This window comes from Macaca nemestrina, chromosome 1, assembly GCF_043159975.1.
Source record: "Macaca nemestrina isolate mMacNem1 chromosome 1, mMacNem.hap1, whole genome shotgun sequence".
Classification (NCBI taxonomy): Eukaryota; Metazoa; Chordata; class Mammalia; order Primates; family Cercopithecidae; genus Macaca; species Macaca nemestrina.
In genome coordinates, this window is record NC_092125.1 from 77,130,953 (window position 1) to 77,203,041 (window position 72,089).

The window sequence follows — 72,089 nt, forward strand, 5'->3', positions numbered from 1 at the left end:
ATTCAGGGCTCCAGTGCAGAAAATATTTATCAGATTGGAGCTGTTGCTGTAGAATGTGAAATCTTTTCTCTCTTGCCTTACTAAACTACACTATTCATTCTTATTGTTTGTCCTCTTCTTTGACATTTTCTCTAACTCTTTGCTGTTTTCAGACCATAGGCACATGAATTTCCCAAAGACCATCATTAATTTTTCTTTCCATATCAGCCCTTCCCTCAGCATCACACTTAATCTCAGCTCTTATGTATACATAAATAGTTCCCAAACTCACATTCTGACACTGACCTCTCTTCTGAGATCCAGACCCATATTTTCAATTATCAATATTATAACTTATATACCCTGTCTATTTAGATGACCCTTGTTCAAAACACCTTAGGTGAAACATTCATGTAATGTTTCTTTAATAAAAAGCATGAATATGTTGCTACAGATGTCTTAAATTGGCTTTTATATTCATAACACAAGTGTCTGCCACCTGAATGCCTCCAAACATCCAGACACCTGGAATTCTTTAATAATTAAAGAGGAAGTAAAGCTGAAAACTGCATTCCACATAGTGTTCCTCTTGATATCTCCAGGGGTGTTTGAAGGAGAGGGAGCAGGTGGGATGGAATGGGAGGCTGTATTTCTTCCAGTCATCCTGCCTCATCCTCTTGTGCTCCAATTTCCTGCTGTGGTTAAGTTCTGAGTCTTAGAGGCTGCTTTCTTCTTTATGTTGCATGTACACCAATGACTCCCAGATTTGATCTCTTCCTTGAGCTCTGGAATAAATTTCCTAAATGCCTTTTCAACACTCAATTTAGATATCTAACAAGCATTTCACACTTAAAGTACCCCAAATTGGACTTGTCCCCCACTCCACACCTGTTTCTGAAATATTCCTCATCTCAGAAAATGATTCTACCATTCGTCTTGCTCCTGGGGCTAAAACCAAGGAGTCATCTTTGACTTTCCTCTTTTTCACATACCCTGTAACCTGTCTGCCCTATTTTCACAATAAATACTGAATTCAACCATTTTTCATTCCCTCTGATACTATCATAGTGCCTCACCTAGAAACAGCAATAGCCTCTTATTGTCTGTTGTCTTATTGTCTTACTGTCTATTGTGCCATGCTTGCCTCTACATTCTAATCTCTTCACAAAAATCACTGTGATGCTTCAAAACATCAGTCAAACCATGTCACTCTCACATTCTAAACTGTCTCATGGCACCTGCTCACACTTACAATAAAATTCAATCACGTTCGTATACACGGTCCACCATGACCTTTCCCTCACCTACCTACCTTCCTGTCTTCACTTCCTGTCATGCACTCCATGGTTTCTTCAATGTCCAGTAACCATGGCTTTCTTGTTCTCCTTTTAACGCAACAAGCTCTTTCTGTCTCAGGACAGTAACGTTAGTACTTGACGTTAGTCTACATGGAATACTCTTTCATCAGTTTTCTATGGTCTGTAATTTAGTTTACAATTTTTTTAACGTAATAAGATTAATTTTAATCCACACTATGGGAGTTGGTAGCAATTGGATTGTCCTAAACTAGAATGTACATACCTTCTATTTTTTTTAATATTGCTAATTTTTTTTTAATTTATTTATTATTATTATACTTTAAGTTGTAGGGTACATGTGCATAATGTGCAGGTTTGTTACATATGTATACTTGTGCCATGTTGGTGTGCTGCACCCATCAACTCATCATTTACATCAGGTATAACTCCCAATGCAATCCCTCCCCCCTCCCCCCTCCCCATGATAGGCCCCGGTGTGTGATGTTCCCCTTCCTGAGTCCAAGTGATCTTATTGTTCAGTTCCCACCTATGAGTGAGAACATGCGGTGTTTGGTTTTCTGTTCTTGTGATAGTTTGCTAAGAATGATGGTTTCCAGCTGCATCCATGTCCCTACAAAGGACACAAACTCATCCTTTTTGATGGCTGCATAGTATTCCATGGTGTATATGTGCCACATTTTCTTAATCCAATCTGTCACTGATGGACATTTGGGTTGATTCCAAGTCTTTGCTATTGTGAATAGTGCTGCAATAAACATACGTGTGCATGTGTCTTTATAGCTGCATAATTTATAATCCTTTGGGTATATACCCAGTAATGGGATGGCTGGGTCATATGGTACATCTAGTTCTAGATCCTTGAGGAATCGCCATACTGTTTTCCATAATGGTTGAACTAGTTTACAATCCCACCAACAGTGTAAAAGTGTTCCTATTTCTCCACATCCTCTCCAGCACCTGTTGTTTCCTGACTTTTTAATGATCGCCATTCTAACTGGTGTGAGATGGTATCTCATTGTGGTTTTGATTTGCATTTCTCTGATGGCCAGTGATGATGAGCATTTTTTCATGTGTCTGTTGGCTGTATGAATGTCTTCTTTTGAGAAATGTCTGTTCATATCCTTTGCCCACTTTTTGATGGGGTTGTTTGTTTTTTTCTTGTAAATTTGTTTGAGTTCTTCATAGGTTCTGGATATTAGCCCTTTGTCAGATGAGTAGATTGCAAAAATTTTCTCCCATTCTGTAGGTTGCCTGTTCACTCTGATGGTAGTTTCTTTTGCTGTGCAGAAGCTCTTTAGTTTAATTAGATCCCATTTGTCAATTTTGGCTTTTGCTGCCGTTGCTTTTGGTGTTTTAGACATGAAGTCTTTGCCCATGACTATGTCCTGAATGGTACTACCTAGGTTTTCCTCTAGGATTTTTATGGTATTAGGTCTAACATTTAAGTCTCTAATCCATCTTGAATTAATTTTCGTATAAGGAGTAAGGAAAGGATCCAGTTTCAGCTTTCTACTTATGGCTAGCCAATTTTCCCAGCACCATTTATTAAATAGGGAATCCTTTCCCCATTTCTTGTTTCTCTCAGGTTTGTCAAAGATCAGATGGCTGTAGATGTGTGGTATTATTTCTGAGGACTCTGTTCTGTTCCATTGGTCTATATCTCTGTTTTGGTACCAGTACCATGCTGTTTTGGTTACTGTAGCCTTGTAATATAGTTTGAAGTCAGGTAGCGTGATGCCTCCAGCTTTGTTCTTTTGACTTAGGATTGTCTTGGAGATGCAGGCTCTTTTTTGGTTCCATATGAACTTTAAAGCAGTTTTTTCCAATTCTGTGAAGAAACTCATTGGTAGCTTGATGGGTATGGCATTGAATCTATAAATTACCTTGGGCAGTATGGCCATTTTCACGATATTGATTCTTCCTATCCATGAGCATGGTATGTTCTTCCATTTGTTTGTGTCCTCTTTGATTTCACTGAGCAGTGGTTTGTAGTTCTCCTTGAAGAGGTCCTTTACATCCCTTGTAAGTTGGATTCCTAGGTATTTGATTCTCTTTGAAGCAATTGTGAATGGAAGTTCATTCCTGATTTGGCTCTCTGTTTGTCTGTTACTGGTGTATAAGAATGCTTGTGATTTTTGCACATTAATTTTGTATCCTGAGACTTTGCTGAAGTTGCTTATCAGCTGAAGGAGATTTTGGGCTGAGACAATGGGGTTTTCTAAATATACAATCATGTCATCTGCAAACAGGGACAGTTTGACTTCTTCTTTTCCTAACTGAATACCCTTGATTTCTTTCTCTTGCCTAATTGCCTTAGCCAGAACTTCCAACACTATGTTGAATAGGAGTGGTGAGAGAGGGCATCCCTGTCTTGTGCCAGTTTTCAAAGGGAATTTTTCCAGTTTTTGCCCATTCAGTATGATATTGGCTGTGGGTTTGTCATAAATAGCTGTTATTATTTTGAGGTACGTTCCATCAATACCGAATTTATTGAGCGTTTTTAGCATGAAGGGCTGTTGAATTTTGTCAAAAGCCTTTTCTGCATCTATTGAGATAATCATGTGGTTCTTGTCTTTGGTTCTGTTTATATGCTGGATTATGTTTATTGATTTGCGAATGTTGAACCAGCCTTGCATCCCAGGGATGAAGCCCACTTGATCATGGTGGATAAGCTTTTTGATGTGTTGCTGAATCCGGTTTGCCAGTATTTTATTGAGGATTTTTGCATTGATGTTCATCAGGGATATTGGTCTAAAATTCTCTTTTTTTGTTGTGTCTCTGCCAGGCTTTGGTATCAGGATGATGTTGGCCTCATAAAATGAGTTAGGGAGGATTCCCTCTTTTTCTATTGATTGGAATAGTTTCAGAAGGAATGGTACCAACTCCTCCTTGTACCTCTGGTCGAATTCAGCTGTGAATCCATCTGGTCCTGGACTTTTTTTGGTTGGTAGGCTATTAATTATTGCCTCAATTTCAGAGCCTGCTATTGGTCTATTCAGGGATTCAACTTCTTCCTGGTTTAGCCTTGGAAGAGTGTAAGTGTCCAGGAAATTATCCATTTCTTCTAGATTTTCCAGTTTATTTGCATAGAGGTGTTTATAGTATTATCTGATGGTAGTTTGTATTTCTGTGGGGTCAGTGGTGATATCCCCTTTATCATTTTTAATTGCGTCGATTTGATTCTTCTCTCTTTTCTTCTTTATTAGTCTTGCTAGCGGTCTGTCAATTTTGTTGATCTTTTCAAAAAAACAACTCCTGGATTCATTGATTTTTTGGAGAGCTTTTGTGTCTCTATCTCCTTCAGTTCTGCTCTGATCTTAGTTATTTCTAGCCTTCTGCTAGCTTTCGAATGTGTTTGCTCTTGCTTCTCTAGTTCTTTTAATTGTGATGTTAGAGTGTCAATTTTAGATCTTTCCTGCTTTCTCTTGTGGGCATTTAGTGCTATAAATTTCACTCTACACACTGATTTAAATGTGTCCCAGAGAGTCTGGTATGTTGTATCTTTGTTCTCATTGGTTTCAAAGAACATCTTTATTTCTGCCTTCATTTTGTTATGTACCCAGTAGTCATTCAGGAGCAGGTTGTTCAGTTTCCATGTAGTTGAGCGGTTTTGATTGAGTTTCTTAGTACTGAGTTCTAGTTTGATTGCACTGTGGTTTGAGAGACAGTTTGTTATAATTTCTGTTCTTGTACATTTGCTGAGGAGTGCTTTACTTCCAATTACGTGGTCGATTTTGGAGTAAGTATGATGTGGTGCTGAGAAGAATGTATATTCTGTTGATTTGGGGTGGAGAGTTCTATAGATGTCTATTAGGTCTGCTTGCTGCAGAGATGGGTTCAATTCCTGGATATCCTTGTTAACTTTCTGTCTCGTTGATCTGTCTAATGTTGACAGTGGAGTGTTGAAGTCTCCCATTATTATTGTATGGGAGTCTAAGTCTCTTTGTAAGTCTCTAAGGACTTGCTTTATGAATCTGGGTGCTCCTGTTTTGGGTGCATATATATTTAGGATAGTTAGCTCTTCCTGTTGAATTGATCCCTTTACCATTATGTAATGGCCTTCTTTGTCTCTTTTGATCTTTGATGGTTTAAAGTCTGTTTTATCAGAGACTAGTATTGCAACCCCCGCTTTTTTTTGTTCTCCATTTGCTTGGTAAATCTTCCTCCATCCCTTTATTTTGAGCCTATGTATGTCTCTGCGTGTGAGATGGGTCTCCTGAATACAGCAGACTGATGGGTCTTGACTCTTTATCCAGTTTGCCAGTCTGTGTCTTTTAATTGGAGCATTTAGTCCATTTACATTTAAGATTAAGATTATGTGTGAACTTGATCCTGCCATTATGATATTAACTGGTTATTTTGCTCATTAGTTGATGCAGTTTCTTCCTAGCCTCGATGGTCTTTACATTTTGGCATGTTTTTGCAATGGCTGGTACCGGTTTTTCCTTTCCATGTTTAGTGCTTCCTTCAGGGTCTCTTGTAAGGCAGGCCTAGTGGTGACAAAATCTCTAAGCATTTGCTTATCTGTAAAGGATTTTATTTCTCCTTCACTTATGAAACTTAGTTTGGCTGGATATGAAATTCTGGGTTTAAAATTCTTTTCTTTAAGAATGTTGAATATTGGCCCCCACTCTCTTCTGGCTTGGAGAGTTTCTGCCGAGAGATCTGCTGTTAGTCTGATGGGCTTCCCTTTGTGGGTAACCCGACCTTTCTCTCTGGCTGCCCTTAAGATTTTTTCCTTCATTTCAACTTTGGTGAATCTGGCAATTATGTGTCTTGGAGTTGCTCTTCTCGAGGAGTATCTTTGTGGCGTTCTCTGTATTTCCTGGATTTGAATGTTGGCCTGCCCTACTAGGTTGGGGAAGTTCTCCTGGATGATATCCTGAAGAGTGTTTTCCAACTTGGTTCCATTTTCCCCCTCACTTTCAGGCACCCCAATCAGACGTAGATTTGGTCTTTTTACATAATCCCATACTTCTTGCAGGCTTTGTTCATTTCTTTTTCTTCTTTTTTCTTTTGGTTTCTCTTCTCGCTTCATTTCATTTATTTGATCCTCAATCGCAGATACTCTTTCTTCCAGTTGATCGAGTCGGTTACTGAAGCTTGTGCATTTGTCACGTATTTCTCGTGTCATGGTTTTCATCTCTTTCATTTCGTTTAGGACCTTCTCTGCATTAATTACTCTAGCCATCAATTCTTCCACTTTTTTTTCAAGATTTTTAGTTTCTTTGCGCTGGGTACGTAATTCCTCCTTTAGCTCTGAGAAATTTGATGGACTGAAGCCTTCTTCTCTCATCTCGTCAAAGTCATTCTCCGTCCAGCTTTGATCTGTTGCTGGCGATGAGCTGCGCTCCTTTGCCGGGGGAGATGCACCCTTATTTTTTGAATTTCCAGCTTTTCTGTCCTGCTTTTTCCCCATCTTTGTGGTTTTATCTGCCTCTGGTCTTTGATGATGGTGATGTACTGATGGGGTTTTGGTGTAGGTGTCCTTCCTGTTTGATAGTTTTCCTTCTAACAGTCAGGACCCTCAGCTGTAGGTCTGTTGGAGATTGCTTGAGGTCCACTCCAGACCCTGTTTGCCTGGGTATCAGCAGCAGAGGCTGCAGAAGATAGAATATTTCTGAACAGCGAGTGTACCTGTCTGATTCTTGCTTTGGAAGCTTCCTCTCAGGGGTGTACTCCACCCTGTGAGGTGTGGGGTGTCAGACTGCCCCTAGTGGGGGATGTCTCCCAGTTAGGCTACTCAGGGGTCAGGGACCCACTTGAGCAGGGAGTCTGTGCCTTCTCAGATCTCAACATCCGTGTTGGGAGATCCACTGCTCTCTTCAAAGCTGTCAGACAGAGTCGTTTGCGTCTGCAGAGGTTTCGGCTGTGTTTGTTATTGCCCTGTCCCCAGAGGTGGAGTCTACAGAGACAGGCAGGTTTCCTTGAGCTGCTGTGAGCTCCACCCAGTTCGAGCTTCCCAGCAGCTTTGTTTACCTACTTAAGCCTCAGCAATGGCGGGCGCCCATCCCCCAGCCTCGCTGCTGCCTTGCCTGTAGATCACAGACTGCTGTGCTAGCAATGAGGGAGGCTCCGTGGGTGTGGGACCCTCCCGGCCAGGTGTGGGATATGATCTCCTGGTGTGCCTGTTTGCTTAAAGCGCAGTATTGGGGTGGGAGTTACCCGATTTTCCAGGTGTTGTGTGTCTCAGTTCCCCTGGCTAGGAAAAGGGATTCCCTTCCCCCTTGCGCTTCCCAGGTGAGGCAATGCCTCGCCCTGCTTCAGCTCTCGCTGGTCGGGCTGCAGCAGCTGACCAGCACCGATCGTCCGGCACTCCCCAGTGAGATGAACCCAGTACCTCAGTTGAAAATGCAGAAATCACCGGTCTTCTGTGTCGCTCGGCTGGGAGTTGGAGACTGGAGCTGTTCCTATTCGGCCATCTTGCTCCGCCCCCATACCTTCTATTTTCTTAGGTCTTAATTTTTTTCTTTATAGCATTTATGTTCAGTTTAAATTCTATTATCTATTTTATTATTTACTTTTCATGCTCTGTCCCCTCATTCCCCTCCACCCTGTAGAATATACGCTTCATAAGGGAAGGATCTCTAGTGGCTGGCAATATATGTTTGTAGATTAAATAAACATGTGGGACTTGTCATTCAACTTTTTAAAATTTTATTTTTCTCATTGGTAAAATAAAAAGAACAGTAAGATTGAAGTGAGTATATCTTTGAATATTTCTATTACCTTTTCTATTTGTCTAGAGAACAATTCAGTTTCCTTTTCATCTGGGCCATCTTGGCTACATCCTGGTGGAGCATTACCATTCATATCAAGTATGCTACTAGAGTGCCTCAATTAGTCAAGGACAGCTTTATACTTTTTAAAAACATTTAGCTATCTATGTATTATGTTTATATGGGAATGTCTCTGTATGTATGCATTCATATATGTATGTATTTATATAGTCTATGTAATATCCTATGTGGGTATATTTGTGTACTATTCCTGTAGACACATATCATTTATCCTTGCACAACTAAAGTTAAAGGGATATTGTTCATTTGTATATAACTTATTACAAAATGTATCCAGTATGATTGGGAGTGATGATACAGTATTCATCAAACTGTTCTGTTTTGCCTTATAAATAAAGGTAGGTATTGGCTAACATAGTGCTCATTGTTTCATGTGATGACTCGTCACTTTTCATGTGATGCCAAAAACATTGAGCTATGTGATTCAGCATCAGCAAATTTATTAGTGCCTCCTTAGCATAAAAATGCTGTTTTTCTCCCCCTCAGACTCCCTCCTGTTTAATTTTCTAGTGCAAATAGCAAGATGTAGCCTGAAGAAAGCTGAGTAGGCGTAGCAGGACTTGACTATGTTTTTCTGGCTGGAGATGTGGTAGCTCTCACATCACGTTGGTCCCCAGTCCCCACAGCTCAGATGTTGTAACGTAATGGCCATGGACTGGGTTCCTTATGGCCATGCCTGAAATCACTGAGCTGGCTGGAACAGAGAGGTTATAGAAGCTTGGAGTGTAGGCTTATATAATTAGTGACTTCTCTTCCATCTGTGGATTCAGTTTTGAAGGCTGATTCCGTTTCGGAAGACTGGGTAACAGAAAAGAAAGGATAATACTCTTCAAGAACAGCAGAGCCATCAGAAAGGAAGGGGTTGTTCACGGCAAGCCTTAGAAATAACTTATAATTCAGCCTGAAACAGTACCATAAAGATGGCAGCATTGGTGTGCCCATAATCTAAGCATTGATTGCTTAGAGCCATATCCAAAAAAAGTTATCTTGCATTATTTTGGTGTATTTTCTATAAATCTCCAAATATCTACCATATTCAGATACCCCTTCTAAGGGACTCCCTACACACAGGTCACCACAAGAATGCACTATCAGTCCATTATTTATTGGGCACAAAACAAAAGCAACTATAAAGTTTGGTCAGTAACCTATTAAGTAGGATGACATGAGAGCTTGGGGAACTCATTCGTTTTCTCTTGGATTATTAATGGCTGAACTCATTGAATTTCTTCAGATTATGAACTCATATAGTATATCTTGGGAATATGTTTATATACAAAGAGTTAGTTTGAAAGCAAAAATTAAGTGATTAAGTAACAACAATGGTAAATTTTAAAAATTTGAGAAAGCAACTACCAGAGTTCCTACTGATCATTAAGGTTACTATCAATTCAGAACTCTTGCTGTGTCCTGTTTTCTGTGAGTACCAGTCATTTCTCTTTCTTCTCCAATGACCTTATAATGAACTCCCACTTCCTAGGGTAAGCAGAAGGTATTGCTCATTTTTACAAACTAAATTAGGCCATAAATGATAGTGCACTTAGTGACTAACACACAAGGTCTTTATTTTTTGCTCTTTGTCTTCCAGAGTCCTTGACAACCCAGGGCACTGAAGAGTCAAGATCACTTCCATTTCCAAGCATTGTTACCTCCCATGCTTACCTAGGACCAAATTACTACAAGGATCCCAAAATACCACAAGCACATCCCAGGGCAGGTATATTGGAATAACAAAAAAAAAAAGGGGGAAATGTACCACACATTTCAAGAAGGAATAGATTATCCTTTCTCATATGTCATGACTACCTGCTTCAATTATTTTTTATTTATTATTATTATTATTATTTTAGTATTGGTAGAAGCCAATGTTTTTGAGAGTGCTCTTCACCCAGGAGAGAGGCAGATGAGAAATCAATCAAAAGATTGATATTGCCTTCCAGGAATGAAAGGCTATTTATATTTGATTAGTGGGCCTGAACCTTGGTGAAACCAACCTTGTCCTCAGCCAGGGCTCTGAATCCTGTTGAATACTATCTAGAGACAAAATAGAAGATGTTTCTCCTATTTGACAAGTTCATTGTGTTATTCAGTGTTCTCTGGAGAAACAGAACAACTAAGATATATATATATATATATACACACACACATACATGCACATACATATCCATCCATACATATATTTAGAGAGAGACAGGCAAAGCGAGACTGAGATAGAGAGACATGGAGAAAGAGAGCAGAGAGACACAGAGAAATGTTAAGGAATTATCTCACACAGTTGTGAGGGTTAGCAAGTTTGAAATGTACAGTTCGGGTCAACAGGCTGGATACTCAACACAAGATTTCTATTTTAGTCTTTAAGAGAATTCCTTCCTTGGAAAACACCAGTCTTTGCTCTTAAAGACAACTGATCAGATACAGCCCATCCAGATTTTGGATGGTAATCTGCTTTACTACGGATCTACTGATTTAAATGTTAATCACCTTTTAAAAAATATCTTTACCTGAACATCTAGACTGGTGTTTGATCAAATGAATGGGCACCATAGCCTACCCAAGTGACACAAAAATTAATTATCACACACATTATTTTTGACTTAGGTTGATGCTTATCTTCTAACTCTTTATGGGGAACAGGGTAAAAGAACAGTCTAAACATAATTGCAGAACAAGTTTGTATAAAACACACAGTTAAACAGTTTTGGCCTGTTTGTTTCCAGTATATAGACAGTGCTCCTAATAAATATTTTTGACTCACTAAAGCAGAAGCTTTACTTTTTGTGTTATTTGGTGGACTGACAGTGATACATCTCCAGGGCTATCACATGTGGTTGTATGGATTGCGTATTGCATCAAAGTGCCTGATAGAGGGGACATTGGGGACTGCAATTCATCCCACACGCCACTTTCCAGACCATGTGTCTGGGTGTAAAGCTGTACCCTTCCCAAGGCAAAGGCACCTTTCTGTCTTCTTTGAGCACGAGTGCCAAGGATTAGCCAAGTCAACCCTGTGCCCTTGGGGCTGTGGTGCCCCAGAAGAGGTACCTTCTTCAAATTTGCACAAAGATATCCTAGAAGCTGTTCATGGGCCCAAGCATCTCTGTATCTTTAAACACATTCCTTAAGACACACATCCCAACAATTCGAAAAGGTTTTACCTCCTTCTAATTGAAAGATGAAAACAGAGATTATTGTAGGTTAAATGCATAATTAGCTTTTCATTATTCCAGTTGCAAGAACTGCATCAGCAGGAAGAAAACTTGCTGATACAGGCCCCATGGCTCTCTCGGAAATGTTTCCTCCTGGTTAATCCTCCTCTCAAAACAGTGTTGGGTCTAGAGATTGTGCTCTTTCATGCCTCACTCTGCCGACAGATCATATAAATGACTCCCTTTCTCTCCTTACCCTTCTTTTCCCTGCCCTGAGTCATATCATGATTTCTTCTGTACTGGTTACCCCTCCCTAGCAAAAAAAGAAAAATATAATACTGTTAATTTTTTGTCTTTAGCTTTCAAAAAATACTCTGGCAACTTTTCCTAAACTTTTTTTTTTTTCATTTTCATCAACTATGTAGTAGCTGTACTTTGTATCTTACTTCTCCATTTCTATGTTCACTTTTTTTTTTTTTTCATCTGACCAAGACTGGTTAAATGCCCTTGGAAATCTCCTGATCGTTAATTTTGTTTGCCCCAAAATGGAGGTCTCCACCTTGAAGGCATCTGTGGAATGCTTTCCTCTACCTGCCGGAGATAGGTACCACACTTCCTGAAACTTCAAGTTAATCATTAGGCCAGGAACAGTCCTGTTCTTTGAGTAAATCACTTCCTTTCACTGGGCAGTTTTTCTTCATTGCAATTAATGTTTCAGGAAATTATTTCTCATGACTCTGGTTATTTATTATTTCCTATGAGCGAGTCACATATCCTGTGATAAGTTGCAAAATTAGTAATTAGAGAGTAACTTTCACCGAAATAACAAAGGTCACAACCGTCAGTTTCAGACAGAGCTATCGATTACAAAAATCATTGGAGAAATTGTGGGCAACCCCCCGATGCTATCTTGGAAGAACTGCTATTTATTGGTCACCTACACATGATTACAGGGCTGGGGATGACAATAACAACAATTTAATAACTCCATAGAGATACTCATACTTATAGATCTTATCTCAAACCCCCTCCTCTCTCCAAATTGGATGGTAAAGTGGGCAAGAGAGCATTTGATGAGGCCAACATGAAAGCAAATATCTGGTAATGGATGTCACAGAAGGAGGAACAATTGGCTTTCTGTCCCAGTGTATCTCACCTGGCTATTTTGTATACGCTTAATGCCTCTAAAAAGTTTCCATGTAATTTTTCAATTATTAATACTGTACCATCTTCCAATCACCAAGATTTGTGGTTATTAGGTCATTAATCCTTACTAACATCTTTGTGTAGATAAAAGACACCTAATTTTTCTGCTGCGAAAACAGAGGCTGAAATAAATTAAATAACTTGCTTGAAGTTACCCAGGAAGTTAAGAGACTGAACTGTTCTTCAAACCTACATGTGTCTGATTCTAAAGTCCAACCTCTCAAATTCAAAGTTATAGAGTTCACCTCTTATACTACAGTGTGCTTCTCTGTGTGGAGTTATTGGTAAAAGTGCTAAAAGCTAAAAGCTTGGATCTGAAGTCACAAGACCTGGTTCCAAGACCGTTCCCTGTTACTTGCCAGTTGTGGTGAGTCACCTACCTTCTCATGTATTAAGTGGATATTAATAATAATAACTTTACCTTTCTTATCAGAAATCAAATTCAATAACATGGGAAATGTTTGCAAAGCTGCAAAGAACAGTTAAATACTTGGCATTTTGTGACTTTGTAAGCATTCTTAAGTCACTTTTTAAAGCAAATAATATGTCTAAAAATGGATAGAAGCTCCTTAAGGGCTCCTCAGGCCTATAATTTATTGGAGTGCCTTACTCTCAGAAGTCATCTTGAGCCTGATATAAAAGACCTTCCTGATCCTGATCCACTCATTCATGTCGCATACGTATTTTACATGATTAGTGCACTCTCCTGTCCCTTAGAGAGAGAAGGCAGTGGAGAATTTTAGAGAGTTTATGACTGCTGGGTGTTGCTGACAGGAATTCTAGAATGTATAGGGATGTGTGTATGTGTTGTTGAGAGGTATGGATTGAAGAAGGTGGGAAGGTCAACTGATGTACCTTTGACTTATGTCTTTTAAATACATTACCAGGTTTTCCTTTGTCTGTGTTATTTTCATCCATCTCTTTCTATTAGTCACTTTACCCATCCAATGTTGCTAAGATACACAATCATTAGCCCAGCAAATGATTGCTTTCTTCTCTGATTTACTTATCTATTCCCCTTCTTATACATTTTACATTGACAATCATCTGTCGCTGTGACTTGCTTATATTGAACAGTTTAATAAACATCTTTTGATTGAATTCATTTCTTGGATTACACAAGCATTTCTATTGTCCCTTTTCTGGTTTCACTGCAGTTAGAAACTAATGGAAATACTACTTTAAAAAAAAGTCTTGGAGTAATAAATATTTCTAGTGTCCTAGTGTGCCTTAAGACCCCCTTTTTTCTGTGTTGGAGGAAAATATACTCCCATTCTCTCTCTCCCACCCCCCACTCCACATACACAAATAATAGTTGTATTATGATTATCTTTATTGTGCAGCTAATCAAAGAATAATAGTAAAGAAGAGTCTTATCAAACAAAGCACAAGCTACGTCTTCTCTCTCCCGTACAATTCTGAGGGTTTTATATTATTTACCTAGGGCTGCCATAACAAATTACTGCAAACTTGGTGGCTTGAGACAATGGAAATTTATTCTCTCATCAATCAAGAGAATAGAAGTCCAAAACCTGAGTGAGCAGAGCCATGCTTTCCCTGAAGGATCTAAGGGAGAACTTCCTCCATGTCTTTCTCTTAGTTTCTGGTGTTACCAACAATCCTTGGCCTTCCTTGGCTTGCAGCTGTGTAAACCAATCCTGTCGTCATCATCATATGGTGATTTCCACGTGTCTTCACTTTGTCTTCCCTCTGTACGTGTCTATCTCTGTGTCTTTTCTCCTCTTCTTATAAGGGTGATTATTACATTGAATTAAAGACTCATTCTTCTCTCATATGCCTTCATCTACAACTCTATTTCCAAATAAGTTCACATTCTCAAATTTGGGGAAGGGCATAAATTTTGGGGCAACATATTTCAATCTAGTACAGGTTTCAAATGAGGCAGCAGCCATAAATGAACACCTGGAATTTCTTTGTTGCTTTGGTGGTCAGTTTGAAAATAACTAACATAACTCTGCAGAAGTGAAAATGGCTTTGGGAGTAGGTTCTGCTAGAAAGAACTGGGTGATCAGTAGTGACTTTTCTGGCCCTACAGCAGATCTCTTTCTTTATTTACACCTATGACTGCTTCAGCCAAGAATACAGTGTTGATACATAATAATTGGACTCTGTAATGATGAGTTTTATAATTACATTCACAATACCTTATCCTCAGTTCCAGAATCTATAAAGAACTGATTTTATTTAATTTTTTTTTTTTTTGTCTAAACATGACACCAAGTCTCCTTTGGTGTCAAAACCTGACTTGAATTGACATAGCTTTCTTTATAATGTAAATGTTTATATGTTCCACTACAAAAGTATTGTTTGATTAGGGGTGCTATCCTGACCCCACTAGGAGTTTTATATACTACATATGCTACTATATTATATATGCTCTGTAATACTTTTTAAAATTTTACAAAGGGAATCCTAAATATGAACTTGCAAATACATATGACTTTAAGGATTTTGGATAAGCAAATACAAGCCTATTTTTTTCAATTTGGGTTACTTAAATCAAGCAGAAAAACTGCCACCGCTAGCTTTGAGTTTTTCTAGTCCAGTGGTTTTCAGACATGCCTGAACATTGCAATCACCTAGGACATTTTTGAAAATCCTAATACCTAGGCTTTATCTCAGACCAAATTAGAATCACTCAGGGTGGGACCTAGGCATCATAAACTCCCCAGCCAATTCCAATGTCTTCCCAAGTTTAAGAATAACTGTTCTGGTGCTAACTCAATGCAGTCCTTTCTAGTGGAGCCAACCAGAAGCCCACACCAGCCACTTCCCATTACCACATCCTGACAGCAACTCACCTACCGTGAAGCATCAGCAGATGCAAATGGTAACTGGCACTGGTCAAAAAAAAAAAGAGCTCATATATTATGAGTTGAATTTTGTCCCCAAAAGAGATATGTTGACTCCTTAACCCCTAGAGCCTCAGAATGTAACCTTAATAGAAATAGGGTTATTATCAATATAATTGGTTAAGATAGGGTCATACTGGAGTAGGGTTTACCCTTAATCCATTATGAATAATTTTTTTGTTTTGTTTTTTTAAGAAGGAGTTTAACTCTTGTTGCCCAGGCTGGATGGCAATGGCGCAATCTTGGCTGACAGCAAACTCTCCCTCCCTGGTTCAAGGGATTCTCCTGCCTCAGCCTCCTGAATAGAGCTTGAATTACAGGCATGAGCCACCAAGCCCAGCTAATATTTTGTATTTTTAGAAGAGACAAGGTCTCCGTGTTGGTCAGGCTGGTCTCAAACTCCTGACCTCAGGTCGTCTGCCCACCTTGGCCTCCCAAAGTGCTGGGATTACAGGTGTGAGCCACCGTGTCTGGCCGAGTGTTCTTAGAAGAAGAAGAAAGGGAGAGACACAAATAAGAGAATGCCATGTGATGACACAGAGACACACGGGGAGAAGATGACCACATGGCAATAGAAGCCAACATTAGAGTGATGCAGCTAAAAGCCAAAAACACCAAGGATTTCTGGCAAACAACAAAAGCTAAGAAGAGACAACGATGCTCTCCAACAGGTTTCAGATGGAGTGTGGTCCCGCTGACATCTTAATTTTGCGCTTTGTGTCTTCAGAACTGTTCAATTAGATTTCTGTTGTTTTAAGTCACCTAGTTTGTGGTACTTCGTTATGAAAACTCTAGGACACATCAGTGACAGATTGGATTAAGAAAATGTGGCACATATACACCATGGAATACTATGCAGCCATCAAAAAGGATGAGTTTGTGTCCTTTGTAGGGACATGGATGCAGCTGGAAACCATCATTCTTAGCAAACTATCACAAGAACAGAAAACCAAACACCGCATGTTCTCACTCATAGGTGGGAACTGAACAATGAGATCACTTGGACTCAGGAAGGGGAACATCACACACCGGGGCCTATCATGGGGAGGGGGGAGGGGGGAGGGATTGCATTGGGAGTTATACCTGATGTAAATGACGAGTTGATGGGTGCAGCACACCAACATGGCACAAGTATACCTATGTAACAAACCTGCACGTTATGCACATGTACCCTACAACTTAAAGTATAATAATAATAAATAAATTAAAAAAAAAAAAGAACTAGCATAAAAAAAAAAAAAAGAAAACTCTAGGACACACTACACATATGGGAATAAATCTCAGCACTGTGCTAAGAATGATCCCAGAGCCCTCTAGATCCACCATGAAAAGCTATTCATGGGTGCCCAAACACTGCAACTAAGGATGAATTGAAGCGGGGAGCTAGCTCATCGTGGAAAAGGGAAATAGTAGTAGCTAACATTTATTGAGCTTAATACCATCCAGGCACACTTTACCGATGCTAGTTAGTTTAATCCCAAACAACCCTTTGAGGCAAATACTATTTTAATCTCCAATTTAGAAAAGAGGAAGTTGAGGCTCCCATAGATCATATAACTTGCCCAATATTGCTTCAACAATAGGAAACTGAGCCAGAATTTGAATCCAGTTGTACTGGACCCTAAAGCCCCTGCTCCCAATGGCAGCTTGAGAGAAAAGCTCTTGGTAAGACCAGAGATCTCACCAAGGTATCTTTCTTTAGGAATCAGAGGCACAATTCAGCCCGCCGTGCAGCAAGAGTGGGAATCATAGCTCTGATGTGACAAGCACAGGGGTTTGGCATCCAGCTCTCACAGCTGCCAAAAAGAATTAAACAAAGTCAATGAAAGCAAAGGAAAGGCAATAACAAAAATGCCAGCAGCAGCAGCAGGAGGGAGGGAGGGCCCAATTACTACTGGTTGAAGTGTGAAGAAAATTAAAGTTGGTGATGGTTCAAGGTTATGTTGAAATTCCAAGTCAGTGGGCTTGCATAACCATGAAACATGGAAATTAAAGCATTACTGATGTTCACACTGTTTATTTCAGGACTTCACTCTGTCTCATTTTGTCTCAACAAGTTTCAGTTCAATCATGTGCTAACCAGCACAGAGGAAGAAAAAAAGATGGAGATCTCTCTCTCTCTCTCTCTGTGTTTGTGTGTGTGTGTATTAAAAGTGTAAATAAATTAGAAATAGGAAAAACTACAAAAAGTATAATAGAATATTGTTTGCTTCTGGTGATGCCCATTTATATTAAGTGAAGTGAAATAAATTGTGACTATAATTATGCCACCACAACTCTAAAACATTTTTCAGCCAAAAGCTTTCTGAATCCCCCTACCTCCTTGGCAATAACCATCACTAGATGGTTTGAGTATTTCCTATGTCCCAGACGCAGTTACAGTCAAGCCTCATCACAGTCTTATAAAATAAATTTGACTATTTCCATTTTGGAGAGGTAGAAACTGAGCTTCCAAAAGTGGAATAATTGTTCCCAGCTAACAAAGCTACTCAGAGGAAAGGACAAGATTTGAGCTGCTGTTTGTCAGACTTGAAAGCCACAGCTCTGAGTTCCTGCATTACTTTTCCCCTGTGTACTCCACCCCTCTAGCTGATGATGTCTGCCCCGCCCTGCTCAATGCCTTTCCTCCCACTTAGTGCTTGTTACTGCTCTTTAGATGTAGTTTCAATGTATTGAGGACTAGCTGCATACATTTATTTTTCTCAGATTAAATATTTTTAAAGAATCAAATCACAAAATGCAACCCAGGCTTAATCTCACACACATTGGATTTCAATGCTTTCTCCAGTGGGATTGTACTTACAGCAAACAATGGTTTTTCCTGCAGCCTTTTCAGAGCAGAGTGATTGCACAAACTCTCCACTAAGGCTCCTGTTCAATCTGCAGCACACAGTTCTCATTTGCTAACTATGGATTTGCCAACTATAGTTTAAAGACAAAACTTTTTGTATCTGTATATTAAAATTTGATTTTATTCTGTTTACTTAAAAGAACGGGGAAAGAATGATTGCTGCACATCCTTCCCTTCTTCGTCGCGGAACTCGAGTAAGTCCCTGGAAGTATTGCAAACACAGAGTGGATATTTTTGTGCCTCATTCTTTCAGAATATAGATACAAGACTAGAACTTCAAACTCAGCCAAATTGCCTTTAAGTAATATGATTTATTTTTAATGATCAGACATTTTGTAGAGACTTACAAAAGTAATAACAATAAGAAGGCTAACTGGAAAACAATATACAAATTTCAGAGTCCAATCCAAATAAATTTGTTTTTATAAAAAAAGTTGGTTTCACCTATTATGATACTTTCTGACCATCTGACAAAAATGATAATAGAAAAGAGCTCTTTGTAAGCAGCAGTGCTAAATGTTCACCAAATCCTGTTTCATAGTCCTCACTCCTAGAAATATATTTTTTAAAAAGCTACAATTTTTAAAGGTAAGTGAAGTCAAATGATGAGTTCTAGCCAATAAACTGTGCATAAGAGTGATGAATCACTTCCAGAATGAGACTATGAAAAAGAAATTCAATTTTTTTCCCTACCTCAGTGATCCAGGGGGTCTCTTATTGAGATGGTAGAGACATAAAATAGGCTGCATTGTTGAGTCACGGAAAAAGTCATCCTGGAGGGTCACCTAAACCTACAGCAGGTTTTGTGTGAGTGAGGAATATAATTCGATAGGAAAGCCATTTGGTCTTGTTATTTTCTTTGTCAAAAGGACTTGGTCAGATATACGATGAACTTGGTATATAGGAGTATCTTGAAATTAAAGTATTACTGATGTTCACACTGTGTATTTCAGGACTTCATTCTCTGGCTCACTTTGTCTCAACAAGTGTTAATTCAGTCAGTCACTAACAAATAGGTTTATACAGGAACTTTGTTAATTTATCTGTTTTCAGTCCTTCATATTTTTCATTGATTTTTACTCATATTTATCATGTTTTCCTTACTACTTATTTTGGATTTGGAATTTTTTTCCCCCAGATTCCTGAATTGGAAAAGCTTTTAAGGACTATTCTGGTCATTGATTTTAGGCCTTTTTTTGAATATAAACATTTAATGTTCCATGTGCACTGGAAAAGAAAATGCACCTTCTAGTTGTTGGCTGGAGCACCTTATGAATACCAATTAGGTCAAAATGGTTAATGGCGTTGTTCATTGAAATATTCCATATCTTTAATATTTTTTTTTTCTCAAGTTGTTCTATTGATTGCTTAGAGAGGGCTCTAAAATCTCTCACTACAGTTTTGGATTTTTCTATTTCTCCCTTTAATTCTATCAATTTTCATTTCATGTGTTTTGAAGTTCTATGATTAGGTAGATATTAATATATATCTGTGATTTTGTTGTTGTTGTTGTTGTTTTTTTTGTTTTTGGATGAAGTCTTGCTCTGTCGCCCAGGCTGGAGTGCAATGGCCCAGTCTCGGCTCACTGCAACCTTCGACTCCCAGGTTCAAGCGATTCTCCTGTCTCAGTCTCCCAAGCAACTGGGACAACAGGTGTGTGCCACCACGCCCAGCTAATTTTTTGTATTTTTAGTAGAGATGGAGTTTCACCATGTTAGCCAGAATGATCTTGATCTCTTGACCTCGTGATCCATCCGCCTCAGCTTCCCAAGGTGCTGGGATTACAGGCGTGAGCCACTGTGCCCGGCCTATATCTATGATTTTTGTGTTGGTGTATTATGCAGAGGAAGTGACCCTTGCATCATTATGAAATATCCCTCTCTCTGGTTATCTCTTTGTCTTGAAATATTCTTTGTCTGATCTTGATATAGTCATTTTGGCCTTTTTGTGTGCTTTCAATGTATCTGTGTATTTATATTTAAAATATATGTCTTATTGATAGAATGTAGTTGAGTCTTCCTTTTAAAAATTTATTCGAACAATCTCTGCCTTTTGCTTGGAGTGTTAGAGCATTTATACTTAATAGCATTTTCGAGATAGTTGGTTTTAGATCTGACTTTTTTTTATAGTTGTCCTTTCAATTTTTGTTCCTCAGTTTCTTCTGTCCTGGCTTATTTTAGATTAACTGATTGTTTTAAAAATTCTTTTCTAACATACCTATCGGCATTTTGGCTATACTCCTTTTCATTAATTTTAATGGTTAAGAGATTACAATATATATCTTTCAGTTTCAGAGTCTAGTATTAATATTGCATCATTTACTATAAAATATAACAAACTTGCAACCATATAAGGCTATTTACCTCTTTTCTTCTCTTATATACACATATATTACATCTACATACATTATAAAATGCCATAATAAATTATTCTTGTTTTGCTTTAAAAAATTGTATTAAAAAATTAAGAGTAAAATGTAGAGCTTTATATTTATGATTTCTGGGGCTCCTTATTCTTTTTTAAAGGTCTGACTTTTTATCTGGAATCATTTTTCTTTAGCCTGAAGTATCCCCTTTATTACTTTTTATAGTATAGGTTTGCTGGTGACAAATTCTCTTATTTTCTTATACAAAATTTTAATATATATTTTTAATAAAAATTTTCTTATATAAAAATTTCTGGGTTGAGAGGTTGTTGGGATTTTTTTCTATTTTGCCATTAAAGATGTTGTTCCAATATTTTCTGGCCTCCATTGTGACTGATGAGAAGTTACAAATAGCTTTAATCAAATATTTGCTCTCTTGTATGTAATGTGCCTTTTTTCCTCTGCCGGTTTTCAAGATTTTTTCTTTATAGTTGGTTTTGAGCAGTTTGACTATAATGCGCCTAGTCAATTTTATTTACATATATATCTGTCTTAAACATAGAACTTTTTGAATCTGAAATTAATTTATTTTAATTTTTATTAACTTATGTAATTTCAGTAAGTATTTCCTCAAAAACTTATTCTTTGCTATTTTCTGTCTTCTCTTATAGTGCTATAATTACCTCTTGAAATTTGTTCAAAAGGTATCCTAAGACTTTTTTTGTTTTTTAAAACATGTTGTTTTCCACTGATTTCAAGTTTGGATAATTTCTATTAATCTATTTTCATGCTTACTACCTTTTTGCTCTATCATTTCCAAACTGCTGTTAGGCCCAGCCAGTGAACGTTTTTTTCTCCGATATTGTATTTTTTAGTTCTAGAAGTTCTATTTGTTTTTTCTTTTCTTTTCTTTTTTTTTTTTTTTTTTTTGTACTTTCTATTTCTAGGTTAGAATTTTGCACATTTTAATTGATTCTGAACCTATTTTTCTTTATATTCTTAAGCATAGTTGTAATCGCTATTTTAAAATGTTTGCCTGCTAATTTTAAATTTGGATTGTTTTCTGGTTTTTATTTGACTGTAAAATAATTTTGTATCTTTTCTGGATATTGTGAATGTTTTGTTGTGGAGACACTCAATTGTTATTTCCTTCACAGAGTATTCATTTGTTTATGGAAGACAGTTAAGTTGGCTGAACTCAAAATACAAGCTCTGTCTCCCCTGTACTTAACAATAGCAGACTCATTTCTGTTCTTTTAGCCTTTGCTATGCTGCTTGGAGCCTGGTTCTTGAAGCTACTTAGATGAATGCTTTTTCTATCTGTTTTCTTAGCCCTGAGAGATCAGGTTGGGGCCTGCCATCGGGTTACAGTTCTTTTACAATTCAGAAACTTACCAGTGCTGTTCCCTTCTCCTACCATTGACTTTTCTCGGGTACTTGCCTGGTTTGGTCACTTTCAAGTGCCTCCAGGTAGTTATTCTTTATATTTTGTGTTTGCAAATATTACCTGCTGGAGGATTAGTCCAATAAGAGCGATTACTAGAACCAAACCCTACCATAATTGAGGAATAAGCTTTGTGTGGTTAGCCACTGGTATTTGGAAGTGATTTGTTACTACAGCATGATTTAGCCTATCATGATTAACATTAGCTACCAACTGAAGCATTTGTTTTGATTTTAAAATACTCTATTTGTTTCAGAAGCAGAGCCTCTTGAGCTTTTATGACAGTGTGTAAAAATACAATGCCATTTTTGTTGACTTTCATAAATTTTCTGTAGGGCATTGATCTTGAAAAAATAAATTTTTTCAGTTATGGTACTTTTTAGAAAAGTAAGCCCTGCAAAGTGTGAAAAATTATATAATTCATCACTGGTTTTCCTAGTATTAGTACCATACCCTCCTGCCTATGAAGATCCCCTTGAGACATCCTAAAGAAAATTTTTTCCTCACAATTTAAATTACTCTAGACATTTTATATTTCCCCATACTGTGCTTTTAAGACTTAAATATTGTATCTAAACTAATTAATTCTTTGTATACAGGTTTTATTTTATTATAGAATATTGTGTGCCTTTTCTCCCCGGTGTTTTTATAATTGATGTGCATTTACTCCTTCCCGTTGCAGGAGTCTGGATTGAGAAAGCTAATTTTATTTCAAATCATGCAATAGAATTAGAATAATAATGAAATTGCTTTTGCTTTGAATTTTATTTAATTAACATTCACTGAGAAATCATTGAACTCCTACTATTTACAAACCCATCATTTTGCTTCTCTCTTTGGTAAGCAAGAGTAGGGCTACCTGAGGCTCACATATTCCAAACTATGAATAGAGAAAACACACATTGAGTTTAGAAAATTATATAAAATTGTTCAACTATGCAGATTGGCATTATATACTTCCCAATAGGAGAACTTACACAAAATTCTTACAACAAAAGAATAATGCTTATAACAAAAACGTTTTGATACAAGAATTTTGTGTAAGTTCTCCAATTGGGAAGTATACAACAAAATTCTTATAGCAAAATTATAACAAATATGTAACAAAATAGAACAAAATTCTCAAGACAATTTGGGGATTTGGGTAACTGATCAGATTCTTTTATGTATTCAGAGCCTCAGTCCTCCATCCTCAAAGGCCTTCTTGTCATTTAAGGTACAGAGAAGCTTTGTTCCCATTCATCTCCTATCTCTTTCTCTATTCTTTCACCTACTCTAGGTCCTTTTTGTTTCTCACCCCTGAGTTCCCATGTTCTTCTCTGCGTGGTTATCAGTTCTGCCCCCAAGACTCCCCTACTGCGATGGCCCAGATTATGATAGGTTCTTTTTTGGAGAAGAAGAATATAAGGGAAAAGTAAGCTATTCTACTCTCAGCATGTGGGATAAATGAGAAAACGTTCACACTACGCGGATTATTTGATAGGCATTATGCAACAGAGTCTGCACCCTTCTCATATCCTCCCCTTGGTATGTGTTCGAACCTGATAGACGAAAGGAGAGGGAAGAAAACCCCAAAACACTTTGTGACACATATTGCCATAGGTACAGTAAATCAACGGTGAATGAAAACTCAGCCTAGTGATAAATCAGGCTTCTACACAAATAATTCCACATAATGTGGAATGACCCAAAGCAGCATGATTTATGATGTAATCAAGTACCAGGAAAGGAACACTCATTCTGCTGCTTTGCCTGGAGGGTTTCAGGGGAGCTTTTTTTTTTTTTTTTTTTTTAAACTTATATTTTAAGTTCAGGGGTACAAGTGCAGGTTTGTGACATAGGTAAACTTGTGTCATGGGGGTTTGTTGTACAGATTATCTTATCACCCAGGTATTAAGCATAGTGTCAATTAGTTTTTTTTTCCCTGATCCTCTCCCTCCTCCCCCTTCCACCTTCCGATAGGCTGCAGTGTGGGTTGTTCCCCTCTATGTGTTCATGTGCTCTCATCATTTAGTTCCCACTTAGAAGTGAGAACGTGTGGTATTTGGTTTCCTGTTTCTGTGTTAGTTTGCTAGAATAATGGCCTCCAGCTCCATCTATGTCCCTAGGATGTGACATTTGAATAGAATTACACCTATAACCCTTAGCACTAGCAATTATTTCTTCCAGTGGCATCTCTCCCTAAATCTTTTGCATGACTGATATCTCTTCTTCAGGTATTAGTTTGAGTGTTACTCAGTTAGAGGGGTCTTCATCATCACATCTCTGTAATGGTAAAGTTTCTGTGATGGTAAACTCTCTGTGATGGTAGACTCTCTGTGATGGTAAACTCTCTGTGATGGTAAACTCTCTGTGATGGTAGACTCTCTGTGATGGTAGACTCTCTGTGATGGTAGACTCTCTGTGATGGCAGACTCTCTGTGATGGTAGACTCTCTGTGATGGTAGACTCTCTGTGATGGTAAACTCGGCCATTTTCTATCACAGCACCCTTTTCTTTCCTTTTTAGAGCAAATAATCTTCTTTATTGTTGTAGATATTTTATTATTTAATGTATTCATTCATTTATTGTCTGTTTCCCCTCTTGAATGCCAGCTCCATGAGGGTAGTAAGCTGAGTCTTGTTCACTATCACATTCCTGGTGCCTAGCCTCATGTCTAGCAGAGTAGATGCTGAATAAATAATTATTGACTAAATGAATTGCAGCATAGCTACTTAGAATAACCGTAATCATTTGTTATTACAAATAATATTGCAATATAACATTTGCCTGTATATCATCTTGATTATATTGTGAGCCTCTTAAAAAAGATTCCTGTTTTATTCATTTTAGATTCTTTTTTACTATGGCAATTCTTCCTGCTCTCTCATAACTAGTATGTATTCAATCAGTTCTTTCTTCATAAATAAATATATAAATTATTATGTATTCTTCCTTTGTCCATTGACTTTACTTGAAGGAAGGTAAGGCCATTACAAAGGAGACTTTTTAAAAAACCTATCAAAAAGTTTAAGGAAAAAAATAAGTTGTGCTGCTCCAAGTTGAGCAAAAATAATTCTGCCACTTTGCAGAAAGAAAAAAAAAAAAAACAAAGACAACTTTTGAGATCATTTTCTAGATATAATGTGGATAAAAATTGTGACAAGATGAAATATTCAAGAATGTGACCACTAAATGGAGCCCTGTTGGAAACGGTTTTGATTTTTATCCTTGGACATATCTTGAGAGGTCAGTAGTCTACATGGTGACCAGAAACTGCATTTCCTCCTTGCCAATGCTTGGTACATTCACTTTGCCTCAAATGTAGCAAACATCTCAGATTTATTCCTTGATGTCTCAATTTTAGCATGAACTCCTGAGGCCCTTTGAGTTACAAGTTGACAAGCATGAAGATTAAGCAATATCTGTTTTAAAAAAGAAAAACATAGACTTCATGGTACTAAAATTCCTTTTAATGTTATGCCCTAGCAGGACTTTTTAATGTAGTACCACCCCTTGTCAAAATAACCTTGGAGTCCAATTTATCCCTTTCTTTATCATGATTAAGTAAATTGCCATATAGGTTGATGGAATGATAATTAAACACTTGGCTGGAACTTGTGCCTGTGAATCAATTCAAAATGAAAAAATATTGAGTGTCTACTATGCACGCAGCCAGAACCAGGTATCGCTGGACCCTCATTGTTTGTACTCTAGCTGGAGACACAGACATCGAAGCAGGGAATTTCAGTGTCATGTGGTATTAGTCTAAGGTATACATGTGGTGCCCCAATAGTTCTTAGAAGGAGTATCTCATCCAGACATGATCAGGGAGATCTTTGTACAGCTACATATCAAATGCCATAAAAGCAATCTTAATCTTGTTTTATTTTTCCATAAGAGTGTGTATCTTCAGAATAGCTTTTATTTAAGCATTGTCATCACACTTGCTGATTTTTGTTTGTTTAAAATATTCATTCTTGCTTGCATCAATATATCTTATGTCTAATTTATACTGGTGCTCACATAACAAAACCATCTCTGGGCTCCAGATTATGAGAGTTACATGCTGCTAAAAACATATCTGTAAAGATCAGTTTTGTCCTTTAATAACTAAACTTTAGTGTATGAGAACCAAGATTGAACTACTTTAATCTCCAGAGTAATTATGATAGCAAGTATCTGGTGCATCACAATTTTTGAACTGGCAAACTCTGAATTTATGCAGTGAATTAAATTTGACATAGACAAACAACTAATTTTCATAGTGCAGATTTTGTAAAGCATAGGTAAACATATAAGAAAAGGGAGGTCACATCTAGTTGATGCCAACTTCTGATATGGTAGGTCTAGGGAAAATATTGGCTATTGGAGATTAAAAAAAACCCACTGACTACCAAAATTACATGGCCCACTAGTATTGAACATTCGCTCTATTGTGGTTCACCAGGACAATTATAGTAATTTACCATATGTATTGCCTTAGACGTCTTTCTCCACTGCTAGATTGAGAGCTCCTTGAGAATTAGGATCAAGTCTTTGTGTCCTAATGCCTAATAGAGTAACATAACTTTGGTACATAATTCAGGTTTAATCAATATCATATAATTAATTGGTTGGCTCAACAATTAAAACCACTAAACCTTATGCAAATGTGAATAGCTGAGTGAAGGCAGCTGTCTTTGATTTGTACACTCTTTGTATCCAGAGCACCTAAAACATTTAATATGCTTCTATTAAATGAATGAGTATGGTCACTCATGTCTATATGGAAAAGACATAGTCTTTACAGATAAAACTCTGTTGGCAGAGTGAGCATCCTGTAGCTATCTTCAAGATGCTCAGGACCTACGGAGACTGCTTGATTCATATGTTCATATCTTAGTTAGAAGAGAACAGAGGCCTGGTGTAGTGGATTGCACTTGTAATCCCAACAGTTTGGGAGGTCAAGGTAGGAGGATCACTTGAGGCCAGGAGTTCAAGAACAGCCTGAGTGACATAGTGAGAACTTCTCTTTCGAAAAACGGAAAGAAACTCCCCCACTTCCCCAATTTCAGAAATTAGGTGAGCATGGTGGTGCAAACCTATAGTCCCACCTACTCAGGGGGCTACGGTGGGAGGATCACTTGAACGTAGAAGGTCGAGGTTACAGAGAGCCATGATCACGCCACTACACTCTAGCCTGAGTGACACAGCAAGGCTCTGTCCCAAAACAAAAAGAGAATGGAAGCTTGTTTTCTTTCCTGGGTATTCTCTTTGCTTGCTCGCTCTGGTGGTGAGGAATGATCTTCAGTAATAAGCAGTGAAAAGTATATCTTGCATGAGCAGAAGAATAAGGAAAAGATTTTTTTCCAGACTCCAAACCAATTTTACTTATTTATTCCAACTGTAGTTTACTTATTTATAATGGAATTTTATTTGTACATCAAGATCTATCCTGCCAGGAATAGAGCTATGTAAGAAAGAAAAAAAAAAAAAAATCCCAACCACCACACTGGCAAAAAAAAAAAAAAAAAAAAAAAAAAAAAAAAAAAAAAAAAAAATTTTTACAGGTTAGCAACAAAGCAAAATATTTTTCATTCTCGCCTCAAATTTTTGGCACAACCAAGGGACAATTTTCTTGAGTAAAAGGGAAGAGCAAAAAAGAGAATGGCGATTTGAAAGTAGACTGGTCTTAAACACTGGAAAGGGATGAATAGTGAAAACACTAGATGCTGCTCAGAGGCCTGATTTTTCTTTTTCACTGAAATGTGTGCTTTTTCTTTTTCACTGAAAGGCGTATTTTTCTATCCATCAAGTTTTATAGTTTTCTGCCAACTATTTCACTGGAACAAGTTTTCCCTTTAATTTAACAGTGCACATATTACTGTCCTGTACCCACAAAAACTTATTCTGAGATAGTGCTTATAAATGCATGTCTCCAAGACTCAAGATGAACAGAAATACAATATATGCAATTTGGAACCAAAACATAGCTCTCATTTATTTATTAGCAAGTACATTGGTGGCATAGTTGTTTCACCAGAAGGTCATATTCAGTGAATTAAACATCACCAGGTTCTGACAACCATATAAACTAAGGGTTACTGAGAAAAATAAAATGTCACTGATTTTTCTGGCTCATTGGATCTTCTGTATGGCTTTACCCATTAGCTAGGGCTCGAAGAAGTATTCATCTTCATTTTCCCATCATTGCCACACCCATGGATGTTGTGGCATTTGCCATAGCACACACACAAAAATGAAGGTTTAAAGGGGATTTAAAAAGAGAGAAAAATTCTTAATCATGCTTTCATAACTTTTGGTGAACAGTTGGTTTAAATTTCCAAATAACTCATTTCAAAAGGATAATATCAAAACACATGCAAAAAATAAAAGTCTAAATAAAGCACAATAAATTATTTCACTGCTAAGGTATTAGATTTCAAAGAGAGAAGAGAGTACACATAAGGATATTAGAGTAGACTATATTGGATCTTTGGGAATTGCTGTCAGATATTGATGAAAACAGAGAGACTGTAGGAGATCAGATAAAAGAGAGAAATGATTACATTTGGAAGAACAATGTGAAATACGTGGCCAACAGAGATTTCAAATGTAAGCTAATAGCAATCCACGAAAGAACAAAGTTGGAGCAAGTCCCACATCTCTAACCACATTTACAATCATTCAGCATCTGTAAAAATTTTTATGTAGCATTTTTCCTCATTTCAAAATTTGCAAAATACATATTTAATAGGTTTAGCATGTCAGTCAGTAATTTTGTCCACAGGCAGTGAAACGGATTTGTGTTTTTCTAAAATGAGCTGGTTTTCTGGTGATGCTACCCTTCAGTCTGCCCCAGCCAGCTGCAATCACGGCGGCTTCACAGCCCAGAGATACTGTAAACAATGGTGTTCTGTGCATTTCACTATGCATGCTGGTGAGAAAACACAGCATCTTAGGCTTTCATCTCCTTTCTTCTGAGTTTCACACTCCCTCAATCTGGAACAGAGAGAGTCCATGTTCAAATTGCTTGCTTTCTTCCTTTCCTTACCAATCACCAAAGAGAGCGTGATGTGAGAAAGGTGTTCCCAAAACATATTTTCCTGTCCGATAGGAACACTTTAAACGGTATATTGTAAATGATCAAAGATTACTCAAACTGAAACAAAATTTGGCAAGAAAAATTTAAAAGCCAGCTGAGACAGTAATTGAGAAGTTGAGCTGGGTCAGCCAGTTCTCTACAATCAAGGTCGTTGGGTATACCTGGTACTGAAAGACCCCTTTGCAATCTCATTTTATTAAGATAACCTGAAGTGGTCACAGCACAAGTAGCCGTCTGGTTTATTTCAATCATACAGATGTCACTTCATGACATGATGAAAGACTTTTAAATGACCTCAGTTGTATTCTCTACTTTGTTCCTGTTTATAGTTGTCTGTACTTGCCTAGGGGAGTGATTAAAAAAACTGAAAGAGAGAGAAAAAAAGATAGTAGATGTCAAAGGCATGCTAGTGGGGAATCCTGAATCAATTAATTAATACCATAGATCCTATCCCTTTTATATCTTGGGATCTATTACAGCAGTGATTTGCTTTCAGGTTGGGGCATGAGCACCTCAATTAGTAGCTGCTTTCACATTGGAAACCTTTCCTATCTTTGTGGGCAATGTCAATTTAAAAGAGAATTTGTAGGCGAAAACTTCTCAGAGCTACCCAAACTCCATTCTCATTCATGAGCTCTAAAGTGGTTTGGTTTCACAACTTTATTTGGTGGTGTGTACACAGGGGTTCAGAAAGGTTTTCTACCCAGCTCATTCATCTGACATCTGTAGCAGCTCTGTATTTCTATGTATGTGATTCTCTATTCCAGAGGTTTATAACAGAACACTAGGCCTTGCAGCTGAATTACAAAAAGAATTCAATATAGTTGGTATTCCATGGAGAGTTCTCTTAGTGGAGATAGCTCAGGAAGGGGTTTATTTTCTTAATTTGCTTTCTCAGTTATAAAATCTTCCCAATTTCACTGGAAGTAGAAAACATATCTAACAGTAGTCCTGCATTATCAGAGAATTCACATCTGTTGGCACTTTTGAACAATATCCCTGGGACAGATTTTTGAATTTGTTTCAATCTTGATTATAGTCTACACAATGAACAAAACATATTTCTATACAATGGCAAATCCTAAGTGATAATATTGTTTTAGTTTGGGAAAAATTATTTTTCAAGTAAAGCTATCCACTTGGTATTGTGAAGGAAAAAAATGGTACTAGAGAGAATTAATTTCTTCCTCATAACAAGTTACATTTTCATCTGAAATGATTTAGGTGGCATAATGGTAAAGATAAGAGCAAAATAACTTTAAATTACAATTTCTTGCAGTTCTATAATGGCTTGATGTCACAGCTCATGGGGCGTTTTCTTCCCTATGTCTTTCATTGTATTTTAGTTTCTAAGGAATGTAATACATTTAGTATTGTAGTTAAACGAATATGCTCTGAAGTTAGATAGCCTGGGTTTCAGTCCTTGAGTAATCCCTTGGTAACTTGTATGAACTTAGCAAGTCACTCAACTTTCTTGAGCCTCAGTTTACTTATCTATAAAATTGTGACAATATTTTTGGCATAAAATCAATGTAAAATGGAGATAATACGTCCAAAGTGTTTTACTCACTTCCAATGATAAGGTAATTGCATTATATTTATGATTATATTGGCAGCATTTTTAATGTTTTTATAATAAGAGAGTGATTTTTTCTGCTGCCTTTAGTAATCAGGCTAAGAAAACCTATAAAACTTTGTAAAATGTGGGCACCCCTTTTTTCTTCCCCTCAGGACAAGACCCTTAACTTTCCAGCACATGGTTGCTGCTCATAAACTCTTCAAATCTAAGTTTGTTATTAGGAAACTATTATTGTAATAAGTCAAATTCCAAAGAAAAACAATGTCAGTAGATTTCACTCAATATATTATCAAACAATATAAAACATAGGCCTAACCAAACAAGTGTCCTCAGTCTCTGAAGAAATGCCTGTAGGTTGACCTGTAAAGTTAATTTCATATCACTGACTCCTCTAAGGAAAATAAAAATAGAGAAACAGTGTCCCTGCTGATTACTTTTGATGGACCTCAAGGGATGAAGATGTTTCAGCTGTAAGAGGATTTTCAAGTGGGTGTTTCTAGTTGGTTTCTTAAGAGTAAATTATATGTTTTTATTCACTTTGAAGATGTAACAGATGAAAATATTCGGCTTTCATAAACTCATAGGTATCAGTTATCTATTGTTATAAAAAAACTACCCCAAAATTTAATGACTTAAAGTAGTAACCATTTTATTTGCTCATATTTGGGCTGGGCTCAGCTGGGAAGTTCTTCTGCTTATATCATGTAGGGTCACTTCTAAAGCTGCAGTTAGCAGTTATCCAATGGCTAAATTGGGACTTTACAGGCTAACTTGACTTCAAAGATGTCTCTAGAGTTGTGGTCACTATCAGCTGGGCCACATGTCTCCAACAGAATAGTCAGGACAGGTAGCCAGTTTCCAAGAGTGCAGGAGAAAAGCTGCAAGGCCTCTTGAGACTTAGATCATATCCCATCACTTCTGCTGCATTCTATTGGTCAATGAAAGTCAGCTGGATAAGCCCAGAGTTATGCATACTTAGAGGAGAATCATAGTAGCAATGCTGCAAATAATCTACCATACCACATAAAAACTTTATAAAAATAAATCATGTCATGTATAATTTCTACTTACCATCCTGATTCTTTTAGATTTTTTCTTTTAAACTATATACTGTATGACAGGTGCTAGAGATAGAAAAGAAAAAAGATACAGTTCTTACTCTAGGGAATTTTATATCTGATAGAAAAGACAGAAACTAAATAGACTTCCTAGATGGTTAGTGACTCAATGACCATGTGATGTGGTTAGTTGTGTTCAGCTGAACTGCTGAATCTGGTGAGGCATTCCAGAAATGTGTGTCATTCATCACAAAATGGACTGAGGAAGAAAGTTTATGTGTGTTGTCTGTAAACCCAACCCCATTGCAATAAAATAATAGAATCAAGTAAGTCAAGATACATTTCTCACTGAAATTGAATCAGTGACAATGTCATCATACTTGAATCACAGTACAGTTTTTAGATCCCTTTTTAGAGGCAGATTAGGGTAGTAGTTAAGAGTTTGGCTGTCTAAAAATAGCACAGTATCTCAGTATCCTTACTGTAAAATAAAGGCTATATAATCTAACTCATTTACTTATACTTTAGAACAGAGAACAACATGCAAAATATGAAAAAATCATCATCTTCAGATATAAAAGCATTATTTTATAACTAATGAAAAACATAAACCCTCTTCAGAAATCTTTGAGTGAAGATTCAGAATTTGAACGTACTCAGGTACCCAGAGTTTCTCTCTTTTGCCTCCTAATGTTCAAGAATCTTGAACAAACAAACAAGAAGGTTGTAGAGATAGTATACTGATTCAAATTAGGAATCCATTTTCTCTTCCTGTAACTTGATCACTGAACACAATATGAGGAAAAAGTGTGTATTTGTTATGTATGTATTTACTACTGATGACAGCAAATGACTCTTGATTTTGTTTCTTTCTGATAGAAACTCTGTTTTCTTATAATGGACATTTTTTAAATTCCTAACTCTCCAAGAGGTATTGAGCATGGAAGAAAGATATCAATTCGATGTGCCCTATGGTGCAGCTCTGTCAATCCAGAGGTAGGCACCAAAATTTGTGACATTAGAAAAAAGGTAATATTTCAGTGTCTTCAGCAAAGATATGCCAACAGCCTGTATTTAGGGACATATTTCCAATTTAAGAAGTTAGTTTTTATCTATTCAAAAGTTATGATGTAGCACCAATTAAATAATGAAACACCTCTCTTCATTTATAGACACTACCAGCCAATGCCACAAAATTCTTGCAGCTCACAATGCCTGACTCTAGGTTGTGATTTTTGGACTTTAGTTGTTTATGTCATCACTTGAGCATTATTTAAATATGTTTCTCCTTTTAATTCAATTTCCTGTTTTGTTTTCTCAAAACCATAAATCGTCTCTTTAGAAATTTTACAAAATGCATATTGTTCTCCCGTGAGACCTGTGCTGCTCCTCAGCTGGGCATCGCCTGCCAAGCGACATTTTTTTTTTTTGAAAAGTTTTCCTTTTATTGGGTTCGCATAATGGTTGCAACAATTCTCAAGTAATGAAAAAAGAATGAAGAATGCATGTCCTTTCCAGTACATAGCCACAATGTTAATGTTAAGGCGAAGCAAAACAAAACAAAACAAAAACCCACCCTAAAAGTGGTCTTGGACACCCAACCCTCCTCTCAGCTCCCTTATTTGGATTCAAGATGTTTCCTATCTTCCTCCTCTTTTTCAAAATAAACTATTTATGCTCAAAGAAAATCTGTCATCTAGGGTATCTGTGATAATGTTCTTGTGGTCTGGGTTGGATCTTTGCTTCACTACTAACTAGTATAAAATTAATGGGGGACATGACTTAACCTTTCTGGGCCTATATTTGTCTCATTGGTAAACTAGGAATAATGGAGTTTACTTCACTATATTGTTTTGAAGATTAACTTAGAGAAGGCATGTAACAGTGCCTCACACACTGTGAATTGAAGCTACATATATTAATACATCTATTGTCTAATATAAGAATAAAAACACCATCCTCTGCCCCCATTGCATAGCTGATAGACAATGTATATGAATAAAATTGAGTCTTAACTCATTTTGGTATCTACTGCAGCACATAAGAGACACTAATTATTGTCTGCAGAATTTTTTACTGTCAACACACATGTAACATTGTACATAGCAGCAGATTATGTAAGTCAGTAAACTACAGCCTGTGGGCCAAATTTGGACCACTGTCTGTAAGTAAAGTTTTATTATGAAAGAGTCACTCCCTTTTATTTAAGCATTGTTTGTGCTATTTTTGTGCTACAATGAAGAGCTAAGTATTTTCAACAGAGACCCTTTTATTGCCCTCAAGGCCAAAAATAGCTACTATCTGGTCTTGCCATCCTTTGACCTACAGAATTGAGTTACCTGTTTACTCCTGCCTCAGGACACAGTTTCCTGAAGAACTCCTTAGTTCCGGTGTTACAGACTTCTTTGAGGATTATGTTTTAATATAATTGCTTCATTTTCCCCCAGATGACATTAGTGTACTGCTTCTTTAAAAAAAAAGAAGAAAAAGAAACTGATTTCATTAAAAACGAAAAAGAATGGGGGCTTATGAGGTACAGAGACACGTTGCTAGCCACAGTGGGAACTTTGAAAAGATCAGCAAAGGATACTATAACAGAGGCGATGAACCAGGGGCTCTGGTCTCAGCCCCTCCATGCTGACTTGCAGTATACTGGCAGCATGTTATCACCACAAGCTGATGAATGCATACTACAGCTTTTGTTTTCATCTCTAGCCTTTCCCTGGGTCTGTGTGTCTACTTTAGCCTCACGAATAATGCTACCACTTACAGATACTAGACAACAATGTGACAAGAACAGACAGATTCATGGAAACATGAATTAGAGACTAGTTCCATTATTCATTTCACACCATGGCTAACACCCTTGCTTTTGCAGAATAGTATATACATGTGCCCCTAATTCTCCACGGTCACACTCTAGGTGCTGTAGCACATTGCGCAGCTGCGATTTGCTGACCCTAAGGGGAACTAAAGTAATGAATAATTGACTTGGGGTTCTCTCTTCTCTATCTGGCAGCTACTCACACTGTACTTACTGCACAAAAGAGGCCAAATTGGCATGGCTTTCGACTATCTCTGCAAAATCCATTTGGATCCATTTCTACAACTGTGATCTACTATCAACCTGGGGGGCAAAAGAGAAGTCAGCCCCAGGAGCGTGGAAACCACTATACTTAAAACTATATCCTTTTCTTATTTATTTCAAGTAAAAGGCCACACAGACACAGAAAATTAGAAGGCTTGTGAAATAAGATTTAAGTTCCATTCTGGTTACAGGGTCCTCCCTGATGTTCAATCCTAGAGGCTATACCTCCCACTCTTGAAGAATTTCCAAACCTTCCAGGCCCAGGAGAGTTTTCCATGTTGAAAGATTGCAGGATGGGACCCCATAACAATCCCCCAAAAGTTCAGGCTGAAATTACATGCAGGCCAAGTTTGTATGGTGCAGCCCTCTGTAATTGTTGGGTCTCTTCCAGAAGGCTCTCAACACATGGGACTCCGATGAAGTTCAGCATGTGGAAAGGGCTGAAGCTTGAAGCCTGTGTATTTGTAATGGAAACACAGCAGTGACCCCATGATCCAGGTCTGTATCTGTGCTGCCATAAAATGTGTTTCTCTAAACAGAGCAGCAGGAGTGCCAGTGAGGAGTGGAAGCAGGGAGGTTCTGGAAAGACTCCCTCAGGTAGGGAGGTAGCAGGGCCTCCTAATAAAAAACCATGCACTTAGGGAGTGCTATGTAGTTTGCAAAGTACTTTCACATTTAAGATTCTCAGGATAAGCCTCTGAAGTGGGTAAAACATTCTTTTCCTTCTTCAACACATGAAGCCACTGAAACAGAAAAGCCAGATGACTTTCTGAAAGTTTATTAGAGAGTTTGCCAGAATCAGATCTAACATCCTTTGACATCCAGCTCAATATTGATCTATGTACCTATGTGACTATCTAAACTGGGGTAAATATTCTGACACACTATAAAAGATGAGCAGCTATCATTAGAACAGAGAATTTATCATGAATCAGGTTCGCCTCTGATATGGTTAGGCTTTGTGTCTTCACCCAAATCTCATCTTGAGCGGCAATTGCCATAATACATAGGTGTTGAGGGAGAAACCTAGTGTGAGGTGATTGGATCATGGGGGCGATTTCCCACATGCTGTTCTTGTGATAGTGAGTTCTCATGAGTTCTAATGGTTTTATAAGTGTTTGACACTTTTCCTTTGCTCATTCTTCTCTCCCCTGCTGCCATGTGAAGATGGTGCCTGCTTTCCCTTCCTGCTTTCCCTTCTTCCATGATTTTAAGTTTCCTGAGACATTCCCAGCCATGAGAAACCATTAGTCAATTAAACTTCTTTCCTTTATAAATTACCTGGTCTTTTGAAGTATCTTTATAGCAATGTGAAATTGTACTTATACAGAAAATTGGTACTGAGGTAGTGGGGCACTGCTATAAAGATACTTGAAAATGTGGAAGCAACTTTGGAACTGGGTAATGGGCAGATGTTGCAAGTTTGGAGGGCTCAGAAGAAGACAGGAAGATGTGGAAAAGTTTGGAACTTCCTAGAGACTCGTTTGAATGGTTTTGACCAAAATGCTGATAGTGATGTGGACAATGAAGTCCAGGCTAAGGAGGTATCACATGAAAATAAAGAACTTATTGGCAACTGGAGCAAAGGTCCCTCTTGCTATGTTTTAGCAAGGAGACTAGTGGCATTTTGCCCCTGTCCTAGAGATCTGTGGAAGTTTAAACTTGAGAAGATGATCTGAAAATGGAACTTAGGTTTACAAGAGAAGCAGATCATAAAAGTTTGGAAAACTTGTATTCTGACAATGTGATAGAAAAGAAAAACCAATTTTTCTGGGGGGAAATTCAAGCCAACTGCAGAAATTTGCATAAGTAATGAAGAGACGAACGTTAATCATCAAGACAATGGGGAAAATGTCTCCAGGGAATGTCAGAGAGTTTGGTGGTAGCCCCTCCCATCACAGGCCCAGAGGCCTGGGAGGAAAAATGGTTTTGTGGGCCAGGCCCAGGGACTCTGCTGCTATGTACAGCCTCTGGACTTGGTGTCCTGTGTCCCAGCCATGGCTAAAGGTGTCAAGGTACAGCTTGGACCCTTGCTTCAGAGGGTGTAAGCCCCAAGCTTTGATGACGTCCACATGGTATTGGGTCTGTGGGTACACAGAAGTCAAGAATTGAGGTTTGGGAACCTCTGCCTAGATTTCAGAAGATGTATGGAAATGCCGGGATGTCCAGGCAGAGGTGTGCTACAGGGGCAGAGCCCTCATGGAGAACCTCTGCTAGGGCAGCACAGAAGGGAAATGTGGGGTTGGAACCCCCACACAGAGTCCCCACTGGGGCACTGCCTAATGGACCTGTGAGAAGAAAGCCACTATCCTCCAGACTCCAGAATGGTAGATCTACTGACAGGTTGCACCATGCACCTGGAAAAGTCACATGCACTCAATGCTAGCCTGTGAAGAAGCTGTCCAAGGTTGTGGGAGCCCAGCCATTGCATCAGTATGCCCCAGATGTGAGACATAGACTCATTGAAGATCATTTTGGAATTTGAAGATTTAATGACTACCATGCTGCGTTTTGGACTTATATAGCCCCTTTGCTTTGGCCAATGTCTCCTATTTGGAATAAGAGCATTACCCAGTGCTGGTACCCCCATTTTATCTTGAAAGTAACTAGCTTGCTTTTGATTTTACAGGCTCAAAGGAAGAAGGGACTTGCCTTGTCTCAGATAAGACTTTGGACTTGGACTTTGGATTAATGCTGGGGTGAATTAAGACTTCGGGGGACTCTAGGGAAGGCATGATTGGTTTTGAAATGTAAAAGGGACATGAGATTTGGGAGGGGCCTCGGACAGAATGATATGATTAGGCTTTGTGTCCCCACCCAAATCACATCTTGAATTGTAATCCCCATAATCCCTAGGTGTTGAAGAATGAACCTGATTGGAGGTGACTAGATCATGGGGTCAGTTTCTCCCATGTTGTTCTTAGGATAGCGATTGAGTTCTCAGGAGATCTGATGGTTTTATAAGTGTTTGGCAAGTTCCTCCTTCACTCATTCTTCTTTCTCCTAGTGCCTTATGAAGAAGGTGACTGCTTCCCTTTCTGCCATGATTGAAAGTTTCCTGAGGCCTCCCCAGCCTTGCAGAACTGTGAGTCAATTAAACCTCCTGCCTCTATAAATTACCCAGTCTCCATAAATTACCCAGTCTCAGATAGCATCTTTATAGCAGTGTGATATTTGACTAATACACTCTTCCCACCCAAACCCAAACCTCAAACAAATAAAATAAGTTTGGAGATGCAGATGCATTACATTGTTTTTAAAACTGAAGATCAGGACCCACTAATAGACCATGACATACTCATGATGACAGAGTGAGAGGAGTACAGATAATACTTGTCAATCTTAAGGATTATATTAATAAATACCTTGAGAACATAAAGCTTCTTTCAGGAAATACAATCTAGTATAACTAAATGTTTTAAATGGTCCCTTCAAACCTTGTATGGGAATGATTTTATCTTTACTGATGAGTCTGGAGCAGAGCTAATTAGGCACTGCTAACCAGAAGTTCTGCCATAGCCATCAGTCAGGGTTCAAAAAGCTGTGAGTTGCCTAAGAGGACTCACACACTTCCATTAAGACATCAGTGAATAGGATAAAGTTCACACTAAAAGTGAAGCCCAAGAGAAAAGTTATTTGGTTAGAGGCACAGATGTGGCTCGTCCTGGCACACACACCTGCAGAGTCCTTCCATCACTCATGAAAGAAAGTTCCTTGTGACTGAGTTCATCAAATGTGCAGCACGTCCCACTGCCAGCTCCTCCCACTGCTCCCAGGCAGCCTATACCTCACAGTTGTGCTTGGTGCCTCACCCACCTGTCTCCAATTTCTCTCTGCCACATCAACCTGCTCCAAAATATTAAAGACAAAATTGTAGTATTGCAGAATATCTTCATTCCATGAAGACTTACCTAGCGTTTTTGGACTATATGGCCCTAAAACACAAAGTCTATCCAAATCGCAAGCAAAAGACATGTGACAAGAGTCAGGCATCAAAGAAATTCATCCCAAAATAATGGACTTCAGTAACCAGACCCTGGTTCCTGCTTAGCTAGATGTTTCTACTAGTCTTAGGAGCATTGCTTCCACAGATACTTGCATTAATTATGATGCGCCATGCATCTCCCTTAGAAAGTAAAAATATAAACATCTTTAACGGACTTTCTTTTTGTACATTTTAGTATGAGTAGAGCTCCAATTCATGTAATATTCACCAAAAATAAATGTCAACTCTTTCAGTCTCTCAATATAAAGGCACATCACGGGCAAAATAAAACCAAAGTTGTACTACATTCACCAGAAACTTCTGTTTTGTTTTGTTTTGCTTTTAATTACATGTTGAGGAAAAGAGGCACCTAAATGGCACCACTAGTTTTTAAAGATAATTGAATTTCTTCAAACTATCTGCCTTCTATGGAAGTGTCCCAAATTGTTCCTCAGAGCCATGGTTCATCCAGCTCAAGATCTTGGCATAGGAACTTCATGAAGGAATATGGAGGCTGTCCTCCATGTTGCCACTTTTCAATTGTATGCCATATATATTAATAAAAGGGATCAAAGACCCTGCCACTCTATGCAATTGTATAGGTTGTGCCCTGCATAAGAGGGACAGGCTGAAGACCACCTTGAGGCTGAAATCTGTCCTACACACAGGAGTTCACCTGGCACTCACCTGGAAGAAGAGCACTTTTTTGTTTCGTTAGATCAAAGGAGCTGCATGAGCTTGCTGGGGCCTGGCCTACCTCTGACTAAACTCACCCTGAGCACAATGAAATCAGGGAAGCTTATAAATCAATCAATAAACTTATTGTGTAGCATTTCCTTTGGGGAAAGGGTCATAGTGACACTGTAAGAGAATCAGAGTTAAAGAGACTTTAGCTAATGATTTAACAAGCAAAACTGATGAGCTTTGCCATTTTTATCATAGATGGCATTAAATGGCCATTACCTTCTGTGTAAGAATAGTAGCTTTTACTTTGTGGTGGCACTGAAAATTATTACTGGATCAATATCTGCAGATTTCCTTCTTCCAAACTTCTCCAAAAAGAAGAGTTTTGGGTTACTATGTCATAATTGATGCTTTTCTGTCACACTGAGTTCTGGCTAACAGAAAGATTCTCCAGATTGTCAGTGAGCGGCAGAGTGGAAAGTTGGCTCTCTGGCACCCAGTCTCAAAGGAACAGGGATAGAGCAGATATAGGGGGCTATTTGAGTAAGAACAACTGCGATAGCTGCTTTTAGCTATCACTATGAGTATGGAATTTCGGGGAAAGAGAAAACTATTTGGAGTATTTATAGGAAGTTTTTCCCATATTGCACAGAGTAAAACCCCTGGCTTACAAACTATAGGAAAAAAATCAACATTATTTTTTAAGACTTTTTTGAAGTAACTCCATGCAAGGAGGAAGTCATGCAGGATCCCAGTAATAATAAGCGGCATTATTCTTCTTCAGCATTTGGGACCAATAAGAAGATCTTCCAGTACTGAATGCTCATCATCACGATATTTGCAGACTGGCAAGCTTGAAATTTTAAAAAATAAAGCCACAAAAATTTTGACAAGCATTAGAGAAAGGCTTTCTAAGTATAAAGCAAAAAGCATTGAGGAAAACATTCATATATTTTAGAACAAAATTAAAATTCTCTGTATATTAAAAACATTATAAATAAGAAACTAGGGATGCAATATTTGCAACGTATATGGTAGACAAAGAGTTACTATCTGATACATTAAAAAAAAGTTCTTTTACATCAACAGGAAAAACAGGAATTCTTTCATTGAAAAATAGGCAAGGAATACAAAGAGGCAAATTACAAAAGGAAAATAAACATAGAAGTTTAAATTCAGCTGTACCAGTGTCACACAATAAGTTCCATTTTTGGCTATTCAAATTGGCAAAGGTTAAAAACGGAAATGAATTCCCTGTGATGGAAGATTATGGGAAAGCAGACACTCTTCTGTTCTGCTGGTTCATCAGTATTTCTGTGTAGAGGATACAATAGTAAATGAGAAAGACAGACCCAGCCCCCATGGAACTCAAGGTCTGTGGCGAAAGCATCACAAACACAGATAGAAATAAAATAGGGTGGATTTTGGGTGTAGCTATCAGGTAGAACCCATATTCATTACCCAACTCTTCATCTGAACCCTGTGGTGTAGACATGGGCTAGAAATGCCAGAATCCAGTCTTTTGGAATGCATGCGGCATACAAGGTATGTTTCCATAGTAGGGCTTCTCATTAAAACCATCCTACAGGTGGGGCCAGAACCAGGATTAGAGAATGGAGGAACACGTTTACTCTTTCTCAGCATTGAAAATAAAGAAACAAACAAGTGTAAAACTATTTCCACTTCTTGTTAAGAAGAGGAAACTGTAAATATTTATAATGTGATATGAAGATTAACCTGATGTGTTAGATGTTTTTAATTCCATGATCTCAAGCCAATTCTTCTCTTTAAAAATGACCTTCCTGCCATTTAAAGTAGTTTTAAACTGTCTACATCTTAACCCATTTACTCTAATTTTGGACTATATTCTAAAAAGTAATAATTAAAGAGAGGCTCAAAGTTGTATGTTTCTCTCAGTATTGTTTGTAATAGAAAAATAAAAATTAGAATACTCTACAACAACCTGAAAACTATTTAATAAAAGATTACTAGAAATAGTTAATACTTTTGTTTGCTAAGACTTTTTAATGAAGAAAAATGCTCTGAGCATATTTTACATAAATAAATAATTTATAAAATGGTATGTTTACTACATCCAAATAGTTTTAAAATATATATATAATGATGAGAAAGACCAAATGTATGCATTAAAATGTTAATAGTCATTTCCCTGGGTGGCTGAAATGCAAATATTCAAATATTTTGGCTTATATTTTCAAATTTCCTATACTTTCTAAAGTTTCTACAGAAATAATTGGGGAGGAAATGTATAATCCTTTCAAATTTTCCTTTTTGGAGTTATGCATGTCATTTAATTTCTCGAAATGATGAGGTACATAAATGATTACAATTTTTCTTTTTATAACCATGAATCATCAGGAAATCATGGTTAGAATTTTACTCTTTAATTTTAGTTTCTTGGTAGAAAAGTACAACCTGACTCCAGTAGTATCTGTTATGTTCATTTAGGAAACATCAAAGAGTACAATTACATCTCAGAACTGTGAGAAACTATCCACATTTCAGTGTTTAAGTGAGTTATTCCCAGGGGTGGTTTTGTGATGCCCCATGCTGTCATTTCCAATGACTATTTCTGATGTTATTTCATATTCCTCAAAGGATTATCACAATCTATGAACCATCTTTTGCCTCACCCACTCTTTAATCTTTCATATGTAATCTGTTGAAAGTTCTCTTTGATGCTTCTTTTCAAACCTATATGGTTATTTTGAATATTTTTTTGGAACATTTAAACTGCATTTTTAAATTTAATTCTTTTTAATGGCAAAATCAATTTCTGATCAATGTGGAAAAGTTAGAAAACACAGGTGAATCAAAAAAGAAAATATGTCTCATAATCCCACAGCCCAGAGAGGATGACTTTAAATCCCATGGTATATTTATGCCTTTTCTCATGCATAAATTTTCACTATACATCACACAAACACACATATTTTCACCAAATAGGATATTACATATACATTTTGTCTTTCCACTTAGCAATATACAGTGAACATTTTTCCAAGTCAACAAAAATGTATCTACAGTATCATTTTGAAATGTTAAATGTATTCAACTATGTAATGTTTATCATTTAATTCTCTAATAATAAAATTTTTAATTTTCGATTTTTAGATGTTTTTAATCATTATTGTCATAAAGTGCACTGCAATGAACAACCTTGTAGTTAAATTTGCATGTCATCTAGCTTGAGCTACATTTTTTATATATATATGTTGGATGCCAACAAATTTATCAAAGCATAGTCACAATTCTCTCCTCTACATGTGATATACAATAAAAATCAGTATTTCTTTCTTTTTTTTTTTTTTTTTGAGATGGAGTTTCACTCTTGTTGCCCAGGCTGGAGTGCAATGGTGCGATCTTGGCTCACCGCAACATCTGCCTCCCGGGTTCAAGCGATTCTCCTGCCTCAGCCTCCCGAGTAGCTGTGATTACAGGCATGTGCCAACACACCTAGCTAATTTTGTATTTTTAGTAGAGACAGGGTTTCTCCATGTTGGTCAGGCTGGTCTTGAACTCCTGACCTCAGGTGATCCACCTGCCTCGGCCTCCCAAAGTGCTGAGACAACAGGCATGAACCACTGCGCCTAGCACAGTATTTCTTAAATTAAAAAAATATATATATGAGAATCTCTTTTAAAGAAAACATTTCTGCAGACCCCAATTTGTATTTAAATTTTTTATCAAGTGCCTTCTTAATATTTAGTAACATAAAGTAGGTATAAATTATTAATGTTTTACAGCTCTCTACAACTATAAAACCAAAATCAATTTACAAAATGGGTAAAACTTCAGGACCAATGCAATTCAAACAAACAGTTATTTAATATGCCAACTCGTGTTGTTTCGCTAAAAGTGAATTGCTGCTTGTAGAATGACGGCCAAGTTCACCTTCTACTAGGCAGACATGGAAGACTGTGTGTATCCTGTGACGGCTTTGTTCTCCACAAGCTTTTTTCAGCTTGAAGTATTGAAAAACATTCATTCCTAAGGCCACCTAAACACTGCTTAGCCTTCATTTTGCTGGTGTTCATCACTTGAGTGCTGACTGCCACTCACTCCCCAACCTCCATTAACCCAACAAAATAGTAGCACAACTTGACTTGGATTCCATCACCATCCTAAATATAAACGCAAATGTAGGCACTGAATTCACCAGGTTGTTCTTGGGTCTAAGGAGGTCATATAACCCAGGATATAGTTAGTTTTTAAAAAGTAGCACAAAAGCAAAATGTAAACTTTTAAAGTTTTGTAACAAACTCCCTGATGTTGTTTGGATCTGTGTCCTCACCCAAATCTCATGTTGAATTGTAATCTTCAATGTTGGCGGTGGGGCCTGGTGGGAGGTAATTGGATCGTGAGGGGTGGATCCTTTATGAATGGTTTAACCCCATTCATTTGGTGCTGTCTTGTGATAGAGTTCTCATAAGATCTGGCTGTTTAAAAGTGTGTGGCGCCTCCCCGTTCTCTCTTCCTTCTGCTCCCGCCATGTAAGACGCCTGCTCCCACTTTGCCTTCCACCATGAGTAAAAGCTCCCTGAGGCCTTCCCAGAAGCAGATGCCACCATGCTTCCTGTACAGCCTGCAGAACCATGAGCCAATTAAACCTCTTGTCTTTGTAAATTACCCAGTCTCGGGCATTTCTGTATAGTAATGTGAGAACAGACTAATACACCCCTAAACCCCCGTATGCCCCAGTGAAAAAGGCAAAGAAATTGGGTGTCATTGATTCACAGCAGATTCCTTCCACCTTGTGTGGAGGAGAAACTTTTTTTTTTTTTTTTTTTTTTAGGCGGAATCTCGCTCTGTATTCCAGGCTGGAGTGCAGTGGCGCGATCTAGGCTCACTACAAGCTCCACCTCCTGGGTTCACGCCATTCTCCTGCCTCAGCCTCCCGAGTGGCTGGGACTACAGGCACCCGCCACCACGCCCAGCTAATTTTTTGTATTTTTTAGTAGGAACTTTTGACTTTCCTCAAGGAAGAATAAATGTTTAGAGTACCAGAGAGATTTAGAAGGGGATTGCTCACAATCTTGACTATGTGAGGTACTGTATAACATACATTTATATACATCAAAAGGCTTAGCCAAATTCTGGAGGCAGTATTTCTTAGCAGTTATTTGAACAACAGGCTTTGGAGCCAATCAGGTTTGGTATATAATCCAGATTCTGTTTCTCATTTATTTTGTTCTTTGGAGTGTGTTACTTAAATTCTCCTACCTTCTTTTTATTTGAAACTGTAACCTGAAACTTTCAGGTGTGTTATAACAATCAAATGAGGTTTTATGTGTAAAGAAACTCTAACACTGCTTAGTATTTGTATAAAGTCTAAACTTCCTGATATGGCCCACGAGTCACTGTCTCTCTGATATCATCTCCTCCCATTCTTTTCGTAACTTACGGTCAAACTTATTCTACTATGAGCATTTTTAGCTTCTTCCTGCCTGGAGAACTTTACACCAGCTGCTCCATCTGCCTGAGACATTCTTCTCCCAAAATTCACAAGACATACTCCTTTATCACTCTTCAGTCTCTGCTCAGACATCACTTCTGCCTAAAATAAAATGGTCCTCATCACTCACCCAGAATTCTTCTGCGCCCTGACTTTGCTTTATTTTTCTTTCCTATAGATGTTATTGCTCCCTGAAATTATGCTATCTGTTTGTTTGTCTGTCCTTTTTCTGTCTCCTCATTGAATGTTAAGTTTTCTGACATTAGGAACATTGTTTTGTTCCCTATCATATCTCCAGTGCCACAACTGTACTTTTCCAAAGTGAGCACTCAACATTTGTTAGTTGAAACTTTATCATCCCCGAAACAAAGTTTTGATATATTTTGGTATCAAGTTGTAAAAATTGTAAGTCTTTCATACAGACAATTATAAGATAAATTAACATCAATTACTAAACTCCTACCACATATTTAGCACCGTGGTAAGAGCTCTAAAGAATGGGAAACACATATAACAAGAAGTTCAAGCATAGAACAATTGAGATGATATAAAATAAATATAGTTTATTACCATATGCAAGACTCTAGACTTTTTCACTTAAATTACTAATAAAAGGAACTATGGAATATAGAGAACAAATGGAAAGAAGAAAAGCATTAAAAACCCCCCACAACCATGACACCTTGGTATCTTACTTTTATTGATTTTTTTTCAGGTGTTTGTATTTATAAGAATAAAAAAAAACTTTAACAAGTAATTCCATAATTTCAGTGGCTTAACTTTCAACAATTTACAGTCGAATGAGGGACTCTGTTCTACACAGTCATTCAGTGACAAAGTTTCTTTACATCTTGAGGCTCTGTCATCTTCTATATGCTTAGATTCCTCTCAATTCAGCCACTAGGTGAGTAAAGAAAGTGAGGACTGCATGTTCTATATAGGTCAGACATGGAACTGCTGTATACCAGTACAGGCTCCAGAATATTCTATTTATTCTGGAACCCAGTCATGTGGCAATACCTAAAGCAAGGAACCTGGAAACTACAGTCTTGCTGTGTGACTAAGAAAAGGTTATCATGGATTTCCTGAGCAAAACAGTCTCTATTACAGCACTAAAAAAATAGATAGTTGTAATATTATTTAATAATATTATTTAGTAGAAATCATAAATCTGGAGATACAGTTTAACAGAGACATTTCTGTTACATTGGGAATAACCACACCAAATCACCAGTTTATTTCAATAATAAATTTAAAAACTTACAATTGTGTTTTAATTTTTATCCTGGTACCACTATGAAAGCCATTACCATGCTATATACTTTCCTAAAATTCATTTTGGTAGTCATTTAAAACATTTGTGACTCTGAGGTACAAATCGTTACAACTTTTGTGATAACAGTGCATCATAGCTGGCGATAGTCTTGTAGGTTCATCTATCACCTTTTATAATATTACTGTCATGGGATCCTTGGGGTGTTGCTTTGCCAACTGGAAACCTCTGTGGCTGGCAGTGCTTTCTGCCTGAGTATTGTTCACACCTGCTGGGCTCCTTCTGCCCACTCAGCCCGGCAGGCTGCAGTTGGCTCATGCTTCTGGTCCAGATCCCACACCTGCCAAGGGCAAGCAGGCACAAAGTGGTGAGGGGTGTGTGGGTGAGGCAGTGGAGGTCCTGCCACTACACACAACCAGGCATACTAGTGACTGCAATGGGGTGGGCAGTTCCAGGTGCCAGCACAGGTGCCAGCTCCATTCAAGGCTGTGGCTGGACTAGAGGTACTGCATGCAGCTTCTGCTGTGGGCACCCACATCTGGATGAGGGGAATGCAGTAGTGCCTGGAAACTTGGAGATGCCAGGAACCACAAAGCCCCAAAGGGGGTGTCAAAATCCTTACCTGAAGAGCCCCTAAGGTATGGGATCCCTAAAGGGCTACAGCTCTTCTCTTCTCTCCTTATCATCTGCAGCCTGTCCCACATCCAGGAAGAATAAGTTCTGCAGACAACTGGAGGGTGAGCAAGGCAGAGAGGAGCTTCATTGAGGAACAGAACAGCTCTCAGGAGACCTGAAGTGGGTAGCTTCTTTCCACAGGCAGGTTGTCCCAAAGAGTGTCCAGCTCTGAGCAGACAGGAGACCTCTAGTCAGTAGCTTCTAGCACCTTTCCACAGGCAGTTGGTCCTGATGAGTCAAGGAAACCCAAAGTAGGTAACTCCTTCCCCCAGCTGGTAGTCCTGATCTCTGTCCAAGTCTGGCTAAGTCTGGGGTTTTTATAGGCTCAGAAGGGAGAAAATGCATGCTGATTGGTTCCTGGGCAGCTATGGGCAGCCCGGAAAAAGCACCATAAGCTCTCACTCCAGTCCATGAAACTGGCAGTCTGGCCACTTGGCTTCAGGTCATTCCTGGCTTGAAGGTGGGGTTTGACTAGGGACTTGCCCCTTTCTGCCCAGGAGCCTGCCTGCCTCCTGTTGCCATCAACCTGCCATCCATGATGCACATGGCACCCAGGCTGTTTGTGGTGAGGGGCACCTGTAGGCCCACGCTGAGCTGCCCTCAGCACCCCCTCAGCCTTCCTCCCATGCTTATCAGTGCCCAAAGTCCAGAGGGGTCCCAGGTGGAAGGGGGCTGGCATGTCAGCACTGCCCTAAGCACAGGTACACCTGGTCAGATCATGATAGCACCTGGACTGACCTCAATTTTGCTCCAAAATTGGAGTGGGTGCCAAGAGCAGGGAGAGGCCAGAGAGTGGAAGCAGGCACTATTGAGCCTGAGGGGATGGGGGCCTTTCTGGGTCCCTGGGAGTACACAGATGCCCAGTCTGCAGCTGTGGCTGGGTGGCTGCAGCTGCAGCTGGGAGGGCAGGGTTCTCGCCCCAACAACTCAGTTGTCTCTGGCCTGCCAGCTCCACTGAGTATGCAGCCCTGGCCCACACCTCCCCTGCTGCAGCTGGTGTTCCTGTAGCGGCTTCTTCAGATGGACCACCTGCTGTCATTACTCATCCTATTTTGAGCATTTATTTTCATTCATAGCACAGTTAAGGTGAACTACATCTTAGGACATTTTTTTCAAAATGTTTATAACATATTTTCTGAACCCTTGCCTATCTGATGATAGTTTTCTATTGCTTTCACATAGGAAAAACTAGTTTGTGAAAAAACCCTTGCCCATCTGATGATAGTTTTCTATTGCTTTCACATAGGAAAAGCTAGTTTGTGAAAAAAATGCTTATATCTCAACATTTCTCCTTGAAAAAGTATAATTATGGCAGAAAAATGAAAATCCAGCCTGTTTTTTGTTTCTTCTTGCTGTCTTATATTTTTACCCAAATAACATGCAAATTCTTTTTTATTAGTATTGCCAAGAATTTGCTGAGGTTTTCCAGTTTCATAAGTAAACATTTTTCAGCTCCACAAAATTTTCTGTAATTATGTTATTTCTTCTCTTCCTGTTATTTTGATTTCTTGTCCAGAAGAAAAGCCCAGAATCCTTATATTAGATGTGTATTTTCTGTCCTTTACATCTTTTATATTTTCTTTCATCACTTTCATCTATTTGTTTTATTTTATATTCTTGGAAAACTTCTCAAGTTGATTTAATTCCTGTTTTCATGAAACTATGGGAAATAAAATCATGAAAGGAGCAATGAAAATACAATGGAAGGGAAATTAATATAACTACATAAAATATTTTGTGAAACCACAATTGCAAGAATATTTAATTCTTCCTGAAGTATAGATCTGGGAAGATATCAGGCAGGAGGTACATGTGGCATACCGCTGGAGAGACAAGTATGTTTCCGTCAGTTGAACAAGTCAGCAAATGTTATTTTAGGCAGAAAAAAATAATGTATTTAAGGACATCATGTGTCATTACAAAATGTGCTGTTTTCAGGGGCCAGAGAGATGTTCTGGGGGACTGAATCTTAAACTCTCATGAGAGGAGTAGTGGTAGAAAGCTGATGTGGTTTAAGGCCAGATGGTGATCCTTGTGATATACAGGTGGGTTAGAGTAAGGCAGTGGATAAAAGGAACAGAGGAGAGAAGGAAGCCTCTACCATTCTAGCTTGGAAGAATGGCTAGATTATTTTTACATTTATTAAGAGAAATAAAGATAAAGGTGCATATTTGCTAGAAGATAACCAGCACAATTTAAAAATACGATATTTGAATGTCTATAAGGTTTTTGGATCACATTGTCAGTATGTGTTTATTACTATGAGCCTTGAACTAAGAAGAGATATTAGGATTCTGTGGAGATTTGAAAAGATATAAGGGAGTTACATTTCAGTGCTTGAGATTTCCCAGAGTAAGTATCTACAATGGAAAAAGAACTGGTATTGGACCACTTGGGAATACTTCTCTGTAATTTTCAAAAAAGTAAATATAATGAATGAGAAAGTGGTCAGTGGTACCAAATTATTCAGAGTGATCCAATAAGATTAATAATTTAAAATTGCCATTTTCCCGACTTGAAAATTAGAGGTGATTGAGACCAGGATGAGATCAGCTGCAGCTGAGTGATGTTTGGGGAAGCCAGAAGCCAGAGTGCATTGGGCAGAGCAGTGAAGACAAGGTGACAAAGGTGAGGCAATGAAGGTCTTGCTTAGCAATAATGAAGCGCATTGCATCTTTCCTGATTCACAACTACAAACATTTAGCATTTTTACTGTCACGAAAGTGTTTGCATAAGGGCAACTTTGCTGCCCATGAGGGAATTAGGCTGCCAATTTCCTCCTGCCTGAATATCATGTTATAAATAAAGCTATAATAGAGAAGAGAAGCACAAAGGTATGCATTACTCTGGAGTGCCTGAAATTTTGGAAAAGCATATATAATATATCTCTCTGTAATATTATATATATATGTGTGTGTGTATATATATATATATATATTAGGTCTTCTTGTTGAATTGACCCCTTATTATTATATAACGGCCTTCTTTGTCTTTTTATGTTTATTGTTTTAAAGTTTGTTTTGTCTGAAATTAGAATAGCAGTTCCAGCTTTTTCTGTTTTCCATTTCCTTGGTATATTTTTGTCCATCTCTTTCTTTGAGCTTATGAATGCCACTGCATGTGAGATGGGTCTCTTGAAGACAACAAACCATTGGATTTTGCTTCTTTATCCAACTTGCCACACTGTGCCTTTTAACTGGGGCTAGCCCATTCAAGGTTTGTATTGATATATGAAGACTAGATTCTGTCATTGTATTATTATTAATAATAATATTAATAGCTGGTTATTATGTAGACCTGTTTGTGTGGTTACTATACAGTTTCACTGGTTTATGTTTTTAAGTGTGCTATTGTAATGGTTGGTAATGGTCTTTCCTTTCTATATTTAGTACTTCATTTAGTTCTTCCTTCAGGACATCTTTTAAAGCAGATCTAGTGGTAATAACTTTCCTTAGCATTTGCTTGTCTGAAAGGGATCATATTGTTGCTTCACTTATGAAGCTTAGTTTCAATGCATATGAAATTATTTGTTGGAAATTATTTTATTTAAGATATAATTTAAGAATGCACAATATAGACCCCCAATCTCTTCTGGTTTATAGGGTTTCTGCCAATAGACCTGCCATTTGCCTGCTGGGGTTACCTTTGTAGGTGACCTGCCCCGTTTAGCTGCCTTTAATATTTTTTATTTCATTTTGACCTTGGAGGATCTGATGACTATGTGTCTTGGAGGTGATCTTCTTGTGTAGTGTTTTTCAGGGGTTCTCTGCATTTCCTGAATTTTAATGTTAGCCTTTCTAGTGAGATTGGGGAAATTTTCATGGATGATATCTTAATAATATCTTAAATATGTTTTCCAAGTTGCTTGTTTTCTCTCCCTCTTTCAGAGACACTAATGAGTCATAGATTTGGTCTCTTTAGATAATCCCATGTTCCTCAGATTTTTTTTTCCTTTTTCTTTACTTTTTTTTCTTCATTTTTGCCTCAGTGAGTTATTTTTGAGACCCAGTGTTTGATCTCTCAGATTCTTGCCTCAGCTTGGTCAATTCTGCTATTAATTCTTGTGATTATACTCTGAAATCTTTGGAGTAAGTTTTTCAGCTCTATCAGATCAGGTTGGTTCTTTCTTAAAATGATAATTTTGTCTTTCGTCTCCTGTATCATTTTATTTTTATTCCTTAGAATCCTTGGATTGGGTTTCAACTTTCTCCTGAATCTCGATGATCTTCATTCCTATTCATATTTCCAATTCTATTTCTGTCCTTCCAGTCCCTTTAGCCTGGTTAAGAACCATTGCTGGGAAACCAGTACAGTTATTTAAAGGTAAGAAGACATTCTGGCATTTTGAGTTGCCAGAGTTCTTGTGCTGGTTCTTTCTCATCTTTGTGGGCTGATGTTATTTTTTGAAGTTGTTGTCCTTTGGATGGGTTCTTTTTTTTTTTTTTTTTTTCCCTTTTAACCTCTTTTATGTTGTTGGGGGTTTGACTGTGTTATAAGGTGAGTTGGTTGACTGGGTTTGTTTATGGAATGGTTTAGGGGGCCAAGCCCCAGCTCAGGATTCCTGGGCTGCAGGCTTTAACTCTGGGGAGCTGGTATTGGGCCCCTGGCTTTGTTCTCTGTCCCCTTGAGGTTAGGGAGCTACCGTACTGTAGAGGCTGAGGTGTTCCCAGACCACTGGTCACAACACTGATGGGTGGTGCCAGCCAAAGTGCATCACTGGGTGATGGTAGTGGGATCTGTGATCATTTGCAAGTACCACCAACAGCAGCAGCATGGCAGGGTATACCCTTGTTGACTGAGGTGTGGCACTGGCAGGCACATTGGTGCTGGCCTCCATCAGGGTGTTTGCAGTGGTGGTGGTGACAAACTGGCATGGGAGTGGGATGTGGGGTTTCTGGCATCCATGGGTGTGTTTGTACCAGCAGTGGTGGTGGCACGGGGGCAGAGCACTGGCAGGTGTGGGACTGGCACCCTCCATGCATGTGTTCATACCAGGCAGCCACTGGTTTTGACACTTGGGATACTGCTGTGAACAAGACAGAAGAAAGTTTCTGCCTCTGTAACAGGAATCCCTAGTTGATCATTTTGGGCTGTTTCCAATTTTACACATTGTAACTATGAATCTTTCATGTGCCTATAATTATTTCTTAGTTATATATTCCTAGAAATGCTTGTATTTTATCAAACAGTACAAACATTTGTCAGGCTTTCGGACAAATATGCCAAATTACCTTCCAAAAGGTTTACATTTATATCACACACCACAAATGAACAGCATGACTATTTCAACAGTCCCTGACAAACAGTATCCTCCTTTCTCCTTCCACTAAGACAATGAAATCAATCCTTGACTAAGCTACCAAAATAAGAGTACACAGGTTTAATTCAGATGTGTAACCAAAAATAAGCTCTTGTTTTCAGCCTCAGTACATTTATATTTAATGTAGGAAATTTAAATATACTCTTAATCATTATTTCTAAAACAGTATATCTAAAAACTTTAGATAGTCGTTATATACAAAGATTTCATTTAAAAACAGTGCAACTGCAATAATAATAATAAGAAGAAAACAAAATCTCTTGGGCAAAATTAAGTCATTCTCATATGTTGGGGAAACTAGAAACCTGGCTGCCTTATGCAAGCAGTGATTCATTAATACTAATTGGTGCTTTTTTTTTCCATGCAAGAGAGAAAATTGTTCTAGATCCTAATCATTCCTTATTACAGTAACAGCAGGCTGTATTTAATCTGCTACTCAACTTTTCAGTTACAGAATCAGCTAACCAATAATTAAAAGACATTTAGGTCTTAGAGGGAAAGAAAAACAAATCCTAATGACAAACAGATAGCAGAAATTGCCAACCATGCTTCCCTCACCTTGGGTGCTCCCACTTCTGCAATCCTGCTGTCAACTTCACTCAATTCTTTCCAGGGAAATGGAAAAACTGCTCCTTCTCCACTCTAAGATTAAAGAATAAGAATGAGCATGTGACATTCACAATTACACAAATGTCTAAATATGTTAGGATGGAATTATAATTTTCTCTTTATATTTAATGTTGTGTCTTTGAATATAAAGTTAATACCTATTTTTGTGAGAATTTTGAAAAATATAAAATATGTATGAAGAAGTAAAAAGCTTTGCTGCAGAGAGGTATACACTATTAATAGTAAGTATACTGTGTTTTCTTTCACTCTTTTTTCTATATTTACATATTTTTTTTTTTTTTTTTTTTTGATGGAGTTTTGCTCTTGTTTGCCCAGGCTGCAGTGCAATGGCACGATCTTGGCTCACCACAACCTCCGCCTCCCGGTTCAAGCGATTCTCCCGCTTCAGCCTCCTAAGTAGCTGGGATTACAGGCATGCGCCACTGTTCCCAGCTAATTTTGAGTTTTTAGTAGAGACGGAGTTTCTCCATGTCGGTCAGGCTGGTCTCGAACTCCTGACCTCAGGTGATCCGCCTGCCTCTGCCTCCCAAAGTGCTGGGATTACAGGTGTGAGCCACCATGCCCGGCCCATACTTTTGTATTAAACGTATACATACAATTTTGTTAATGATTAGAAAATTGAGGCAAGACTGTGAGTTGAAAAGCACTCAGGTTCTACAGTTGGACTGCATGGGGAAAAATTCTGATTATGTCTCTTTTTACATGTGTGTCTTTGGGCCAGTCACTTAACCTCTCTGAGCTTCTGTTTCCTCACCTGTAAACTGGTAGTAAAAATAGCAAATATCACATGAGGATATTTTACAGAATGAATAAGATAAATATCTGTCATGTAATAAACAATCAGCAGATGTCAGCTACAGTAAAGCTTTTTAATCTGATTTTTTCCAGTTGAACACATATCACCGTCATTGTCTCTGTAACTAAAAAATGTTGAGAACATCACTTTAAATAGGTCTATAATATCCTATTACATGGGTGTTCTGTCTTGAAAATTTCCCTTATTGGACATTTTAGATTTCATTTTTTCACTTCTATAAATAGTATTGTTGTGAACCTCCACTGATTATTATCTCTGATTATAAGGAGACTTATTATATTTTGAAATACTGAATTAAAAGGATTAAACTTTTAAAGCTCCTTGACACATATTACTCAAGTGACTTTCAAAAGTAAGTTCTCCTTCCCTCCAGTAAGCTGTACAGTCTCTGGTTTACCACATTTAACAATGCTGGTGATAATCATATGTCAACGTGTTTGATTGATTGGATATGTGAAAAATGTATTGTACTGATCATTCAATTAGAAATTACTTTATTATTAAAGAATCTAGACATGTTAAATCACTTCAGAGTGTATTTCTATCACGTATTTTTTTGTGAATTGTGCAGTCATTCATGTTCCTTGCTCATTTTTCTGTTGTAGTGTTGTTTTATTGATTGTTCAGTGAGATTTATTAAGCAAGCATATTTCTATTTTCCAATTAAATACTACAAAATATTTTTAGTGCTTTTTGTCTTTAAACCCTTGATTTTGATCTTTTTTTTAGGTAGTGAGTTTTGGATTTTCAGGTAGTTAAAACTATTCTTTTTTTTCTTTCCTTTGTGGTTTTTTCCTGTTTTCCATGTTGCAATGGCCTTTTTCATCAAACTTATTTTAGCCACCTCTCAGAAACAACCAACACAATTCATCAGTGTCATGAAGAGTTGTTTCTCATGCAACAAATATAAAACAAGAAATTCTCATTTTCATACAAATAAGAAAGTATATATTTCCATTAGTAAGTTCATATTTGTCAAGACAGTTCCAGGATTTCTTTCATCTTGCTAGTACCTTCATGCTATTTACTAGTTATGGTGGCCAATTAGAGTAAACTATGTCAACTTCCAAATATGAATTTCTTTGTAGAATTTCTCCTTTGAAAATTTTTATAATAAAGAAAGACCCCAATTTGTTTTTCTAATAATGTTAGGGATGAAGTTGATAATGGTGTGTCTAAGAATAGTTCTTGAATAAAAGAATGGCCTAGATTAAAAACAAAAGTGCACTTGTTAGTGCCATAATAACTTTATGGAATGAGACATTGTAAATAACGTTGAGGCTCAGCAAGAGTTCAATGGTGAAAACAGCTGTGACTGACTTGTCAAGGTTATCCTGGGAATGTGAAGCAAGGGAGAGGCATGTGTGCCCAGTGGATAGCCTCTTATTGGTTCCTTTTAGAATCTATTCTATTTCTATAGTTTTATAAAGAAAAGTTGTTTTTGTTTGTTTTGTTTTATAATGAACTAATGCTTTTAAAAATCCTAGACAAAAACAGACAATCCAAAAGTTCCCATGAGCTATACTCTTCTCCAACCAGCACTGGGGTACTCAATATGTGGCTTTTTGAGACTAATACACTTCCCTAAGCCTCCTTCTGGATTAGTTTCAGGTCTTATTAAAATAAGGACTCCCTTACTTGAAGTGTTAACTTCTCTGTCAAAATGGCAAATGCAGTTTCTCAAATGAATTTTAGTAGCTGTTTACTGGGTTGTCAGATTACAGATCATATGTCAGAATGATGCTATGTGAGTCTAGACCACACTTAAAAAAAAAAATTATAGACACATCCCTGGGTGAAGGAGTCAGAAAGGAATAGACTGGTGTTGGAAAATGCTTTGAAATCAAGTATGATACCCAGATGATGCTAAAACCATCTTTACAATATCTCCTTCAGGTAGTGATCTTGACCAGGCTTTAATACCACCAGATACTATGAGCTCTCATGCTATGAGAACTTGCATTTCTAAAACACCTGCCTTTACACAGAAACCCAGAAAAGGATTTTTTTTTTCCTATTTAAAGATGGGAAAATTAGCTCAGAGTAGTTAAATGGCTGAACCAGTATTTGAAATCAAGTATGTACAACTTTTTAAACTGATGCTGTAACTCCCAGTGTTACCACCAGCCTGAACCCCCAAATTTATGAAAGAATAAATTTCTTCTCTATTTGCTTAAGAACCTTGTTTAATGAATCAAAATTTATTTTACTGATTTGAATAAACTGAAAGATAAATCAATTATGCTTCATAAAAGGCAGTTTTTTTATTTTCAAACAGTTCAGGAAGTGTTTCTCCTTTACCCTCCAATATACTCATTTGACCTGTTAATATTGCTGCAAAATCAGTCTTAGCTTGCTTTAATGACTAGTCAAGACTAATATGAGTTGCTGTATTGATTGCCTATGTAAAATCTGCTAAAAGACTTGAGAAGTATTTTGAGCTTTTAAATAAGTGAAGCATCTCTAAGTTGCCTCAATCTTATTCATTTATTGAATTAGCATGGAAAACTCTATGAAGACATGGAATAATTTAGTTCCTTAATGTTTCCACACAAACTAGAATTTAAATACTATTCATTCCATGTTAGCTGATAGGTGCATTCTATAATATGCCCACATGGTTTGTATGTAATTCTATACTTCCGAAAAACTATAGTTTGGCCCACAGCTAGATACTAGCAAAAGGAAATTGAGCAGTAAGGCTTGTAATGACCAGTTTGCTCATGAAACTCCCTTTTTGTAGTTATCAAATGAAGATTTCCTAACAAGTGATTTAGAGCAACATTTGCCAAGTTTAGAACCTACTCAAACCTTGTTGATTTCAAGTTCTGGCCCAAACTGTAGTCATTGGTTTTGTTGGCAAAATGGAACTTTCTGTTTCTTAGAAAATCAGCAGTAAAAATCTTCTTGGACATTTAAATTACTTTACAAAACATTTTGATGAGTTAAGTATAAATGAAATAGAAACATAAGGCTTACATTTCCCTTAAACACACAAGAGATTGTAAATAAAGGGAAAATGTTCATGGAAACATGTTTGGGAATATGCTAAAACTTTGAAAAATACTTATGGACATTCGATGAGCCCAAGTGCAGCTGGATCTTGCTCAGCCATGACTCTTTTTTTTTTAAGATAATGGATTATAAAGAAAAACATATATTAATAATTCACGTAAGAGATGATAGCAATGGAAGAAAAAAATCCCTCTGCATTACTTATCCAGATGGAAAAATTCTGACAAACTTGAAAAAATAAAACATGAGAAAATGGAAAGTTTTATCTCTCACATAACACAGTTGCTTTTCCTGCAAAACACAACAGAATTACAAAATCCAGATGATTAAAAATGTGGAGGAATAACTGAGTATCAGGTATGGCTGTCAAATTGAATTGGTTTCTATTCTCAAACTGATCTAAAAACTAGAACTTTTCACATTGATATACATGGGAGATTATATACATATGCATACACGTAGAGAGGGAGAGAAAGAGTGAGAATCTAGAATTTAAAATCTTTAAAGAAAATACAATTAAAAACACTTAAAATGTCCACTGGGTGCAGTGACAAGTCTGTTATAGAGGAGGCTGAGTCAGGAGGATTGTTGGAGCCTAGGAGTTGGAGTCCAACCTGGGCAACATATTGATGCCCCTATCTCTAAAATAATAAAAATAATAAAATAAAATAGAAATTAAAAACCCTCTTAATCTGTACCTGTGTAAGAAAATCTGATGTTTGGACCTCTCCCGAATGTCTTCTTACTTGAATCAGTGCAAGGTTCATGCTTTCAAATACCTGTAGACTTGATAAGTTACAATGAAAACTTTGATGAAAAGCCTTTGGTGATTCTTAAATCAGGATTGAAAGTCCTGGGATTTCAGTAACCTGTTCTTTGGGAAACTCTTAAAGGACATTCAACAAATTAACATTCCCAAATATCATGTACATAGAGCAAGTTCAAATTTCCTCCCTGAAATAAACCACAGCTTAGTTGAAACTAATATAGCTCATTCACTCTTATATTCACTCATTTAATACATAATTATTTGCACCCACTACTGGTGCTAGTCACTATATTGGCTAGCCACTAAAAAAAATACACAGTATGATCTCTGTGGTACAATAAAAAATATATATTTGGTCTTTGTTTCTAGTTCTTGGCACAGAGCTTCTAAACCACTTGGAATTTTCTGGGTGATAAAAGTATCTTCTGTTATTCATAGTGAGCCTGTTTGTAACATACCTGAGCTTAGGCTAACAAGGTGACTCGCAGTGGGGTCTTTGACAGTTTCCAGGGAGAAACTGGCCACTCCAGAAATAATGCCAAGCACTTGAATATAGAGTTGAAACTTTTAGCACCACTTTCTGGCCTCCGGGAAAGAGAAGGGGGCTGGTGATTGATTTCAAATCCCATGGCCAGTGATTTAGCCAATCATGCCTATGTAACAAACATCCAGATAAAACTCTGAAACAACTAAGTTCAGGAAACTTCTGGGTTGGTAAAAATAATGATGCTCTAGGAAGGTGGTATGCCTACAGAAGACATGGAAGCTGTGTATCCCCTTTACTTCCTCAACAAATATCTTGCCCCATCTGTATCTTCCATTTAGTTATACGATACAGTGCTTTCAGTGACTTCTGTAAGTTCTGTGAGTGATTCTAGAAAATCATCAAAAGCGAAGGTAGGTCATGGGATCCCTTGAATATGGTCAGAATGACAAGTAACCTAAAGATGCTGGACTTGCTGCTAGTATTTGAAGTGAGGACAGTCTTATGGTGGACTGAGCCCCTTAACTTGTGGAGTCTGTGCTGACTCCAGGTAGTTGGTGTTAGAAATGAATAGAATTGTTGGACACTCAGCCTGTATAAGAAAATTGCTGTTGAACATACCCTCAAGAGCTTCCAGCTTAGTAAAGGTGACAGACACATTCCTTGAGGAAGAGAAAACTACAAACCAGTCTCACATGTGAATATCAATTTGAAAATCTTAAATGAAATATCAGCAAACAACTAGCAGCACATCAAGAATCCCACATTCTATTTAAGAAGGGTTCACTCCAGGAAAGCAACGGTGATATTAACTAAGGAAATTCATTAATGCAATCAATTTTATTAGCAGAGACAAGGATAAAGATCATATGATATATTCGTAAATGTGAACAGACATTTAACAAAAATTCAATACACATTCATGTTAAAAAAATTCAATCATATATATTAATGCAATATATATTTTACATTTCATTGTAAAATGAGTTTAACATGAATATTCATTAATGTTAAAAGGGCATATAGTTCGATTATATATCATTTTTTTTAACATGCTGAGTCAATTTGTGTGTATACATATGTATGTATGCACATATGTAGATATATGCACAACTAATATATATCAATAACAAAGAAAATTACCAGTCATGGAAAAAGGTACAAAACTACAACAATTTAATGAGGATACACATCAATACATCAAATGGATCCAGAAAAAAAATTTTGTTAAATTTGTAAATTAATTTAGGAAGAATTTTTGTCTTTATGATGTTGAGTATTACCATGCAAGAATATATTTAACCTTTCTATTTCTTCAAGCCTACTTTGTGCCATTCAGTGTGTCTTATGTAAATGTATGTATTTATGTATTTTTCAACCACAAGACCAACATCTTCCTTAATAGACAGACATTGGATTTTTTTCCAATAATGTCAAAGAAAATAAGGATGTTCTTTATTTTTCCTTTTATTTAATATTGTATAGATGTAATAGCCAATGCAAATAGCCAAAAGAAAGCAAAGGCAAAAAGTTAGAAAAAGGTAAAATTATCTCTACTTGCAGATAATATGATAGCATATATAGAAAAACCTGAAAGTATGAATTCAATACTAACATAAGCAAAATAATATAGTAAAATAAGGAGTTATGAAATTATAAAAATTAATAGTCTTCAATATATTAAAACCATTAAAGAAGATATAATGGAAGAAATGCTCCATTCACTCTTGTCACCCAGGCTGGAGTGCAATGGCACGATCTTGGCTCACCACAACCTCCACCTCCCCGGTTCAAGTGATTCTCCTGCCTCAGGCTTCTGAGTAGCTGGGATTACAGGCATGCGCCACCACGCCCGGCTAATTTTGTATTTTTAGTAGAGGTGGCATTTCTCCATATTGGTCAGGGTGGTCTTCCTAATTTACAAATTTAATGAAATATTTTTTCTCTATCAGTTTGATTTACTGATGTTTATCTTCATTAAATGTTGTAATTTTGTGCCTTTTCCCATGACTGGTAGTTTTTTTGTATTCATATATATTAGATGTGAATATTTTTGGGGTACACATGATATTTTTATACTTATATAGGATGTGTAATTATCAAATTAGGGTAATTGGGATATTGTTGTCTCAAATATTTACTTTAGTTTTGGGAACACTACAAATCTCTTCTTGCTAGTTTGAAATATACAGCAAATTGCTGTTAACACAATCTTAAACATACCACTGGGCTTATTTTTCCCCTTTGGGGCTAGACAAATAAACTATGAAGTTCATTAGAGCGAATAAAAAAGCAAGAATAGCTAGGAAATCCCAGAAAAATAAAAGCGAGAAATGAAGAATAACTTAACCAGATATTAAAGCATATCACAAAGCCTTTATGGTTAAAATAGTGCAGTATCAGTACATAAATACACAGACCATTGTAACAGAAAAAACAATACATTGATCCACTTATGCAATCAAGAAAGGCATTATTGCAAACCACTGATGACAAGGTGTATTATATATATGATATATATAACTGGATAGCATAAGAGAAAGAAAATTAGATTCTTTTTTTTTAAAGAAGGGAAGCACGCTTTATTTGTAGTGAACAATAATTCTAATTGAGTTGAATTATATTACTGTTGATCTTAGAAACGATAAAGGCTTTACATATTTCTCAGATGCATAATGTAATCTGTAAGATGATTACTATATGGAGAAAGAAAAGGATGAAAGAAACCAAAATTGGAAATGGTGTATGATAAAGGAAACTAGAAGCGAGTATATTCCCACTAATTTTGAAATTAGAATAAAAAAATTAACTTCAGTTTGTTTAGCATAAGAGCATTTGCATTGCAGGTTTTTTTGATATGTAAGATAATGCCTGCAAAGTTCTAGTATTGTGCTCAATAAAAGTAATATTACTGTTGGATTTCATATCCCCTGAAATTCCCAAAATGATATGTATATATAACTCCTAACAGATTATATATACATGTATTTAAATTTTTATTTTTAAAAATCAATTTACTCCAGATAGTGAGATCCTGTTATAATTTATTTTCACTTTTATATAAACTTTTTATTATGTAATACATTGGAACTTATAGAAGCATTGTGAAGATAGGACAGAGGGTTCAATGTACTCCACATGCCATTCCCCTAATTATTAACATCTTATGTTAGAATGGTAGATTTGTTACAATTAACAAACCAATATTAATATATTTTTATTAACTAAAGTCTGCATTTTATTCAGCTTTCTTTAATTTTTACCTAGTATTCTTCCTTCTTTTCCAACATCCCATATAGGATGCCACATTACATTTAGACAGTTATCGTGTCTCTTTAGGCTTCTAGAGTGTTTCAGACTTACCTTGTTTTTGATGACCTTGATAGTTTTGAGAAGGCATTTGAAGAATGTCCCTCAATCAAGATTTAAATTGTTTTTCTCATGCTGTGACTGAGGCTATGTGATTTGTCAGGAATGATTAAAAAGCTAAAGTATATCTTTTAATTACATCATATAAAGTGTATATGCTAATGTGAATTATCACTGTTAATGTTAATCTTGACCACCTGGCTGATGTAAAGTTTGCGTTTTCCACTGTAAAGTTAACATTTTTCCCCCTTTCCATACTGGACTATTCAGGAGAAAGTATCTACGTACAGCCCATACTGTAGGAGTGGGGAGTTAAGCTCCACCTCCTTGAGGTCACAGTAACTACTTTATATAAATTATTTGGACTTATTCTGCATAGCAGGTTTGTTTAATCTCTTTATTAATAATTAAATAATTAAAAAATTAATAATTAAAATAATGCTTATTTTTCAATTATGTATTCATATTAGTATAGACTCATAGATATTTATCTTATACTTTTGTTGATAATTCAATACTCTTTCATTTATTTCATTGCTTCAATTGTTCCTCCATTGGAGCTCTTTCAATTGGCTTCTGCGGTCCATTGACATATCTACATCATTGTGGGATTTTCTTTTGTTTAGCACTTTTTTGTTTTCTGGCAATACAAAATGCTACAGGCTTACCTTGCATATTTTTCTTCCCCAGTTCTATGAATAACCAATGTAAATGAATCACCAATGTAAACAGTAAAATGACTTTTTCCAAAAAAATTTCCTTTTTACTGGAAAATGTTATTAAAAAACAAGATCTGGGTACTAGGTGGTATGCTTATCTCTACTGGGGTGTCATTGCTTCTAAGTCCTCTTAGCTGAAAAAGTAAGAGAAACGTGTATACCAACCCATATATATTTCTTCTTTTTTTTGAGACAGAGTCCCACTCTGTCACCAGGTTGGAGTGCAGTGGTGGAATCTCAGCTCACTGCAACCTCCGCCTCCTTGGTTCAAGCAATTCTCCTGAGTTAGCCTCCCGAGTAGCTAGGACTACAGGCACGGGCCACAACGTCCAGCGATTTTTTGTATTTTTAGTAGAGATGGAGTTTCACCATGTTGGCCAGGATGGTCTCGATCTCTTGACCTCGTGATCCACCTGCCTCAGCCTCCCAAAGTGCTGAGATTACAGGTGTGAGCCACTGTAGCTAATTAGGAGTTCATACTGCTGTCTCCAACTGTAATGCATTACCACATGGATGATTATATCCTCATCCTCTTGCTTATATTTAAGGTTGCACTCCAACAGCAAGAAGCCTGGCTCCTACTCTCTTCTATCCATTTACTTACTTGTTCAATTACAATGTGTATGTATAAAAGTATCAGAACTCTTCATTTATATTCCCTAGGAAACCATTTCATCAGCTAGAGTACAGTGCTTTATGTACTGCTCTTTAGTTCTTTAGCTCTTATTCTCACACACTACTCAGTTCCAAAATTACTTAGGTCAGCACCTTTTTGCTTACCCACTTCAGTAAGTTTGTTTTATACATTTATGATAGAGTTAGATTGTTTTGTCACATTCTGCATTTCATTCTGGTATCCTCCAACCCATCAAATGATTCTTTGAAAGTTTGCACAGATTAAGATGATATGCGTTTTGACAATGCATATTGCTATTTATTCATCATTATAGTATTACACAGAAGAGTTTCACTACCCTTAAAAATCTATACTTCACCCATGTGTTTTGCCTATCATTAGTTTTGAAAAGTTATCATCTATTTTTACTTCAAATACATATTCTGCTGCTTCTCTCTTGTTTTGGTATTTCAACTATACATATGTTATACTTTTAAAAATTGCTTCATAATTTTTGGATATGCTGCTCTGGTTTTCTTTTCTTTTCTTCTTTTCAATTTAGGAAGTGTTTATTAACATTAATATATCTTCAAACTCCTTGAGTTTTTCTTTGCCCGTGTGCAGTCTATTAAGGAGCCTATCAAAGACATTCTTTTAAAAAAATTTTTTAAAGTTTTTTTACTTTTTTAAATTTATTTTTTATTTGTAAAGATGGTGTCTTTCTATGTTGTCCATGCTGGTCTCAAATTTCTGGCCTCAAGTAATCCTCCAGCCTCAGCCTCGCTTATTTCTGTTACAGCGTTTTTTATTTCTAGCATTTTAAAAAATTCTTTCTTTGAGTTTACACATTTCTGCTTACATTACCCATCTGTTCTTACGTGTTGTATACTTTTTTCACTAGATCCTTTATTATATTAACTGTAGTTATTTTGTTCCCTCCCTGAAAATTGCAACATCTGTGTCATAATAAAGCATGGTTCTGATATTTGATTTCTCTTCAGACTGTTTTATTTATTCCCATTTGTCATGCTTATAATTTTTTAAAACTAGATATGTTGTTTCATTTAATAGGGACTGAGGTTAACAAGGTTTTAGTGTGAGGATTTTATTTCCTTCTTTCTACTTACTCTGAGTTTAAGTTGCTCCTTTTTCCAGGCTTCATAAATTGGAAGCTTATATTATTGATTTCAAACATTTGTTTTTTCAAACATACACATTTCAACTTACACACTTTTTCTAAGTAATGTTTTAGCTTCATCTTGCAAATTTTGATATATTTGTATTATTCAATTAATCATGTTTTAACTTTCTTAATTGTTTCTTTTTTATCTGTAAATTGTTCAGAAGTGTGTTGACTAATCTGCAAATACTTGAAGATTTCTATATATCTTACTGTTATTAAATTCTAAGTTAATTCTATTAACTTAGGGAACTCACTTTCTATGATTTGAGTCTTTTGAATTTTATTGAAACAGCTAAATACAGTCTTTCTTGCCAAATGTTCTGTATCTACATAAAAAGAAAGTTGCAATAGTGTTCTGGAATTATCAATTAGTTGATAATATTGCTCAAATCTTATATATTCCTACCACTTTTTTCTTCTTCTAGTTCTACTAATTATTTAGAGAAGGGTGCTAAAGCCTTTAATAGATACAATTGATTTGTTTAACTTTAGATATGTAAACTTTTGTTTTATATATATTTAAGTTCTATTATTTTGTTACACAGTTGACCCTTGAACAATATGAAGGTTGGGACACTGACTCCTAGTATAGGTGAATATCCATGTATACATTTTGCCTCCTCCAAAACTTTACTAATGGCTTACTATTGACTGGAAGCCTTACCAATAACATGAAAAGTCTATTAACATATATTTTGTCTGTTATATGTATTATAAAGTGTATTCTTACAATAAAGTAATGTAGAAAAAGGAAAATTATATTAAGAAAATCATTGGGAAGAGAAAGCGCATTTACTATTCATTAAGTGGAAGTGGATTCTCATAGAGGTTTTCATCCTCATCATCTTCGTATTGAGTCGGCTGAGGAAAAGAAGGATTTTGTCCTGCTGTCTCAAACATGGCAGAGGAGAGAAAAAAGTCTGCATAGAAGTGGACCCACACAGCTTAAACCCATGTCTTTCAAGTTAAAATTGCAATAATTTTGTTGATTTGATCTTTTCAATATTGTGAAATGACTCTCTTTATCTTTGATAATACTTTTGTATTAATGTCTCCTTTCTTGATATTTGTATGGAAATTATTTTACTATCTTTTTACTTTTAAACTATATATGTCTTTATATAAAAAGGACATCTGTTTTAGACAACTTACAGCTGAATATTGCTCCCATATCCAGACTGACATCTCTTTTAATTGTAACAATTTATTTACATTAGTTATTAATTTACCTTGGTTATTAGTTAGCTATTGATATGATTGGGATTAAATCTACATCTTGTCTTTGGTTTTCAATTTGTCCCTCTCTTTTTAAATCTTTTTTTCTTTTCTTTTCTTAGGGTAATCAAGCATCTTTTAGAATCCCACTTTTCTATCTATTGACTTTTTAGATATATCACTGTGTACTATATTTTCAGTTGTTTCTCTTGGAGAGCAATATGCATACTTAAATTATCATAGTCTACCCAGTATTAATATTGTAATACCTTATAAATACATAAAAACATTAAAACAATATAAATCAATTTATAGTCCCTTTTATAATTCTCACTGTTATTGTTATATATTTTGCTACTATATACAAATATAAATATACAGATATATGTGTTACATATATACATATTTTTCTGTTTATATATTATTAGAAATACACTTATTATTTTTGCTTTAATAAGCCAATCAACTTTTAAGAAATTAAACAAAAAATGATAGTTTAAAAATGTTTTATTTCTTTTCAGTGTTCACTTTTTTGGTACATTTATCTGACATAATTTCCTTTTAACCTAAAGTTTCCTTTTAGCCCTTCTTATAGTACAAGTATGCAACAATTCTTTATTTTTTTTTCTTTTAATCCAAACATGGTACTTCATCCTCTCTTCATTTTTGAAGGATATTTTTGCTGGATATAAAATTATAGGTTGACAGGGATTTTTATTGTTTTGGGTTTTTGTTTGTTTGTTTTTTGGAGGGTGGTAGCTTAAAAATATAGTTCTGTTTTATTCTGAAAGGAATGTTTCTCATGAGACATAGCCAACTTTTTACCATTGTTCCCTTGCAGGTAGGATGTAATAAGTACCTACCACTATGTCTGGCTACTTTCTTTTCTATTCTTTTTGAATTTACATATAATAACTCTACATATTTATGGGGTACATAGTGAGGTTTTGCTACATATTTTGTATAGTGATCAGATCCAGGTAATTAGCATATCCATCATCTCAAACATTTATCATTTCCTTGTGTTGGTAACATTTAATATCTTCTTTCTCATTATTTGAAACTAGATAGATGGATGGATAGATAGATAGATAGATAGATAGATAGATAGATAGATGGATAGCACAGTCATCCTCCAGTGCTATATATCATTACAACTTATTCCTTGTATCTAGCTGTAATTTTGCATACTTTAACAAATTTCTCCCCATTTCCCCTTCTCTGGGCACTTCCCAGCCTCTAGTATTCTCTGCTCTACTTTTTACTTCTATGAGATCCACATACTTGAGCTTCTGCATATGAATAAAAATATACAGTGTTTAGCTTTCTGTTAACATGCTTGCTTCACTTAACATAATGTCCTCCAGTTCCATTTAGGCTGCTACAAATGACATAATTCTATCTTTTTTATGGCTGAATAGTATTCCATGATGTATATATCATGTTTTTAAAAATCTATTCATCTGTCGTTGGACACATAGGTTGATTCCATATCTTGACTATTGTGAATAACACTGCAATGAACATGGGGTTGTGCAGGTGTCTCTTTGGTATATTGACTTCCTTTCCTTTATGTTAATGGATTTTTTTTTTGTCTTTTTGATGGTAGCCATCTGAACTGGGGTGATATGATACCTTATTGTGGTTTTGATTTGCATTTCCCTGATTATTCGTGATGTTAAGCATTTTTTGCTCATATTTGTTTACCATTTGTACGTGTTCTTTCAAAAATGTCTGTTCAAATCATTTCCCCATTTTTAAACCAGATTGTTTTTTTTTTTTTTTTACTGATAGGATGTTTGAGTTTATTCTGTATTCTGGGTGTTAATTTCCCGTTGGATGAATAGTTTGCAAATATTTTCTCCCATTCTATAGTTGCCTTTTCACTCGGTTTTTGATAGTTTTTTTTTTTTTTTTTTTGCCGTACAGAAGCTCTTTAGTTTGATACAATCTCATGTTTATTTTTACTTTTGTTGCCTGTACTTGTGAGGTCTTCTTTAAATGTATTCCCCAAATCAATACCCTAAAGTGTTTCTCCTATATTTTTTTCTAATAGTTTTATAGTTTTTGGGTCTTACATTTAGGTCTTTGTCCATTTTGAGTTTATTTTTGTATAGGATGACAGGTGCAGGCCTAGTTTCATTCTTCTGCATGAAATATCCAGTTTTCTCAGTACCATTTATTGAAGAGATAATCCTTTCCCCAACGACTGCTCTTGTCACCTTTGTCAAAAATCAGTTAGCCGTAGACACATAGATTAATTTATCCACCCAATGCTCATAAACCAGAAAAATGAATATTGTTAAAATGACCATACTACCCAATCTACAGATTCAATGCACCCCTATCAAAATACCAATGGCCTTCTTCACAGAAATAGATAAAAATCTTAAAATTTGTATGGAACCAGAAAAGACCTCAAAGGTCAAAGTACTCCTGAGCAAAAAGAAAAAAACTTGATCCATCATACTATCAGACTTTAAAATATACTAAAAAGTTGTATTAACTAAAACAGCACAGTACTGGCATAAAAACTGACACATACCTTCCTCTGCCTCTAGGACTTCAATCAAGTGTTTTTAGAACATTTGATACTGTCACACGGGTGATAAAGTGCTGTTCATTTATAAATTTTCTTTCTTTATGCTTCAATTTGAATGCTTTCTCTTTAACTGTTTTAAAGTTCACTGGTCCTTTCTTCTTCATTTTTTAATCTAATGCAAATTTAATGTATCTATATTGTATTAGTCCATTTTCATGCTGCTGATAAAGACATACCTGAGACTGGGTAATTTATAAGGAAAAAGATTTTAATGGACTCACAGTTCCACGTGGCTGGGGAAGCCTCAAATCATGGCAGAAGGTGAATTCACATCTTACATAGCAGCAGACAGGAGAGGAGAATGAGAGCCAAGTGAAAGGGGATTCCCTTTATAAAACCATCAGGTCTCATGAGGCTTATTTACTACCATGAGAACAGTATGGGGGAAACTGCCCCCAAGATTCAATTATCTCCCACTGGGACCCTCACATGACATGTGGGAATTATGGGAGCTACAATTCAAGATGAGATTTGGGTGGGGACACAGACAAACCACATCATATACATATTTGGGTCCTATGATTTCCACGTCATTCATTTTGAGTTTTTTTATCTCTACTGATATTAACCATCACTTCAGCCATGTTATTCATTTTTTCCCTGTAGAACCTCTAGCCATTATAGTTATTTAAAATTCTTTGTCACCTAATAATTTTAATATCTACTGATTAATTGTCCTTGTGATTATTGGTTACATTTTTCTGCTTCTTCATGTATCTACTAAGTTTTGATTGTATATTAAGTAAATGTACCTTAACTTGTCTTTTGTTTTATTTTCATATAATGTATCCATTTTAATATTTTCCTTACTTATAGGACAAAACTTTAAAAGTGAGCATGACATAATTCTTGCTCCTAACACATATCAGTTTGCAAAAGTGTGATGTGTTTTCCAAGTCCCTCTAACTTGGTTGGAATTAATTCCAAACTCTTTGTGGTATGTGACTGTGACTACTGAATTGTCTGCTCACCTCTATTAACCTTATTAACCTTCCAGCTGTTTTTTTTTTTTTTTTTTTTTTTTTTTTTTTTTAGTGTAGGCTTCTTGGTCTTCTAAAGTGCATTCACTATTATTGGTCAAAATGAAACTTGGAAAAATTTGCTTGCAGATTTTTCAGCCTCACAACATTATGAATCCCTCTTTTCAGGGATTTTTTTTGTTTTTGTTTTGTTTTGTTTTGCTTTGTTTTGTTTCCAGACATTCTGGAAGCACCATATTCCAATCTCTGGCTTGTCAGCCAATAAGAATGACACTTTTTCCTTTAGCTTTATCTTCCGCACATGGAATAGACCAGGCGAGTCCTCACTGACAAGCTGGTTAAACGTGGATCTCAACTAGTGTAACTCCCCTTCTTCAAGTTTCTGCCTTTTATTGTTTTGTTTTGTTTTTGTTTTGAGACAGAGTTTCACTCTCATTGTCCAGGCTGGAGTGCAATGGCGCGATCTGGGCTCACCACAACCTCCGCCTCCTGGGTTCAAGTGATTCTCCTGCCTCAGCTTCCCAAGCAGCTGGGATTATAGGCATGTTTCATCACACTTGGCTAATTTTTGTATTTTTGGTAGAGACAGGGTTTCTCCATGTTGGACAGGCTGGTCTTGAACACCTGACCTCATGTTATCCACCTGCCTTGGCCTCCCAAAGTCCTGGGATTGAACCTGTGAACCACCATGCCTGGCCAAGTTTCTGCCTTTTTATTCACTCTTCCATTCCTTCAAAGAGTTTTGTTTTGTTTCACTTTGTCTAGAATCTGTAATTGTTATTAGCAAGGTTACTAGAAGCTAAAGATCTTTTTAAAAAAACTTTTATAGTGCCTACCATGGTTCTTGGTACATATTAGATGTTAGTAAATGAATAAGTGAATGGAGAATGGAATACCTACAAACTCTTAGAGGAATATCTACATGGAATATGACACAGCCTTTCTGTTGTTAGCCATTTGTTTTTCTAAAGTAAGTAAAAAATTCATGCTTTTGGCTCACATATAAAATTTGTCAACTCTCCTTTGCTATAGACATTAACCTCTCAAGCTAGAGTTGACATTAATCCAATTTTTTTGCTTGTTTCGTTGCCACTTCAGAGCTGCAAATAGTGATTCATTATTACCTTCATTTGAGAATCAAAGAAAGTGGTTATACACATTTACTTTATCATATATTTGAATATGACAATTTCAAGTATAATAAATTTTGCTTTGAGATTTTACTGTTTTATAACTAATCCACAACTTTATGTAAAATGAGGAAAGTCTGTCTGCATCATTAGAATATGGTACATATAGAATATATCAATGTAAATTTTCAAAGTTAAGTTTTTGGCTGAATCTTACATCACCTAAAAGAAGTACTGACTGTTTTATAATTTTTAAATAATTCCAGTGATAATTAGCTATTTGAACAAATTGGAAAATATACAAACATACCTGAAAAAAACAAAAACTTTTCCTATAATTAGAATTGTGGCGCATGTAAAATATACCAGTTTGCTTTTCTATAGTAATTTAAATATAAATGTCTTATACATGTAAGTTAGAACTTACTATTGCTTTCTTCGTGTAGTAAATATGACAGATTTATTGCCATGAGAGGGTTGTTGTAATCGTATACACAGAAAATGACTATATTTTATTTGAAACAAAATGTATTGTGCTTACTACAACTGTGAAATGTATAAATGAAGTATTAGCATAGTTTACAAGTTACCATAATATATTGATTAGGTAGTTACTTTTGTATTTGATGAGAGTTGCAGAGTTAAGAAAATAATTCTGAAACTATATAAATGCCTATTCACCATACTTTAATGAGAAGTTGGGGAGAGAAATTGAAAACCGATTTATAACTTGCTACAGGCTGTGTTTTTAAAAGTTTCTCAAAATGTATTGTAATGTAAAACAACAGAGCATCTTAACATGTGAAGCAAACTGATAGAATTACAAGGAGAAACAGTTGAATTCACTATTATAGTTGGAGACATCAACATCCCTATGTCAGAAATGACAGATCCAGCAGGCATTAAATCAGTAAAGACATAGTTGACCTAATGAACATAATCAATCAGTGGGATATAATGGATATCTCTAGACTACTTTATCCAACAACAGCAGAATATGCATTTTTCTCAAGTTCACCTGGAACATTCAACGAGATAGCCCACAATCTGGGCCATAAAACATATCTTACCAAATTTGAAAGAATGGTCATACAACGAAAGTCATACAATGTTTGCCCTCAGACCACAATGAAATTAAGCTAAAAGTCAACAACAGAAAGATAACTGGAAATTCCCCAAACAGTTAGAGATTAAGCAACATGTCTCAATAATCCATGGGTCAAAAAACTGTCAAGAAAAATTTAAAAACATTTTGAACTCAATTAAAATTAAAATGTAACATCAAAATTTGGGGGATGCAGCAAAAGCAATGTTTAGAGGGAAATTTATAGTATTGAATGCATATATTGCAAAAGAAAAAGAATGTAAAATCAATAATCTAAGCTCCCATCTTAAGAAACTAGATAAAAAGAGCAATGTAAATCAAAAGTAAGCAGAAGAAAAGAAAGATTTACAGCATAAGTTAATAAAATTGAAAACAGGACATCGAGAGAGAGAAAACTAACAAAACCAAAAGCTAGCTCCTAAAAGGTTTTTAGGAGTAAGGCTTTTACGAGTAAGGTTTTTTGTCCCCTGGAATCTTTTAATATATTTTCTTTATCTTTGATTTTCTGTAGTTTGAAAATGATATGCCTAGAATTTTCTTTTCGTTTCCTTTTTTCTTTCTTTTTGCTGTTTTCCTACAAAAATAACAGGTGTACTCTGAGCTTCCTGCATCTGTGATTCAGTTTCTGAATTTATTTGGGGAACATTCTCAGTCATGGTTGTTTTAAATATTTTTTCTGTTTCTTTTTCTCTTTCTTCTTCTTCTGGTATTCCCATTATCCATAAGTTACACCTTTTCTAGTTTTCTCACAGTTTTTGTCTTTTTTTCTCTTTGCTTTTCAGTTTGTAAGTTCCAATTGATACATTCTCAGAGAGCTTTTCCTTAGCCATATCCAGAAACCTGAGTTCATCAAAGGCATGCTTCATTCGTGTAATGTTGTTTTTTCATCTCTAGTATTTCTTTTCAGTTCTTCCTTAGAATTTTTATCTCTTTCCTCATATTGCCCATCTCTTCATGCATGTTGTCTACTTATCCTTTAGAGTCCTTAGCATATTAACCATAGTTGCTTAGATTCCTGATCTGATCATTTCAACATTCCTTCCATATTTGTTTCTGATTATTTCTCTGTCTCTTTACACTGGGCTTTTTCTCCTTTCTCTATGCCTTTTAATATTTTAAAAGCTGGGCATGATGTACTGGGTAAAAAGAACTGTGCTAAATAGGTCTTTAGTAACGTGTGGTAAGTTTGGGGGAGAATTTGGTTATTCTATAGCCCTATGACTAAGTCTCAGTCTGTTGGTGAGCCTGTACCCAAGGACTGTGAACTT